The sequence below is a fragment of the Mastigoproctus giganteus genome, chromosome 6, assembly GCF_048544385.1.
Source record: "Mastigoproctus giganteus isolate SK-2022 chromosome 6, ASM4854438v1, whole genome shotgun sequence".
In the NCBI taxonomy this organism is placed as follows: Eukaryota; Metazoa; Arthropoda; class Arachnida; order Uropygi; family Thelyphonidae; genus Mastigoproctus; species Mastigoproctus giganteus.
The window spans coordinates 169,194,161-169,266,249 of NC_143580.1; the positions used below are offsets into that span (position 1 = coordinate 169,194,161).

The 72,089-nt window shown below is 39.3% G+C and overlaps 1 protein-coding gene across 1 annotated transcript; it reads left to right on the forward strand.

The window, feature by feature from the left end:
- Positions 1 to 8,447: 8,447 nt before the first annotated feature.
- On the forward strand, positions 8,448 to 44,084 carry LOC150084739 (thyrostimulin beta-5 subunit-like). Its single transcript, XM_090375476.1, has 3 exons — positions 8,448 to 9,002; positions 34,663 to 34,889; positions 42,773 to 44,084. Exons 2-3 carry the CDS (start codon positions 34,689 to 34,691, stop codon positions 42,992 to 42,994), a joined length of 423 nt encoding a protein of 140 aa, XP_090231602.1. The 5' UTR covers positions 8,448 to 9,002; positions 34,663 to 34,688; the 3' UTR covers positions 42,995 to 44,084.
- Positions 44,085 to 72,089: the final 28,005 nt, after the last annotated feature.

Consider the following 72,089-nt stretch of genomic DNA (forward strand, 5'->3'; position numbering starts at 1 on the left):
ATAGTTAGTTTGGAAAGGAAGCCTAGTTCTGACTAGTTGTCTCGGGTTTAAAAATACCTGGAGCGGAATATCAAATCTCTGTTTGAGAAGTAAGGTTTCGGACATGGTCTGCACCACTAATCAAAGCTATCTGGATTCATAGTAGCTTTCCAACCGTCACGTTCCTTGCTAGAAGAAGAAAACCCAGCCAATTTATACCAGCTCTGATAGCTTTCGAATCTGTTCATAAGAATTCATTAACACTCAAGTACATGACTATATTAGTAATTTAAAACGAAAATAAGCCCTTCAGGCAATCTGTTCCTCAACAGACTCCCCCTTTTTCCGATTTTTAAAACTGGAGTATCTAAACTTTCTTTTGGATAAGCGATAAATACAAGTCATGTGGCCCAAGACTGAGAAGAACGTACACGCTATGGGCTGCGAGTTCTTTCAACTAACGACTGAAATGATCACCAGAGTACTTGAAGTTAAATGACTGTAAAACCTTGTATCACGCAAATGTTTTAATTTTGGTGAGCAAGGTTTGAAAAGCCCAAGTTGTTCTCCAAAGCAAGCGCATATCAACTTCGCAGTGGTTTTTCACATAACTAAATTATTGAACTGTTAAATGTTTCCCTGATAGAGGGAGATAAAAGAACTGACAGCTCAGGATGGATTACAACAGTGTATTCCACTTGAACCTGTTGCTGGAGGGGCGCAGTGCCCAGTCAGTTTTTCACAACTATCGAGGTTTGCTGTATGCAACAACCTATTCAAAAATGTGTACATCGAAGAGGTTGTGTGAAGTGTACAGGGAAGCCATGTTGTCTGATTAGTGACAAAATCTGAACGGACAGGATCTCGTGGACTTCTTCCAAAGAGATATGGCTGTTAGCAGGTGCTACAACAGAGAGAGGATTGCTGCGGCTGTCAGGTATTCAAGGACTAGTGTCTTTATAGAAAAGATCTGATATGTGGCCACAAATGTAAGGGGCTCGCCACTTCTGGAGCGGAATATCAAATGTAATGGCCTCCAAATGATGGAAAAATTGATAAGTTGTTGTTGTTCTTTTTATTGGGTTTTAGGAGCATCGGCGACAAAGGCCATGATGCTCCGTATATACTGCCTGTTAATTGCTTGCGTTGTGATGTCGATTTTGCTGGACGAAAAACTAGAGTGTTCGGGAGAAAAAAAACACGCTACCCTCGCCTGTGATCAACTACTTCAGCCACTTTGTGAAAAAGACGCATAAAAATTTTTCCCGTCATCGACGGGATTCGAACTTGGGTCTTTACCAACTGTGCTTGATAAGTTGTTGTGATTCACACTTTCAAAATCGAAGGAAGAGAACATAGTGAGGGAACCACACGAGCACTACAACCAACCGATTGTGTATGGACAGTACAAACTACTGAATATGGATGAAATGGTGCGGAACGTGTTTCACAACTCAACCATCCACCGTGCCAAATATATGAAGGAGTGGTTTGAAGAACATAGTTCACGGATCATCTCCTCTGGCGTGCCCATTCTCTCCGGATCTCAATCCTGCCGAGCATCTTTGGGATGAAATGGAAAGGCGTGTCCGTCAGCGTAAACCCCATGCACAAATCACACCAGGAATGGGGACAGTTTTGAATAAGTAAAAATTATTCAAATACTGTTTGCTATGACGTCACTTTAACTGCTTGGATGCAAACAAGAAAATGTCCCTCCTCTACTATACGGAAAGGTTCCATCAAAGGGATTCGAACTCGGTTCTTTTCCACCCGGTGTGGGGAAGAAGGGGATTCTACCCACACCGGTTAGGATTGCCGGGCGTTCATTTCCTGTCCTAAGGAATAGCACTTAGATGAGGTCACTTCTTGAGTTCGCTCGCCTACGATTGTGATTTCTTTGGGATGAAATGGAAATTCTTGATTTCAATGAAAATCAAGTAGATGGAGATAATCTGATCGTGATTGGTTGGTTGTTGTTGGGTTTTAGGAGCATCGCTGAGTAACGCCATGTTGCTCCGTGTATATTGTCTGTTCTGAACAGAAATATGACGTATAATTAAAGGGAATTAACGTGCTCCATGATTGGACTCTTTGGACTAACTGGACAGCGTTATCCCTGCAGGTATTTCTGTTGTACGCAGCCAGTAAAGTGTACTCATGTACGCAAAAAATATATGTACACACCGCATACGTGTGTATGCGTATTTTTTTTAATGTCAATTTCGAATCCTGTCAATGACGCGAGGCATTTTTATGGGCTTTTTCCACAACGTGACTGAGTTAATCGGTCTCAGGTGAGGGTTGCGTGTTTTTTTCCCCAGCGAAACTAGAGTTTGTTTTTCATCCAGCAAACCGACCACAGAACCTACGCAATTTGGGTTCTGTGGTCGGTTTGCGTGTGGCAGGTGCAGACCAATGAAGTCATTTAAGGAAATATTACAAAATAAACACTGTACGATATAGACAGATAATTTTAACGAGGAGTGACAGAAAATCTGGACAAAATGACAGCAATTATGGGTATTATTTCCTAACTTTCTCGTGGTATGACGTCAGATTGGCAGGTATGAATGTTTCGTAGTGTCTTTCTCCATAAGATAAGGTAAGAAACGTGCAACCACGGCCAGATAAATATCGTGTGTATTTTGGTATCCTTCTCTGTAAAAATGAAAAACGCTGCCTTGGAACACTTCCGGATATTTAGTAGACAGTCACGCGAGGAGTCGCCTCCCAAAGTTAGCCGAAAATTCCACGAGAAACGGCAATGACTATAATCAGGCGTGATCAGTCTAGCGGAGAACAAGTTAATAAAACGGACCGGACATCGCCTGTCATCCGCGGGATAATCCAATCGCGAGTTAAAAATAGAGCGTAAACTTATTGGGTTTGACCACGCTAACGGTATCCGAAGGGCAGGTCTCTTCGTTGTGTCACTAATCGAACCGACAACGGTACGCGTTCAGAAATTGTGGCGTGAGGATTTCACTTGAGATTCTCGAGAGGTATTTCTGACGAGTAGTAGGTTGTTTGTTTGTTTGTTTGTTTTTATAACTGCAGAAGAACGGGAAAACGATTGAACTTCAGGTATCCGATATCATTTATCAATGATTTTATGAACCTGTAAGGTGTCCAGGTTGCTCATCCAGTCTATTGCACGTGCATGCTGACGCTGGACCATGGACCCCTTTTCTCAACGGCCATGTCATACATATTTTCTTCAATGGGTGAAGAACTGTCTACCGACTAAGTGTGCAACAACTCCACGTTAGCCCTATTAAAAATTACGCTGACTTCCCACCGATATATACGGATGATTCCAAATCTCATTCAACTGTTGGAGCAGCAACAGTGTTCCCCTCTGCTATCATATCAGCTTCTCTTCCACCTGAGTACAGCAGCTTTTCAGCAGAACTATATGTAATACAATTAGCTGCAGAAAATTTGACCCTTCACCCCATCTGCAAAATATTTAGTTTACACCAACACTCTCAGCTCAATAAGAGCAATTCAGAATTACTCTCATAAGGATTGTGTTGCTGAAAATTGAAGATCGTCTGCAACGAGTGAACTTTTGCTGGATTCCAGCGCATTCAGGCATTAAAGGGAATGAACTGACTGATATTTCTGCTAAAAATCCATCAACTTTAGACTTAACCTCTGTCTTCATTCCAGCTTCTGAATATAATATCATGATTCAAGCAGCATACCATGCACAGTGGACAGAGCTACGGCATAAACAAACAAATAAGAAACTTCCAATTGAAACAAGACCCAAAATTTTGGCACTCCAGCATTCAGACAGTTCGGCGAGAAGTGGTCCCCGCAAGGATTAGAATAGGGCATACTCATTGACTCACCTCCATCTACTCACAGGCGGAGATCATTCTCAGTGTTTACACTGCTTGTGGAGATGGGGGAACCCATGGTGCCATCAGACAATTAACACGCTTTACAATTAACACACTATTCACACTGCTTTTAGTAGGAAGCCACGATAGATATCACCCTGACCACAAGGAACGTAAAAGCCGATTAGACAGTGCAAAATGCCTGGACCACATCGAATCACCGTACAATAACCTACCGAGCTGGAAGATTGGTGACAAGGACGACTATCGACAGACAGCTGGCAAACAGATTCGTAATCCAAAAGGTAGACTGGGAACTCTTCAGAGCGCAACTTACCAACAGGGCGCAAAAAACTGTTGGAGGAGCTAGCCGGACGGGGAGAGGGCAGCAGGTTGAAATCACCAATATCATAACTGGAGCAGCGGAAACAGCAATAAAGAGAAAAACTCCCTCATTCGGGACTATGCCCTGGTGGACACCAGAGCTACAAAGATTGAAAAAACAGGTCCATGCAAAGAGGAAGGAATTCCAAAGATCAAGGAGAATATGACCACTGGAAGAGATAGCAATACTACGACAGCAATACAAAATACGCAACACCTATACAGAAAAAATAAAAAAAAACAAGCGAGCCGCGTGGGAAAACCTGGTATCCAGGACAGAGAATGCGAATCCCTGGGGCGTGGTATATAAAATTACCACAAACAAGCTCCCCAGGGGAGAAGTTGCCACGGCAACGAGGATGCCCAATGGAAAGCTGATTAAAACGTGGGAGGAATCGATAGCTAAATATCCTGAGCGCTATCATCCATGAGCCGCCAGATAGACTCAATGTCTAACAACAGGCAATCTTTCAGGCAAATCAGGAATATAGGAACCAAGAAATAGAGCCCTTCACAGTTGAGGAAATGCAGGATGCGGCCTTATAAATGCGCAACAGGAAATGCCTGGGTCTGGACCTCATAGAACCGGAGATGGCTAAAAAATCCGTGGAATATATACCGGACATGATGCTTAAACTATTCAACCGATGCCTGGAAACAGGGAACTTCTCAAAAAAATGGAAGACTGCACACCTGAAATTCATCCTGAAGAGCCCGACATAGCCACCGGATCAATCTACTTCATAACGCCTTCATAACAATAAATGTACTACAAAACAATATTCATCCCAGCAATCACCTGTGGATCACAAATTTGGTTCAAGAAAGCGGAAATCGCGGTCAATAGAAGACTACTGGACACCGTCCAGCGAAACATACTGTTAACTATCACTAGAGCATGCAAAATGGTGAGCACCCACGCCCTTCAGGTCCTGGCGGGATGGCTACCACTGGACCTTGAGGTCACTCGCTGTTGGCTGATGTATCTCAAAGGACATGCCAGCCACTATCTATGGCCTTACCGTGGACCTAACCAGCAACTGAAAAACAGAGAAGCAAAGAATCGTGGCTCACCTGTTAAGGAAAAGCTCAATGCACTTGAGATAACCTAAGAGTCCACTTGCACCTGTGGGGAACTAAAAACTTGTCAGCATATCATGTATGACTGCGCAACCTATGAAGAACACAGATGCAGACTTATAACCAGATCAAATACCTGCCAAAAAACCAAGAGCACAATCTTCTGGATTCAGAAGATGAATACAAAGCCCTCAGCCGTTTCGCACTAGACGCCTTCTGAAGACGAACAGAAATTTCAATCCACAATGCCTGAATAGGTGCAGCAAATAAATGAAATAGAAATAAAGTGACAGCGAAGAGAAAATGATGGAAAGCAATACCAAGGAGCCAATGCATAAGGAATAGACACCAAACAGACATAACATGCGCCAAGGACTCGGAGTAACACCGCAACAGAAATGTCTCCGACAGAAAAGAAATGTGGAACCCAACATCAAATGGGAACCACTCCCCCACCTCCTAGGGCACGACTCTAATCACCAGTCAGGACAAGGCTCACATATGAGTGAACACCGGATTGGACTTAACAGAAATCGCTGCTATTGGCGATCTGGGCGGGGTGCCCTTGCCTGGCCCACTCTTTCTCCTTATACTCGGCGGTGGGGGAAGCGACGGTTCCCCTCTTCTCCTGATAGGGCATGGGCATGCCTCACTGATCTCTTGGGGCCACCTTCCCTATTGGCTCCATATTTCTGACATTACCCCCAGCATTCAGCCTTCCCCCACTCTGAATCTCACAGCAAATGCACCACACAACAAAATCTAAAAATGTTCAAAATTGCGCATCACCCCTTCTTGGTCTCCAATCTTTTAGCGTCTCACCCCATTAATCGCGCGCGCCTTCTGTTTTTTTTTCTTTCTTCAGAAGTCTACCGGAAATTGCTTATCTTCAAGAAACAGAGAAGTTTACTTAAATGTTATTGCGTTATAAATGCAAAACTAGGCTTTCTCAATTACTCAGCATTTCACTTCCATAGCAATGTGTCCTTTCTTTAATTCGTAAGGAACTGAAGAATGTCTAGATCTTAAATTTTGGTAAATTCCCTCAAACGTATTTGCCCACATTTCTGTACATTAAGCAGGGTAGGGCACATATGCATACCTGTTGATTTATTGCTAAAGCAGACAGTATTTCGAGGAAATTGCTTCCATAGATCTTTATTTATGAAAGAGGGTGATTGCAAAAGGAAACAGTTCACTGACTTTTAAATTCCCCTCGGGTGCAACAAACGTCTGCAGAAACTTTAAAAATGACAAAGATAGCAAACACCCATTTCGTCTTTGTGTAAATGCAATAATATTTATCAGCAATCGTGTGAAAAACTGTGCCAAGTAATATCCACTTCCAATGATCTGGCCACATCGTTGTAAGTTCAAAAACTTGCATTTTAGAAGAGTTCTGGTACACTCTTTTACCCTTCATTAGATATTTACTGAAAAGTGGAGGATTGGTGAAATGTTGCCCGCTCTGACGAATCCCGGTTCCTGGTGTTTCCCTCTGATAGGAAGAACAGAATAAGACGAAATGGCATCAGTACATTGGCCCATCGAGCTAGTTGGCAACAATGCAGAGTAGTGATGGTGGTCTCATGGTCTGGGGAGTGTTTCTGTGGTGCAATCCACTTCATACTAGTGGAGCAATTAGATGGGATAGATTACCTGAAAACATTTTTCGATCAGAAGCATCGGTTCGTAGCTATGGCGTATCCATCTGCGAATGGGTTCGTCGAACAAAACTGCGACGTGTTATTAGGACAGATTTGCTCACAACCGGTTCCAGGATCATCGGTAAATTCAGCCATCCGGTTTATGGTTGAATTCATTCTCATCCAATTTGCAACAACTGTGTAAAGTAATTGAGTTAACGTGCATCAGCATTCCCGACGTGGGCCAGCACACCTCGATGAGTCCATGTTGTTGACGAATCTAGGTGGTTTTGAGGGCTAAAGGTACTTAATAATGTGGCCACCCAATGTAAGTAATTTTAGAATATTATATGGTCTTATTTTCAAATCAGAAACTATTTAATCTGAACTGATTTCTGATGACGGTTCCAGGGTCAATCTCTGCAATTATCCATTGATGTCTGACGGAATTAAAAACTTAGTTTTAAGGTACTAACACTACTTAGAATTTTTTTTTTTGTTTGTTTTTATTTTTATAGCCGGTTAATCTGTAAGGAAAGATGTGGATTCCTAAAGCTGTAGCTCTCAAGAGAAGGGAAAAGAAGTAACGAAGATAATAAAGAAACGAAATGCATAAAATGGGTATTTTGTAATAATGGTCCGCTCTTTCATCACTGTTTGGAGAAATCTTTCCTTTCCCCTGAAGAACACACGCAGTAATGTTTCGTGGCATCTCAAGCCCCTCCCACTCTTAAATAGAAAGAGGGTAACGTAATCAAAGAAAGCAAACCGGGGTCATTAAATTGTCTCGCTCAAAAAAGAATTCAAGCTGGAGCTTTAAAGGAACTTAATTATAAATAACGCTCCGATAGAAACGCTTTTTCTGTATTTTCTTCTCGAAATGTGGTTTGGGCAAATGTCGAAATGGAAAGTACGTTTGATCAACTTAGCTGTCATCAGGGCGACGCGTGCTTCATCCATCCTTTCAATTAATGGTCCTTTTAAAATCATCCAATAGGCAACCCAAGTTTTCACTCACAAACAAGGAATGCTTATCCTTAAACATCTACTTCAGTAATGCATTTTCCCAGAGAGGAAAATTAATAACTCCTTTGAGGTACGTTGATAGAGAGAAGAACAAACATCCTTTTAATAGAGTGCTTGTTCTTCTTTCCTTCGCATTCTGCAGTTTAATAATTGCCAGAATGAATTTAGTCGATATATTTTGGTTTTAAAACTTCAAACTGCTCATCAATTGACGACCGGCGTGCAATTTTATAATTCGGACATCGATGCACTCTTCACGTTCTCTCTCTCCTTAAGGGGAAGAAGGGAGGGAGGGAGGGAGAGTGGGAAACATTTCATCTGGAGCAGTTTCAAACACAACGAAAGCAAATACGCACTCTTGACACAATGGATTTTTCGCGCGCAGGCAGGCAGCACAGCTCGGGTGCTCAGTAACCTCTCGTGCCTAGCACATCTCACTCCTCTCTATGAGAGCGGGGAGGTTTCACCGGCGCTTGGACAACTTCAAAGAAACTTTTGAAGCCGTCGCCGTTCCAACTGTTGCCGCTACAACAGCGCCACCCCGACCTGCTTCGAATCTTTAAATAAAAGTGAACTTTGCGTATTTCGGAGGAGCCGTCCGAAGAGGTGGAAGGGCAGTCCGCCGATCGCGGTGCAAAAGGAACGCGGACGGGTGGACGAGTGGAGTGGAGTGGAGCTGTCCCTCCTCGAAGAAGTTTCCGAAATGGACTACCACGAATCACGGGTCGTAATAACGGTGACGTTACAGTCTACTGCGTGGGTGGCTCGTGCCGCACCAACCAATCAGCAGACATTGACTGCGTGGGCTCACCGATCGTCAGACGCCCCGCTCGAGTTGGATATTTGCCACTCACTCCTGTCGTAGTTACGAATCGCACAGAAAGCCCGGCCGTATATAAACGTCGCTGGGGTGTAGCGTGCAAGCCGCGTCTTGAGACTTGGCCGCCACCTGTCTGCTGCATCGCCACCAAAGCGTCTTTCTCCGAGCTGTCTCGGTCGGACTGACGTCGATCCAAAGTCCCGAACTCCCTAACAGGTAATTCTTCTTTTTTTCACCTTTCACCATTTTTCCCTCGAGAACGGCGAAGTTAATTTATCGCGGTTAATTACCGCCAAGCGTCCCTTGTCATCGGACACCGCCCTCCCGTATTCCCGCAGGTAAAGCGAGTTCATTTTGAACGCCGAAGTTTTTTTTTTTCCTCTCCGACTAATGTTCGCTACAAGTGTTAGTTAATCAATAATCTTGTTTCTTCAGCCAATTACGAGGGAAAGTTGCAGCCACCTTCTTTCGGGATCTTTTCGTTTAAGAAAAGTTTTAAGTTTCTCCTTCTTTATAAACTCTCTTCCACTTTCATTCAGTTATAATAATCTAATAAGCGCGAATGATTTTTGGATAAAAATAAAATTAACGGCGCTAATTTGTGTATTTGCATAGTACACTGTGCAAAGTTAGTACCACTGCGCAGAAAACTGTCTAAAAATACCTTAAAACGCTTTATCTGGTTCGGTTGTCCAACAGAAGCACGCGAACATTTTGATCCGATAACCCTTACACGGCCAACCTCTGAGTTAATAATAAATTGAACGAAAAGAAAAAAAGATATGGCGAAAAGAGAGACTTTTATTATATCTCTGATGACGTCACTTAATGACGTAAAAATATGATTCCAGTCGATGCTTTAAAGTTAAAAGCACTACTTATTAATAGCCTTTATTATTAGATTATATTGTTCTTTTCCAGAATGGTGGAATAAATTTATCTCTTATTTAACTGATATTTAATTCTATAAATCATTTTTGATAAGGCCTTTCTATAAGTAATTTGCATTCAACTGATAAATGACAATTGAATTGCATTCATCTTGGATTTGTTTTCATGATTTTTAACGTTATAATTTTATAAACCGTAATAATATTTTAAATAAATATTACATTTTGGATTGGAAAAGTTGATGGAAACGATCTTTGTTTGTTGTCTCCATAACTTTTATTCCTTTTGCAAAGTATTAAATAAATAGTACATTTTGGCGATGGGTTTATGAGATGGTGTATACCAAATATCTTTTTTTTTCCTTAAAAGAATTCCCTTAATTCTACCTTAAAATGCTATTAACGGATTGCGACTATTATATGATCAACATTAATCTTCTGCATGATTTATAAATGCAGAAGATTGTGCTGAATCTGTAGCCAAATTCCATTGCTCGTGAATAAGGATGTGGCTGTTGAAAACGTTTCAGAGGCATTCAACTCAAATTTGATGCGAAGGCTTTTTAATCTAACTCCCATTCTGTGGTCTCTCTTCTGATGTTTTCATTAGAATTGGAATATATGCAAGAAACGTCTTCAATGCTGCTTCTGCAAGTTAGTATTTTCCAGTGATGAAAGACAGACTGGAATCAATCCTTATGGAAACCCAATTTTATCTTTTTTTCCATTAAAAATTACACGCTTACTTACTCCAATTAATCACAACTTCTACCCTTTCTTGGCATTTCTTGAAACCAAAGCCGTCTTACTCTACATATCCAGTATTGTACATTAATACCAAGAAATACTTGTCCCCAAAACTGCTCTGAAAGTCCTCAAATTCGTTCAAAGGAGCAATCAGATAATCAATAAATCTTTCTTACAACCCGACTCCACTTCACCACATATCATACAGACATTGAGTTTCTGATGCATCTATTCTACATCAGGATCAAAATTTAAGAACACGCAATGAGCATTTGGACAACTCCACTCTGAAAACAGAGGCGCCCACAGTCCCTGGAAAAGGGACTCAGCGCGGCATTTCACTACAGGATCAACCGTTATCATATGATGCCAGAGTCAAAAGACCAAGATACTCCGTGAAAGCAGATATTTAGCATTATGAGGACCTTTTCAGGGTTCTGGCTACTACAGGAAGCAGTGGTCTGTCGCCCATTCCTGCCATTCGATGGCTCAACGAGTATGGCTTATATTCAAGAAGCCCCAAGCTCGTCAATATGTTGACCGGACCTTGGACTAATCCGTTAACATCTTGTTCATTTTGATAATTTCATCTGCTTGGTAATATTGTCAAAAGGAACCGATTTCGACATAAGGGACTTGACGCGTGGATAATCGTCACTAATATGATTCTCTTGGGTTAGTGCGGCTCCGCACTAACTCAAATTGAAATATTGACAATGGACACAAGAACCTTTCATTCTCCCCACACGTCGACTTTTTATTAACCAAAATCAGGAAATATTCCGCCATAATCGCTAGAGTAACCTGAAATCTGGGGGTTAAAGAAGAGGACATTGCCCCTCTTCTATAGGGCAGCTTTCATCCCAGCTTTCATATTCTGCAGACATCTGGTTCAATAGGGCAACCACTGCCGTAAACAGAAGAAAACTGGACACTCTGCAACGAACCTTCCTTTTCACAACCTCGAGAGCATGCTGTACGGTAAGCACGCATGCACTCCAGGTTCTGGCGGGGCTCCTCTCCCTAGATCTGGAAGTCATTCGCTGCGGTTTACTGTATCACTTTTCAAAAGATCAAAAGGAACATCTAAAACCTGCATAAGATTCACGACAGAACCTAATAATAGCAAAAGCATGGAGAAACAACGGCTCACAGCCCACCTACAACAAGCATGGCAAGCAAGATGGGCAGACTCCACCAAAGGAGCTATAACGAGAAAGTTCATCCCGACATAAGATTAGTGTACCCGAGGCAACCACAATGGCTATCACCTGGCTTGTTCACCACCTTCCTACTCACAGGGTATGGCTCCTTCAACTGAAAGCTGTCCTCTTTTCGCATGGTGGACTCCCCAGCCTGCAGCTGTGGGGAGGATGAGACATTTTATGGAGTCATGTTATGCACGACTGTCCGTTATATGTGGACCTCCACTGCATCTTCATCACGAATACTCACTTCTAGTTAAAAAATCAGGAACACCTAGTGCTACAATCCGAGAACCACTACAAAGCTCTTACCCACTTTGCACAGGACCCTTCTGGTACCTGCTCTGCGGCAATCACCATAAAAAATTTCTCTTCACAGAACAACGGCCTACCTATCAACCATCTTGAACTGCTACGCAGGCATCCGACCACATCGCCACAAAAAAAAAAAAAAAAAACACACTACCTCTTAACCATCCCAGAGATCCAGCAACAAACTGGCACTCATCAATGACTTCCCACCGACTGGGCCCCTGAAAAACTTGCACTTCAACGAACGTAAGTTCAACAACCTTGGACGGGACCTGCTCCCGCGCGAGACCAGACACCTTTACTCCCGGAGAGTCTCTAACTGTCCTGAGAACTGTGACATCACTAGACCTAACTCAACTACGACTCTCGCAGCTCTGCTGCAAACGTCTTTGAACCCCTGTGCATCGGATGCAATTCGTTCCCATGTGTGACTCACAACCATTCTAACTCCCGGATGTTACCTGTTCCGGGAACTGCGACGCCACTGGACTGGACATAAATACGACCTTTGCTGCCAACACCACTCTGCGATCTGAATAGGGTGCTGTTAGCCTATTCACCTTCAATTCCCTATCCCTAGAAAGGGGAGAGGGACGGTTTTCTGTCTCCTCCTCTCCATGCCGCCCCTCTTATCGCCTGGTGGGGCATGGGCCTGCCCCACTGACCACCTTCGGTCAGTGGGGAAGGCGACCCCATACAGAAGTATGGGGTCGCCTTCGCTATCGTCCCCAACTTCTGTCTTTCTCTCGTCTTCAGCTTCCCCCCACTGTACCTAAACACCAACGTACGCCCCAAACTACAAATCTAAGTACATCCTAATTAAATCGTGTTCACAAAAAAAAAATTTTTTTTTTTTTTTTGAGGCCCTAGCCACTGAAATTTCAGGAAACTAGGTGGCAGGGCCCGCCACAGTAAAATAGAGAGCTGCTGTGTACCCGGTCTGCCTCCACACGGCTTAGTGTGGGCAACGATGGGTCCCATTAGGGGACCAACGGCTAAATGTCCAAGGCGCATTATAGCCAAAGCTGCTTATGCGCCAGAAAACCCCCACAACAACAGCTAAATGTCTAGATGAACAACGGTACACAACACTACACCTCCCGAAGCCCACACACTTAAATCTCTGGGCTCAACAGTGTACTGTTTCACGTGACAACGTATATTACGCTGAGATGGAGGAAACCCCGGGTGCCGTTAGACACGAAAACGCTATACACACCAAATGAGAGGCAGACGGCGAAGTACCCTGCTGGCTAAGCTCTGAGGGAGGACTGGATGGATTGTAAGGGCAGCAAGTCTCCAGAAGACAGCACAATTAGCTGATGCTTTGAATGCACGAACTTCGCAATCCCATTAGCACATTCATCATGCGGAGAACTATGCAGAGAATGGACTGCAACATTCGCACATCGATGATCTCGGAAGTGAACCGGGGGAAAAAAAATGATGCAACAGCGCTAAGAGTGGATTCACCATGAATGCCACGTCGTCTGATGAACCTTGTTTAATATTACTCCAAAGTGAAGGAAGGGTTCGCACAGGAGGAAACTACATGAAGTACCGAACCCTGCCCGCAGCGTACCAGCCACAAAGAGTACTGGTGGAGGAAACATGGTTTCATGACATACCTTATTCCTACTGGCCAGAAGCGTGGATAAGATAGTTTACTGGAGTATTGTCCGAGATAAAGAGAAATAGCAACTGTTGCACGCGTCTCCCCTGAGGGGGTTGATATTGCTACTCATCGTGCTAAATATGTAAGCGAGTAGTTTTAGGAACACAACGGGAACTTGAAACATTTGGGGTGGCAATCTTCAGATCTCAATCCAACTGAGAATCTGAAGAACGAACTGAAATGTCATCTTCGTAAACGTCTTCTCTGCCTACTTTTATACCTCTGCAATAATTACAAGACATTTTGCTTCCTTTCTCCTTGGATATTGCGACTCAAGTAGAGTGTGGAGTAAGACGTATCCAAACAGTAATACGAGTGAAAAGTAGCCCAAAGCACTATTAGAAGAAGGTCCAAATGAAGGGACCCTTCGGTGAACATTTTCTCGGTTTTTCATTCATCTTTTGGTCAAAGGTTTCCATCTCGTACTTCACTGGCTTTTTTAAAAAGTTCTGAAATCCAATTTTTAACTTTTCTCACACGTGTTAGGTTGTGAACACACCAAAACTGCTAACTCAAATGCAAATGATTAAATGTAGCCATGAATAGTATCTTATATACGTCGGCTCCGGAATGTTAGTTGAACTCTGCCCAGGAACTTCGTGATGACGCAGAACTCTGAGAAACAGCCAGAAATGTGTAATGTTATATTTGTGCAGTGGGTGTTTGGTTCTTTCTGCCCACTAGGAAGGCGATCACGTGGAAAGCCTGCCCAGTGTCCATCTACATCACAGGGAAGTGGGTCACTACACTTTTGATCTGCCCTAAAAAGGACGAAACCCGCACCCACTGGAGGTAGTTCTATGCCAGTGGGTGCCAGAAAATCCCGTACCCACAGCTATCCAAACAGGGGTACGAGGGGGAAAAATAGATGGTGGAAGGTCCATGTCAGGTACATTCCTGTCAGATTAAGTCCAATATGAACCCTATCAGTCCATTTTGGAATGGATTAGATTTAAAACATCAAGGATGTTGTAAAGTAGAAGATAAGATGACGGGTAAAGTCAGTCTCCGGAGATAAAGACAGCCGTTTGAGGAGTTCAGTTGGTTCCATGTTGTTGTTGTTGTTGAGATGATGAAAACAGCAGAAGTTAATTGTTGTACAGATGACAACGATAGAGAATTTTCAGTCAATTTTGTCCCTTCATTTCCTTCAGAAAAATTGCTAACAGAGTTTGTAGTTGAGATCTTTTGTCGTGGTCACGTTGCAGCCAGGATAGCTGGTGCATTGAGGTCGTCCTCAGCACCACTCAAGCAGAGATTAGTGTCAGACAAACCTGCAAATCACTGCGGAATATTTCACTGTTTCTGACCAATTAAAAAAGTAAAAAGCTTCTTTATACTTTGGATAGCCAAACAGATAAGAATTGCCAGCGAGGCTCAGATGAAAAAAATAAATAATAATCTTTAGTTTTGTTGCATAAAGTTTGAACTTAAGTGTACAGCGCTCCTTGGATCACTCTTCTTTTGACATCATCCATAATCCCGCTCTTTTCCTGAACTTCCAACTCTCAGTCTCTCTCTCTCAAGTGATATTTAAACTGCGCATGTCCAAACGGGAAAAAAAATATGCTAGAAAATACATTCCTGCCATGCGGGCAGCACATTCTTAGTAAGACACTGTTGCATTGATTCCAGTGGATTTTGTTATCTCTGGCGTAAAGTTTATTCGCCACCCTCCCCCCACTTCGAAGGTTGGCTTTGGCACAGCAGTGTTCGTGGCGTGAATTCCTTCTTCTGTAAGAATGCCATGTGCTTCAAATCCTTTATTTTCTTTTTGCCTCTTCAATTTTATATTTTCTTTTCTCGCTTTAGTTCCTGAATACGAAGTATATTTTGTAGAAACAGCGTGAATTCTGAGAGTTTGTGAAGCCCTAGAATATTTCGTGTTTTCCTTCGTACTAGTATCACACTAAACATCAGATCGTGGATAACTTTATAAAGAATACCGAATGCGTCAAATTAACCAAGGTGTAGGAAGCTCCAGTTCAGTCTTAAGACATTTTCTGATGAGGACAGATCGTATCCAACTAAATATGGCGCAATTCGTTACATTAAGCGAATTGTAAAAGGTTTAAGAAGCTCTTCAATAATGACCAGATTAATAAATGACACACGAAGGGGCTCAACGAGATCGTGGAAGTTGAGATAAGAAAATGGAAGTGACAAAGTCTTTTATAAATTATGTGGAACTTCCTTCCACGAAATAAGATGTAGACGCGCATTTTACTATTCCACCATGTCTTATTCCAGCCCACATTGTTCCTGAAACTATTTTTAACTATAAAAAATTATTTATGATCCTTTGTGTGTGTACTGGTATTGCGAGTACACTGGTATACTCGTACGTAGCGCACGTGATTCACAATAACTACAGATCTCATTTGTTTTCTTAATCTATATAAGATAAAGTAATAAAATTGGATTAAAATAAACCAAAATTAGTAAGTTATCCATTCAGTTTTCGATGGCTAAATCTACCATTAACTTAGCTCGCTATTACTGGTATAAAATACACTCACTACTTGTGCAAAGGCTCTTCAAGATGAAAGGAACTAAGAAAGCCCTCCTCGGCGTGTTCATCGGATCAGTAAAGGAATGAAAAGGGCCTTTGAAGAGAAGCAAGACATCAAACGTTCTTCCTTCTTTCGTTATTTGACTGGAAGTAAAATAGGGAAAAACAGATTATAAGTAACATTTACTCTTAAGTTTAAGAGAGCTTTCATTTAGGGAAGCCATTATTTACGAAGTACGATAAAATCATATTAAAGTAATTCAGAATTCTCAACAGAGGGCACAAATAAATGTATACGATATTTAACGAATATAAAATATTAATTTACATTTGATAGCACGAAACATTTGCGTTTAAAATAAGTGCCAAAAGGCATGTAAAAAAAATTCTATAAAATGCATACATTCTACTTTCCATGATGCATTTTTTTAAATTTGTTTATTTAGAAGACGTGATCGTAAAAAAAAAAGGCAAAAGTTACAAAAGCGCATGCGCTGAGTTGACCGTGGTTCAGTCCTGTGTGACTACTAAATACGTTAATGTTCTTGTATATTCTGTATACTGTGAGTTCCTCAGACTCTATACGGTAACGAATCAAATTTAAGTTTCCCAAATAATGGAAGATTGACTTTAGACCAGGGGCCTCCCAACCTATGACCCAAGAGCAAGACCTTATAATTTGTACGTCCCTACTCTACAGCAAGGCCTCAAATTTTGAGCGACGACTTAAATATTGTATATAGTTAAGATTAATTCATTCCAAAATATAATGTCCGGTCATTCTCTGTTCTGAATCTTTATTTTATATCTCCAGCATGCCTCGCTAGTAGAATGGTATTATGTAAAGTTGTAGCAACCAGTAATTGTATCATTGTTCCCTCGCATTCAAAAATACAAGATTTGGAAATAAGATCTCTTTACCATGTAACTTTCCGAGTCGGTCTTCCTTCATCAGAACACGGGAAGCCAAAACAGAACTTTGGTGTTTTGCATGAAGGAAGAGATAATGCGATGAACGAACAGACTAATGGTATTTGCTATTTAGCTAAGGCACTTCTAGAAGCAAGTTCTCAGTGAGTCTGTCCATTTGTTCCCAAAGCCACCGTCATCTTAATAACCATAATGTTCGTGCCAAAGGAATGTTAATAACCTTTGGAAGAGTGGTATTTATCTAGGACTTTCCTGGACAGGGAAAGAAAAGGACCATTTCTCACTGCCATTAACTTAGGTTAATGGTATATCGATTCTTTTTGAATCGTCTTCAGAAGATGTAGCAACCAGATACGAGCAAAAACCACTGTACATCAGCGGCATTCAGATTCTGAAAGAGTTGGAAAGTCTGTAGGTGGAAGAATGAATTCACAATTAGTACAGAAAGATGGCCTTCCTTTTTACTTTTGGCATTTTGGACATTAATGGATTTAACGTGCAAATACATTCTATCGTGATATGGTGGAGACTTGGGAAAGTTCCTAATTGTTCATATACCTCAAAGGGAGGTCCCTGTGTTACAGGAATATTAACGTGCTTCAAGGCATGTATAAACGTAAAATAGATAAATGTGTTTTTATCTTGATATTTTACTTTACTGTTTATCTTTTCGCATACCAGGTGTTTGTGTGCGTCATCCGGTATCTTTTTCTTGTCTCCCTTAAGTAACCGTTTCCCTCATAAACAAAACGTGCAGTTCATAAATGCAAGGGGGTTTTTATTGCCATCTGTTCCTCTGTATTTCACTCCCAAAGCTATATTTTTTGGGTATTCAGTCAAATTTAGAATCCTTGCCCTGCAGATTCATGCTTTTGGACAGCTGCCTTAACGGCTGCCATTTTTTCTAACCTCAAAATTGGGGTCGATTTGTAACAAATTTGTTACGCCATTTCCCCATTAATTGGTCATTCTCATCTCTGAAGATGAAGCAATTAAGAGAGATCTCTCTACCCGTAATCTTCGCTTTATTTTGATTGCAGATAACAATGAATTATTTACGAAATGAATAAGGACTGTAAATTCTTTTCAATTTGCAAGACCACAAATTTCCCACGGTAATCCTCTTTCGTAGATCCCAAAAGTGGTGAATCCTTTTAATGGCATTAAACCGATTAACATCTGTTTTCTTTTCTCATGCGTTTCATACTTAATTACGCAGTTGCCCTCTATTAATTTTTCTGGAGGGGGGAATATCTCTGTCCTTAAGTAGTCTAGCCACTTTCGCGAGACTTCATCTCCATTATCTCATTAAAAACCTGGCCTTCCCTTCTTCGTTCGTTGCCTGCTTTCAAGCATTCTTTCAATATTTACCTTTTTAAAGAAAATAACTTTCAAAACAGAAAACGCCGAGTAACTTTACTACGAAAATATTTTAAAAATATTTCACCAATTTTATGTCGCATCGTGAACTCTATCACGAAGAGTTTCCCTCCCCTTCTGTTGTCCATCCTTATGTTTTCTACTTTGAATATCGACTACTAGATGGCACTACTAAAATATTAACCGCGAGCCTTTGACAGCAGACGTCAGTTAATCTTTCAACAGGAAGAAGTTCTTAAATCAAACGACACAGTGTTGGAATTGTGCAGGGAATGATCTCGAAACTCTTTTAAAACTTCAGTATGTGAGGGACGCCAGGGATGAATACAAATTCGGAAAAAAATGCAATAAAACCATCCGGAGGAAATTTGAGCGATTTTTGAGCTCGAATTTCAAATTCTTTTGAAATTTTAGAACACACAAATCTTGTCGAAAGGTAATTAGCATTTTAAAGAAAGTTTTTCTGATTTTAATTTATTTCAGGCTGGATAAAATTACGGGGATTCAGTGAGCGGATTTGTTTTTAACCACTAAAATATTAGGAAGTACAAACAGAAGTAAAGCGAGTGCTCAGATGGACAAATGTATGGAATTACTCATCCGCAGATTCCACATTCTTCAATATCGGCTTGTAAAGGGAGTTTGTTGGAATCGGTGAGCAGGTCGCGCCACGAGCACTATATGGAAGTCTGCACATCCCATTTTTGAGGACTGTTTAGAATTTGTGCCGAGGAAAATAAGGCCTTGAGGCGTAAGTATTTTGTATTTATGAACTGCGTGTATTCTAGAATTCGTTACGTTTTGCCGGATGAAAAACACGATTTCCTCGAGGAGAAAATGAATTCGAGGCTTGCTTGAGACCGACTAACTCTGCCATCAAAAAAACCAGAGAGAGAGAGAGAGAGTATTCACTGTGTTTCAGCGAGGGGGCCCCACTGCACAACGTTGAGTTTTAAACCTTCTGTACCATCAAACATCTCTCACATTATGGATGTGTCCAACTGTATCGAAAGTAATGGCTGCATTCACCGCGTAAGAAAAAATAAAATCTGACAGGACGAAGTGGAGCAGAAATTTATGGCAGCTGCTATTTATCAAACCACTCGTTAAATGATGGTAGTGCTTGCAAGAGGATGAATTGGGGTAAGTAGCACAAAACTGGATTTTTTTGATTTTTTGATTTGGTAGTTGTTGGCGCATCGGCTTCTGTGGCCATATTGCACCTCCCAAGGTTTTTGCAGTACTTTGATCCGAGCCCGAGGCGAGAATCGAACCCGCGACCTTTGGGTTGCCAGGCAGGTACTTTACCCACTCGTCTAGCCCGGTCGGCACAAAACTGGACATTACGTTTGCCGAATGTTTAAGGAAGTGTACGGTCCTCATTGTTTTGTGCCAAAAATCAGATACGGAGGAGGAACACAATAATAATTTGGGCAGCAATATCTTGGTGTATTCTTTAGGCCCTATGATCACCCTGAACGAGCGAATTCCTCGAATTACTGCTATTGATTATCTGGTATTCTGTGTGATCAGGTTCCGATGTCATCTTCAAAAGATGCCAAGTTTCAAGATGATAATGCTCCGATACGCAGATCCAAATGTGTCCGATCTTGGTTTGAGGAGCATGAAACTAAAGCTAAGCATCTCCGATGGCCTGCACAATCACCAGACTCAAACATTATTGAACCACTGTGGGCATATTTGGATAGGAGAGTGAGGAGTAGATTTCCTTCACATTCAGCACTCAAGGAGCTTGAAACACTCCTCTATTAAGAATGGCCCAATATTCCTCTTAAGACAGTTCCAGATTTATTTGAATCTATTCCACGTAGAATGCACGCTGTTTTAAAAGCAGAGGATGGCCTAACGGTGGCCCGTATTAGTGCATACTTGCAACTCTTATCCCCCGTAGATACGATCTAATGATTTCGAGCAGTTATTGTCGGATGTGATGGCCAACAGGAATTGAGATCTGTAAGAACACATTCGGAAGGAGCTCCACAGCCTCTCCTTTTTCATGAAAAAGCAGCAACGCATAAGGTAATCACAGTCAGTAGTCTCTTTGCATAGTATAATAAACTCAGCAAGTAGTCTACAGAGCAGTGGAAAGCAGTTTTGTGGATTGGCGAATCTCTCTACTTCCTGTTCTGAGCAGATTCAAGACTTAGCGTTATGGGACTGTTTCTCATAGTATAGCTTAGGATTTTTGGTGATTGTGCGGGGAACCATGAACACAGAAGCCTACTTTAACATTCGACAATTCCACGTTCCCTCCGATGTGACATTAGTACAAACCAGTGTTTTTTCATCAGGATAGTGTCCCATTCCACACTGCCGGTTCTGAATTTGACAATGATTCATGGTCAAGAATGTAAACATTTCGAATGGCCAGTGCAGAGCTCTGATCTGAACACTGCGGATACCGATGTGAGACATGTCTGTCTGCCTTTCAGACGATGGCCAGACCGACACGTCCCACATTGGTAACTCAGGCGGTTAATTTTCTGCAGGAAGAATTGACTGTACTTGTTTCAATCTCGTTCGTTGGTGGAAAGCCTATCCAGGAGGGTGTCACAGTGGCAAAAAAGAAGAACCAACATGTTATTGAAGTGAGCGGCAGTGACGATAGTGCGAAACTCACGCATTACTTTATGAAAGGTTTTGTATATGCCTTACAAAGTCCCTGTGGGTTCAAGAAGCCCATTTTACACGAATTGCGTTCCGCAGCACTCACCACATTGGTCGACGCGCAACCTGCATACCATGTGTCAGATACTACTAACAGTATTTATCTGTCAACGTCTGGATGTTGGACATGAGATGAATATTGAAGATAATCATCGGTTCGCATATATTACCGGATTGTTTTGGTGGCAATGAGTATTTGGAGTTTCTCACCCATGATTTAAATGTGCTTTTGGATGTCTTACCTTGGATTAATACCGATGCATGGTCCATGGACGATGGTGCACCCGCACACTTCATCCAATTGGTACGATGCTTGCTGAACAATCAAATTTCAAGGACTGGTGGTTTGCGGCCATCATATTCCAGTGAAACGGCCTGCCTGGATCAGATCTGAATCTGATTTTCAACTGCGGGGTCATATTAACAACTGAAAACCGTTTCTAATATGTTAATACATTAAATTACATATTCGCAAAGAAGTTAAGATGCTATTTTTACGTCTTTGATACTTTGCAAATCTTAATTTAATTAGTAAGATCTTTCATTGATATCGTTTAAATTCTGAATCTGGTTTTATTAGTTTACAAAAATCACATTCTGAATTTATCAGGAATACTTTTAGTTTTCATTTGATTTTAAAAAAAATAATAAAGACAAGAATACAGCATTGTCTTTCATCTTATTTTCTTAACGATTAAAAAGAATTCTATTTTCAATTTGGTTTAATTCCTCGATATATCTTTTAATTCTTTATCAGGAAACGCGCCTTATAATTGGGTTTAAAACTTTTACGTAAACAAAAGTCTGAATAAATTATTTCCACCTCTGAAAAACTCAATTCCTGAATAAACATCAATTCGTGTTCGTATATTTCAAAAGGAAATATGAATTCGCATTTCAAATCAAATTACACGTTAAACTACCAAAGTTGGAATAAATATTAATGCTTACACATGTATTGGTAATAAGTTTAGAGATCACTTGAACGTGAAGAGACGTTTTTGAATGAGTTTACAGCAGCAAAAATCGGATTAGAACTGCACTCTGATCAATATGGACCACCTCTAGACATACTCCAATCTTCTCTCCCTCTAAATAAATAAACAAAATAGAAATATGATGCTAAAGATTTTTTGAAAAAACATCTTTAGACTGACTGTAGTGGAAAAACCCAGGGTATTGAAGACCGGTTTATTCTGAAGAACTCGTTAAATTCTGTAACAAATCTGCTGGAAACCTACACTAAAAACCTAGCAAAAATAAAATAAGAGGGCATCGAAGATAATGCATCCTTTATTTAATCTTCACTGTTTTTTTTTTTTTTTTTTTAATTTATTAATGGTGATCTTGTAGATGGGCAAGTACATACGTGCTCACACACACAAAACTCCATGGTCCTGTATAGTAATTGACCATCGGCCATCTTAATTGTTCTATCAATGCCATTCAAATTGCGAAAGACAAGATTAAGAACTTTCGGACTCTTCAGAACTATATTTTCGAAATATCTCTTTGTTAAAAACATAACTTGAAGCTATGCCTTTGTGAGAATCCCAACTTGAATTTCAATTACAAAAAAAGAGTTTTTTGTAAGTGAAAGGGTGGAAGAATAAATCAGTCCATACAGAAGTATCCTCGTATAGCACGTGTAGCTATGATAAGTGGGCCTACCGGTATATGGATATGCGCGTGGAGTGTTAGTGAAACACGACTCTTCCGGCCACACCTCTCTCTCTCCTGAAATAAGAGATAAAAGTCACGGAAGTCAAAGGCTGGATGCGATCTCCTCCAATGGCCGCCATCAGTTGAGAATGTGCGTGACTATTAAAATGTCTGGCGGTGGGGGGGGGACCCTTTAAATAATCACATGGTTTGGGGCAATTAGAAACGCAAAACCTATACAGTTATTAAGAAAATGTCATTTCTAAAGGCGGTGGGGGGATGCTAAGTTTACACTGCATTATCCGGTATATAAGACACACCCCTAAAAAGGCTAATTTTAGAATGGGATATGGATATTCACTTTACAAAACTTTTATTTTTATTTACGAAATAACTTATGTTTACCATTATACTTACCGAATAGAGGATTGAGTTACCATGCGTTGTAAATTGCAGGGTCTCATTTTCGATGGCTTTTTAATGCTTTAAAAAAGTTTCGAACCACAATACCATTAAACGATTGTCAATTTTCCATAATAAATTAATCTTGTGTATGCATCAATAGTCAGGTTAGCTGACTCCAGTGGAACAACAAGCAGACCTAACTCCACTTATAAAGGGTGTTCCAAGAGGAATATAACAAACTTGAATGTAGTCTGCAGTGTCCAAAGTTTCCGACGCAGCGCATCCCTCTGTCTAACCCTTTGCGCGTAAACTAACGCTTTCAGTGACCCCATGCAACAGTGAAAAACGTTAACTGGGGATCTAGCTAATTAAAAATATATGGATCTCGACAATCCAACGGTTTGAACAGTTACAGTTCAGGTAATCAGAAACCTGTCGGATGAAAAATGCGGTGGTGATCCACCGTGATGTATATACAGTACGCTTGTTATCGCATCAATAAAGAAACATCCTCTAAAAGATCCGGCAGCTCATTTTTCAAAAGAATGAATGGCTGTTTACCCCATTGAGACGATCGTTGAATGTACCGTCCGATTAATTCGTTCCCAATTACAACAGCTCATACATTTATCGAAAACAGTAGTCGGAAGTTGGTTGGGGATTGTTACCAACCCATACATACTCATTATGAGCGATGTTCCCTCCAGCTCGAATAAACATCGCTTCTTTGGTGAATGTAAAACTACCTCCACGCATCTATCTGGATTAGTGGAGCACTCAAGGAGAAAAGTTCCACCGCAATTTAGTGCGTCGTTCCAAGGTGTGTGCTTGTTGCAAATGAGATGGATATAAACGCTCTTCACATACCATCTTCCAAACAGTAGTTTTATGAGCTCCAATGTATGCAGATATTTGATACAGGTGGAGAAGGGCTAAGCAAAGGTCAAATAAATCGACAGTTGCCCTCTTTGGAAAACGCTTATTGAAGTAAGTGATCTACTCCTCCTCATTTCGGGTCCAGATTATAAGAAGTGCATCTTTTACTCGGATAACCATAAAATTCATCTTGAGAAGATAATTCAATTTGTGTATACATAGCTCTGATGAAATTGCGATGCCATAGAGCTAACAAATCGCGTCATTCCTTGATGCGTTCATTTTTAACGGAATGTATTTGAAAAGGGGGAATCCGTAATTATTTGCCGAACGACATCGTGTCCGTAACAGTCAAAAGAGCGAACGAAAGAGCGCTTATTGCGGTGACAGAGAAAGTAAGTAGACATCGCAATCTTTGCCTTGTCAGGCTGTCTACTTGGACGGAATTATCACTTCGCGTGCTGTTCGCATGGTAACCCTTAACTCTGGCAATGCAGTTTCGTGTCACTTCACGAGAAAACTCGTCATTCTCTCTTGGCGTGTGTGTGGGTGGATGGCTGATGAACCCTTATTTCGTGGCACGAACGGTAAACGAAAGATAAATAAACACCTTCTTTAATGGAATACGTTCTCTGAAATGCAGTCGAGCGCATTGAGCAAACCAGAGTGGCAAGTGTCAATTTTGGGCGAGGTCTTCGGTCGCTCTCTTTAGCAAGAGAATTTGGACTTTCCAAAAGTCCTGGAAAGGCGAACAATATGCCAAATGGTAATATTAAAAAAGTTCCTTCGAAAAAAAGATAAACAACTTCTCTTACTTGCTTAAGAGCTAACACGCATCAATATCCATGTATTATATTGCCCTCATGAGTGCAATATAATACATAGATATCGTGTAGGACCATTAGCTTTTTCGTTTTGCTATCTGAGATCATCTTGAGGAGAGGGCAGTACTGTGGTCCGATTAGCAGTGAAGTCCAGGTTACACTGTAACCTACGACATCGCTTCCTTTACATGTCTCCAAGCATAATGGGCTCGTGGCTTCAATGCACATTGCGAGGTTTTTCACTCTCATGCATTGCTTCCATCAACTACTTCTATCTGGATGTCCTGAGTTTGTCTGTGCCGAGCCGTCACCGTTTTCCTGAGACGCAAAGGGGTCTCAGAGAAACAACAGCATCAAAACCGGATTCAAACTTGTGCGCATGATTTACAACTAAAGGTTGGTTGTGGGCAAACATTTGCTGGTTAACGCAGTCTAATCCACAACAAACAAGAAGGTCCACTCAATAAGTAATACCAGTATATATCAGGAGCGAGCTCATTATCAGAAACGGACTACCCGCCCCCTGAACCTGACAATACTTAACAGTATCCTCGTATTACGTATTTGGAACTCAATATGGTTCAGAATTTTTTGCACATACTTGATCATGTGTGCACGCATGCCCACACGAATTTTCAACTTAAAAAATAATCCACCAAAAGAAGCTGTTGTTTCTAGCGTTTATTTCCGGCGCTGTTGTTGAATTTAAATTCAACAATTTAATTTTAAACAAGTTTGTTGACACCCGAAGTTTCAACCTTTTATGACTAAAGAACACTCACTCATTCTTTTTTTTAATTTTCAGCCTAGGTTTAGCGCATCCATTCAGAATAAGCCACTTTTGCATAACTTTCACAATCTGAAAACAATTTTCACAAGAAAAACAGAAGTTGCGTTCTCAGAATAGAATGACCAACTTCTATTTGGAGTTTCTCCATTCTTCAGTTCCACGTATAGGGCTCAACCTCGCAAACAACCTCGATTTCGGAGTACAAATGATTCTTCTTCTTTATTTTGAACTCGTCCAGCTTCTTCAAAACACGTTCTTTCTTTGTGTTTAATTCGATTTTATTTTCGCAGGCAGCCATGGAGTTTTTCAATCTCCATAGCAACATCCTCTCCTTTTAGCTCTTTCGACTGTTGACTTTATATTCGACTTTTACGTTCTCGATGCTCATTTTATTTTTTCTTGTTTTCAGAAAGACTATCTTTGCTCATTTCCACGTTCTTCTTGACGATCGTCTCGCTTTTGATTTCAGTTTTTTCCCCGCTCGCGCGTCTCGGGTGTATATATTTCGCCTTCACGCAGTTCGCAGTCATCATTTGCATTTCTAATTTGGAAGTATTAAAAAGTAAATCTGTTCGTTTAGAAGAATTCATATTTTCATTTATTCTTTCGTTTATCAGCAGCGTGCATCTGATAAACGAAAGAATATGATCTTTTTCCTGCATCTGATATCTTTTTCCTGTCATTTATTTCTTTATAATCATTAATAATAGCGATGTTAATCTCTAACGCAGTCAGTGCGTTAGAGATTAACCCCTGCCCCCTCCACCTCCTGAACGTTTTGATTCGAGGGGGAACGCTATTGCTATTAATAACACGTTATTAAAAACGTGCTTAGTGCTTTCTGAAGCCTTTATGCGTGGTTTTAACTGACTGACGTTAATGGCCAAGAGAAAAGACAGGGACTAGCGCAGTTGCACCTTTCAGAATCTTCAATACAACGGGCTCAGATTCCAAGCTGACGAAACATAAAATAAAGAAATCGCGGCTGCAGTATTTCATTCCTCGATTAGGAGATGGACTTGTGAACAATTGACATGCAATCCGCTTGCCCAAAAACAGCTCCAAAGTGATTTTAAACAAATTTTAAGCTCAAAAAGGATCTGTTAGAATAAACATTCATGGGTCTCAAGTGAACAGCAACAGAATTTCGCCCTATTAACTCCTTACAGCACGAGCTGCCTATTGAATAATATTCTGCCTAACTGGAGAAGAGTTCAAAGTTTGAATCAGACCGATTTCTGCCGACCTCCCTCAGTCCAGGTTTGCAACCACTGCTGGCTTTTAAACTAACCCTGAGAGAAGAAGACTGATAAATCATACGCAATCATAAGACTCAGATAAATCATAAATCTACTTTCAAGACTGATAAATCATAAGAAGAACACCATGTTTCTTTATACAGCGCATATTGAACTTGATGTCATTCTGTATTCGTAATTCCCAAATCTTTCCCTCTCCCCTTCCCCTTAATCTCCAAAGCAGGATAACGACTCTCCCAAACTAGCTGCCCACAAACTTTGAAAAATTCCCCTGTCTTCCCTCATCAATATCTAAAAGATAAGAAAGAAGTTGAAGAAGTATTACTGATTGGAGATTCTTATTCGTTTTCATGGCACGTGCATAAAAAGCCTACTTCCTTGCATCAGTTGGACATACTAAATCAATACTGCAGACAACGAAACCTGCAGCGCCGGATCTCCTTTATCATTTAATTATTATTTGAAACTTCTACCTCTTCTAAACAGGGTCACGTACCTTTCAAGAGCACTCGAATAACCTATAATCCTAATTAAAGGAAATTAAAATTCATATGTACACATGTATTAGGTGACGGATGTAATCCAACTCAGAACAGGTCTGTAGCACGGTGGCCAACTTCCCCTTGGTAAATAATAATGTAAATCGTACCACCACGTTAATCTCGTGCATCCGTCTACATATCCAAATCACGTGAAAATAAATCCCTACCGGACATTGCATTCCTTGCGCAAAGCAGTTATTTTTATGCAGAAATTCGAGGTTCGTATGTTTTCCTCGTCTCTTAACAAGAAAACATATTTATTATTTTGTAAAGTATACTTACGAAAAAGGGATTATCATCATGGATTACACAAAAAATAAGCTTAATGGGAAATGGAAAGGAAATGATAGTTGAGTAAAGTTTTGTTTGTGACTTGTTTAAACCAAACAAGTCGGCATCTGATTACCAGACAGAACTCTCTCGCAATTTATTCTGATAATTTCTCCGGTTTCACCACTTGCAGGGGATGGATCCTTCGCTCTTGCAAAGATCTACTGTGTAATGCCGAATCATCCTTCAACTCCATAATAGAAAGTTCACCCCTCAATTCTCTGAAAGCAGTGAAATGACCTCCTCAGAAGTGATCGTCCAGGACGATTACTTCTGAGGAGTTCATTTCTCTTTTGAGTAGCCACAGTATTCTCCAGACATAGCAACTACTGACTTCTAAATTATGGGGTTGCCTGAAGTCGCAGGGCACCTTGGTCATCCAGAGACATTAAACGGATCTAAAGTAGTTAATCGATTTGGAGAGGTATCAAGCAGATCAGTAGTTGCCAAGGTATCAATTGTATTAGTACTCATCTATGTATAGGACTGTATACGCTGCTACATCGAGCAACTGATGGACATGGAAAATGAACATCTCATCATCAGGTCGTTGGCTTAAATTCCAAGTGTTTCTACGCTTGGTGTCAGAAAATGGAACTAAGCCTTGATGGAAATTGAGTTGCGAAAACTTGAGCGCATATCGAACAGAAAAATATCAACGGATCGAAGTCCAAGATAAGTAGCGGAGGTGGGGTGTGGGAAGATTTAATGATGATCACCTTCAAATGAAAGGGAACATCACTAATGCAGAATAACGATCAGAGATCGAAGCAAATTTTACAAGTTCATGGTTTTTCCTATCAGCCTTATTTTAGTATTAATATATCGAAAAATAATTTTGAAAGTTACTTTCATTGCATCAACATTTGCTAATGGTGACTAGAATATTCCGGAAAACTGGTAGCACTTGTCAATACATCTCAGTCTCTCGAAGACTGGTATGTTTGCAATGAAACTTATCCTAGGCCGAGCGTTAGCCTATATATCAACAAACGCTAATAATATAAAAATATATTACGTAATAAAATCAGAAAATTATTATTGAAATTCGCAGGATGTCAAACTAGTTCACAGAGTGGAGCACCCTGTCCATATGACTGGCAAGCGAATGTAAAGCCAATTACGATCTACAATCGAGAAATGCGTAGGAATACCACCTTCCACGATTATTACTTAATCCATGTTGTCTCATCGCTGAAATTTTGGATGTTAAAAGCAATTCAAACATTTCTGTTCATTCATTATCCCAGACAGATTCCAGTGAGTTACAACTAATTTTGACTGCACAATGTCACGTTTCACATTCCCTCACCTGTTGGCCGAACAACTTCTGTGGACTATCTGCGAATAATTTTTCTTCTAGCGGTTTTGTTACAGTATTCTTCTTGATCTGACTTCCTTAACTGAGCCGAATGTTATGCTGCTTTTGAAGACACATTTTAATTGTCCTTGAATCCATAGAGGCATTCCTTCTGTAGCCTATACCGCAACTGCTGACTGAGTGATCTGAAACATTGTCTGAGGAGAAATCTGAAGATTTCACCTCAGACAATTTTTAGTGGGTGCGCTCGGACATCGAGAAATACGTTAGGTAATGGGATTAACGTAATGTTAACGAATTATGGGATTAACGTAAGTATTGGGATAATAAACGATTAATTAGTCGGGTTGTGTTTCATGGTACTCGAAATATTGCAATGAGGTAGCAACTCACTAAACGCCTTTTCTGTTTAGTCAATGCTTTTAGAATCTTCATATTAACTTCCTCGCACTGGTGAAGAGAAACACCTCGTAAAAAGTGTCTCAAATAGGCAGTGGGAGTTAACTTCGCTTATTTTCAGAATTAGGCTAAATATTGACTAAGTATTACTTAGATTTTACCATTTAAAGATTTAAAATTTTGCTTAATCGGCTGCATTTTTTTCAATGAGAAAATTGTTCTCCGTCCTTGGTTTAGTGTAAAAACGTCATCGATGTACTTCTAAACTCGTTTTATGTGGTTAAACACACACAGCAGTCGAATGTGATGTTCACTCTTCAGTATAGCTTTGACTACTAAGTAGCTGTTTTTCCTCTCCTTTTTCTAAAACTGTTGCATTTTTTTAATTTTATTTTCTCCAAATAAAATCGGTTTACTTTCGTTTCAGAAGTACACCGATGACGTTTCTGCATCAAACCGAGGACGGAGAACAACTTTTTCACTGAGAAAAAGTGGTTGATTTGTAAAAATTTTAATTTAGAAATAGGAAAGTCTAAATGGCAATACTTAGTCCAAATTTAACAAAAAAAATTCAAAAAAGACAAAGTTTCAGATTACAAAAACTAAATGTAACCTGATTAACCCCGCTGAATTTTAATTAAAACATCCCGTGCACATAAGTTTCAATAAACTATTAGTATAGACTCAGTATTTTTCTTTACGTTTTCTTGATTACGATATGACCACCCTAAATCCAAGATACAGCAAGGTTAAGGGCCCTTGGTTTCCAGATTTTAGAGGTTCGGCTGTTTCAGTCACTTCCTGATGCGGGAGGATCCGATGGGCTATGAAAACTTAAGTATCCGGATACTTTTCAGAAGTAGTGTATATTTAATTTAAAACCGTAATCATGCTGGAGGAGATTGTGACCCAACTGGTTTCTCAGCTTGAGTAGTGCATAAAATTTTGTGAAAGGATCTTTTTCTTGGAATGTAGCACCTCTATAACGGTAGATGCTGTGAGTTAAGATCTTTTAGAATGCAAATTTCTTAGATGTAAACCCTTCTGGCAGAGAAACCGAAATTAATAGCTTCAGTAAATTAAAATCTCTTTAAATTAAGTTTCCATTTCTATCTCAGAGTTGTAATTGTAAAACATACAATTACAAAAGTCTTCCAAACAGTATCATTATACTAATTGTTCTAATTACTCATGCGCATCAAACTTATAGTAGTGGACAGAACCGGTTCTAATTCTAGCCATTATAAAGTTTCTCATAGCACGAAATCAAGGGACTGAAAAGAGCGTGGAAACGTTCCTTAAAGAATAAACCGTGTTATTATCTAATCTCGGTATTAGTAAGAACAGGTGGAACGGCGTACCAGGGGTCAAGACTGCAAAGCCATTAACACTAAATCTAGGATATACGAGTAATTACATCATTCGGCAGATATCGGTAAAAGACCTCGTAAAAGACATCGCAAAAATGGGAAAAAATATTTATTAAAGGCATAATATAATAACGTAACAAATCGATGGAGTCAAATACGGGTAACTCAGAAAGGTGTACTTAATTCGCCAATGTCCCTCCGTCATCTACCCATGATATTTCTTGTTTAATGTCCATCTGTTCGTAGAGATAGCCATCGTAGGTTGCGATGACGTGTGTGATCTTTTGGCTAAGAAATAACAGAATGGAAAGTAATTTAAGGAGAACATTCGGCAGTCCATCGTGCACTGAGAAGTCTATTGTCCTATATCTCCTGTGTGCGCATCAACAGATTGCGATGTATGACAGAATCGCTATATCTTCGAGACCTCTATAATTAGTAGTTTCTCTTTTAAACACAGAAACCAGCAGCGAAATCAAGGTTTGCACTGTTGACCCGCTTCTTTAAGCTTATCGTGGTACCTTTCGTAATCCGTTCGTAAGGCGAGAACGTGACTCGATTGCGAAAGCGATTTGGTTGCGTAACTCGAAGTTTGCTGTAGCTAATAAAGATGCCAGTTAATGAGAGGGCGAGCTACTTTAAGCGGCACACAAGGTCACTGTACAACCAACTGTCAATAAGGTCGCGTCCAAACAATATCGGCAATATGACACTTGGGAACTCCGACAGGGGGAGTGACCGTAATGGTATTAAGTGGGCAGTATCGAAAGACACTTCGATGATCAACGGAAAAGGCTTTAATTACACGAAGGGAGACTGGGACATACTCAAGTATTTCTTAATCTCACTTAACAGGAATTAATTGTAAAAAAAATGTAAGAAGAATTTTGAATGCTCCAATATAGTTTCTGTTTGGGTGCAGCTTGTAAGGCAATGCCTCTGCTAGTAACGCCTCAGGCAAGAGGCGTCCATAAATTGTGCTAAAAGACGCCTTAAAAACGGCAGTCTGATATGGCAGTCCCCTGCATGCCAGCCATAATGAAAAGTGATCCAGTTTTCTAAAATGAAAAGTTTTCACCACCGTTGAGTTGCATTCTCCTTCTTGGTTTTCTTTCCTGTCTTAGCGCGACTCGCGCTTAATTTAGGCACCGCCTACAAATTGTCTACAACTCGGAATAAGCTATGGCAGCGAATCCACTGTTCGTAGATCAACTGTGATTACGTTGAACACGTTGCTTTTTTCCTTTTTTATCTGCCATCCCCTGCACGTGCACAAGCGGACACTCGTGGCTTAGTTCACCGAGCAATATATAGCGCATTAGTTACGTGTCTGGTGTAAACATTCCAGCAAAACAGGAAGCAGCCTGAATTAGGTTAATCCACAAAAGGATTCAGACACCGATAAACAAGGACAAAAAGAAATTGCGAAAGAACTTCTCGTACCTTTTTTTTAGCGTTGTCAACGTACTCGAAAAACATCTCCCGATGCCAGCCCACAGATACTCTTCTTTCACTTCGCATCGCACTCTTTTTGTACTAACCGAAGTAGCCAGACAGTGATTAAAATTAGATTTATGCTTTCAATTTATTATTTTCACAAAATGATCTTGTAGAGCGTTGTTAAAACAGTTAATGGATCCAAAAGTTTTAAACATTTAACGCTATATTTGCCAGAAAGCCAATCGAACAATTCGTTACCATGGAAACATGACCACGTTTACCATTTATCTTTGTAAAAAAATCTTACAAGCCCGTATTTAAATACGTGGTTTTAGAAATTGAAAGAAAACTGCCTTTTAGCGTCTTGGTATCAGAAACCAAACTTCCATCGAGTCTCCAGCAGCACGCCTTTGGGAAAACAGAACAATATGGTACACATCGTTAAAGAAACTTGTTCAACTCACCAAAAGGTTTTCGTTGTTATTAAAGCTACTGCATAAAGAACGTTTTCTGTGAAAAAAAGGTTCGTTCAGCTTTCTGAAAGATTTATTTTTATATGACAAACCGAAATGGATCAACAAGTAGGGAGTTGAGAGGACGCTCGCTCTACAGGAAGCCAGAAGAGTGTGTACACGTATTGTGATATTTTATTCCTTCACAAGTACAGTAAATAAAATATTATAAAGTTAGCGCACTCTAAAAATATACATCCTAATAATAGTTTAGTTAAGCCTTGCATTTTATAAGCGATGCATGTATAAAGCCTTCAAAGTGGAGACAATTCTTGTGGTCGCATAAGCATCGCCAAAAGTATAGGAATATTTACATCTAAAAATAGACAAGCTGCACGGATCCTACACGGAAACAGGTCATTCAGAAATACATGCAAGTTATGTGACAAGCGGCTGTGCAAATCGACAAAGATTTCCTTTTAAATCCATTGTCTATCTAGTCTTTTCTTGCCTAAATGGCAACCGTTCCCCCACCTATTTTGCGAAGAATGCTTCTTCTTTTTAATTATTTTAGTTCCACTAATCAAACACCCCAACCCCAGAAAGAAACAGAATGTAATACGTCAATAGATTCTGGTTATCACCGGGTAACTTTGAAATTTTACGGTATGAAAAACTTGGTATATTTCACCGAGGAAAACTCATACCTCAGAATGTGAATAAAGAAAGGGCAAATTTATAAAAGGTGTCTTCAATCTTTAGAAGGCCTAAGAATTTAACGAATTCAAATAACGAAACAAGTTATCGTTTTCTTTTTATTGTACATCAAGGCTCCTTGTGTGTTCCCGCAATGTATATTACAAGCTCTAATCTTCTCAGCACGCAATAAATGAGCGCCTGTCTCCAGTTCATTCTTAACAATGGCTGATCAGATGCTTTGGGGATCAGCAGGCAAATTAATTTTTATACGTGGATAACGGCATCTGGCTCGTGGGAGATCTCTACGTCAAACGTGTTCTTTGGAACTTAAGTGCGATGACTGAAGTAGGTTATTTCAGAGTTTAAATGAAGTCTTCCCAATGTATCTATAACAGTCCGACCAATTATTGATTAGACGTTGATTGTAAATTTCAACCACAGGAAACCAAACTCAGTGAATTTGAACGTGGAATGGATATCATTGGTCAACTCTTGTACAATAAGTTTCAGAGTTTATCATTTCAAAGACTGTCTATAACACCATTCTCAAGTGGAAGATGGATTCCAGAATACCTGGTTACTATATGCAGAAGTTACTGCAATAGAAGTTTCACCGATGATCCCCACCCCCCGGGAAAAAAACTTTCATCAAAAAAGTTAGTGCACTTTGGTCGTGCTCGGAGGAATACGCCTATGGAAGAGTGGAAGATGGATTCTCTCATGCGAGGAATTTCCATACGCCATTTCACCAGATGGAAAACCTTAGGTGTGACCGAAACCCAAAGAAACTTTTTGAAATGACTGCACTGTCTCAACTGTGAGGCAGGGTGGTGGTTATTTCGGGTCCGCTTCCTGCTATAATTTTGGACTGATGGTTTATGTAGGACAACAAGCCTCCATCACTAGGCTCTGTTGTGACTGGGATGTTGCCGTTCTTCCTATGCCAAGGCCCGTCCATCAAGGGCAACATCGCTCGCTTAGTTAAAGTGTATTACTGGAGGGACGAGGAAATATTTCCGTAGATACGTGTGTCATAGGGCCCTATTCAACATTAAAATCCGATCAGTGAACTTTTTTTGCCCCTTAGTACCCCACTCCTTTTAATACCATTGTATATGCTGATTTTCTTGATCCAGAATCAGTTGTTTAATGCATTTGTTTCTTTCAGGCTGCTTATCTTCCATTGGTGTTAGGATGCTTTTGCGGCTGCTCACTCTCATTGTGGCATTTTCCCCATTACTGACAGCTCTCGCTCTCATCATCAATCCGCACACCACTCTCGAGTGCCACCGACGAGAATATACCTTTAAGGCCACGCGAACCGACAGAAAAGGACGACAGTGTTGGGATATGCTAACCGTCATGTCCTGCTGGGGACGATGTGATTCGGGAGAAGTAAGTATAAGACAAGGCGTTAGAAGCTATAGGAATGAATTCTGCGAAGAACTCATGAATAATCTTGCGTAGAAAACAACTGGGAGCGTGAAAATTGGTGATGACATCCTTTGAATCGTGAAAGGTCTCATTATTTACCATCAACGAGCTACCATATTAAAATGCAAAAATCATCTTTGAAATTTCTCGAAAACATTGCGCATATCAAATATACTTTGGTGTTTGCCATTCCATTTTTACCAGCTTTCATGCCTCCCAGTTTTTAATACGCAAGTTAAATGTTATTAATAGTTTAATTCTTAACGGTGACATTTTAAAACTTTAATCATTTAAATTAAATCATTTTTAAAGTACATAAAGATATTATTAATAATTAAGGGTCTTGATTATTAAATGGATCCAAATTACTTTACTCATTTCAATCATTGCTGGTATTTGTATTTCCAACTTTCTTTACTCACAGTCTGAATGACTACGAATAAGACTGTCACTGGGGCATCTAAGTCAAACACGTGACTCTTAACGTTAACCAAATGATCTCGCACAACCCACAAGGGGAAGGAATCATTGCTCGTGCGGGTTATTCGGTATAGGCTGCTTGCGACGCACGTACCACTTTAGGTGGAACTGCTTTATTCTTCGACATTGAACAAATAATATCGTCGAAGGATGAAACTCGAAGCTAAATGGATTATAAGAAAGAAAAATCCAAATGTGCACTTCTTAATACATCCTTCAGAGAAGATGTGGAGTATAAGGAAACTTCAAGTAGATATGTCTGAGAATGTTTTTCTCAAAAGGAAAAGGAAATACTTAAAACTGGATTAAAAATTTGCCAAATATTTTTGAAATTATTTATGCTGACACGTAATCATTTGAAACGATATCTGCACACTCTGGACCTATTCGAAAACAGGAAAATTACGAAATAATTATATCCCGCTGCTTTTGTACATAGTTATACATTTTCATTTTTCTCTTCAGTACCATGTATTTCATTTTGCATTCGCTTCATTATGTGTTGTCTTATGTAACGCGGCCCCTAAAAGTTAGGTCAACTTCACCATGGTTCTCTATGATGATAAACAAAACTCTGTACAATCGCCAGAAACGCTTCATTATCTTTCAGAATGTAAAAGAACGCCCTTAGAATTCTGTAAGTACCTATCTGTTTGTCAGCTTTATTATACAATCCTCTACATCGCTGTAGTTATCGCATAAATTTTGTAATACATGTTGAGTTTTAAGCTTTGATCTTCTAGTAGTGGAAAATGATGGAAAAAAGCAAGCTTATAAAAACAACAGCCAAAAAAACAACACTTTCCATATCACCCGCCCATCCCCTTTAACAATTTGTCCAGTTCTTCCTTGAATTTATTCAAAACACACACCTCTTCAACACCAGATCTACGTTTGTTCCAACAACCAACCACCTGCTGGCTAAAGGCAAACTTTGGCTCATCTATCCTGCAACCGGCCATCGTCAGTTTGAACTTATGACCCCTCATGTGCGCTGTCAAAGCAAGAAGAAGAATTGAGCAACCTCAGCATTGAGCTTGCTCAATCCATTCAATCAGATCTCTTCGCAGGTGTCGAGTCTCCAGAATCTGCAGTTTGCAGAACTGAAGCCTTTCTTGGTAAGACCACCCTTTTCTTCCCCTCACTAATTGAACGAGGGAGGTATATTTCACTTTTAGGAGAAATGGGAACTACAGATCACTATTATAAACTTTTAGGAAGTAAGAGAAGGCTGGTCCCATGAAGTTTACCATCGGAAAGCGTGCTGTACATCACTGGAATAAATTGTGCGACATTTATTATTTTTTTTATGATAACCCAAACAGGAAACGCATTACAATCTATAGTACTAAGTACAGTGCGTGGGTTGAAGCGAAGAGTTTGGTAAAATTCAAATCGGAACTGACAGCCAATTTTTGGCAACAGAAAACGTAGTAGAGAGTAAGAATTTTTATTTTTGTGTCTTTTAAAGTAAATACGACAAAACTATTTCCTTCTGTCATTGAGCCATCATAATACTAATACACAGTGTTTTGTGGAAGGCGCCACGGGTGGTTTCCCACATCTGTGCCACAGTACTTCGTGAAGAAGTACAGAATCTCTGTAAAAGCCAGAAAAGTGTAATGTCTGGTATAATATTAATACAGTATTAAGTAAGAAAAGAAAAGTTTGAAGGAAAGTTTTTAATCTTAATATCTTTCACCGATTATTCTAGCATTCACCGTGATGTTAAACTTCTAATACCGAGTGCGTGCAGTGAATCCTGGTACGAAGTAGAATTTGAAATTAAGTAGATTATTGAAAGCCAGACCCTGCTAATATGGACTGTATCCCATTAGGGATAAAGCTTAGTTGCAAATGCGTTTGTAATGTTTTTCTTCGCTGGTGCAAGCCTACCTCCAACGACTACATAATTCAACCTCAGTGACAGTTTGAACACAACCGAATATACAAGGGGGCAACGAATGTATTATTCCCCCCAACGAATTAGAATATGTTATTATAATTCCTCTTCAAAGAAACCGAATATAAAATAACAGTTTGAAATATTGTTTGGGATGTGGAAGATTCCATTAGAGGTAGGGACATCAGCATTTTGTCAGTTTTCTTGTGTCCACACGTCAGCGTGAGACCGTAATGTTCTTGACAACTCGATAATCCGACGCAAGTCCCGTGGGATAATTTATGCGACACAGTCCCTGTTACAAGCGCAAATGCTCTTTTTTTCAGAAACCCGTGTCTTCTCACTGTCACTTCGAGGACTCCAAGTTCTAATGAGGTTTTTCGGAGTGACTTTACTGGCGATCTTTCAACCGAAGCAACATCTTAGACGCGTTATCCCTACTCCAGTAATTTGCAAGTTCAAAATACTGCTTGTTGGTTCTCGTTCAAGAAAATGCTGTGATATTTGTAGTTCTGGCATATGACCGCGGTAGTCTCCAGCTACCATCTAGAGAATATTTACCAAAAACAGGTTTTACTAAGTTATGTGCTCGTGCGCGCGAAGATTTCTGAAAAAAAAAAGTGTCTAAAAAAGAAATTCCCGAATTATATTAAAAGTTTCAGATTTAAGAAAGAATGTGACATCTGTTGAAAGTAGAACTTCGACTCAATAGAAGTCTTGCGCTTAGAATAAAAATTATAACATTTTTAAAATATTTTGGTATCTTATGACAATAATTTCTTACGTGATTTTTAAAGTAATACTGTTATAAACCGATTGCTAACCAATTTTAAAATCAAAACATAAGTGGAATTTTCTCATGGATACTTTATCTTTAAAAAAAAAATCTATAAATATAAGAAAGAAAAATATAAACGAGTATACACGCACATATTATATTGCTAAAAGCTATCTGAACTCCACTGGACTTCATTGCAACAAAAAAATATCAACACCCGAGATGAATGGTGGTTGACGTAATCACCGATGGAAACGTCTTGGTGCTACTACAGCCTGGGAACCATCAAGTAGACCATAGAACTTAAAGGAGCGAGACCAGCGTGCACTCAGTAGAAAGGTACGTAGATCCCTTCAGTCCTCATTGAATGCTACCAGCCAGGAGTGCAGGGGGACCACGAGGAACCTGATATTAACAAGTATGATACGTAAGGAGCTGCATCGCATCCAGGATTTATGGAAGAGTTGCAGACACAAATCAACCATGCAGTGGACATTGCCGCCATTTTGGCTGATTCCAATGTAATTGATCTGTGGACCGTTGGAAAAATGAAATGGCAAGTTACAATTTTCAGAGTTGACTGCCTTGTTTGTATATACTGGATACTCGGTAAAGGTTGTTTAGAAGAGTGTCGTGCCATCTGCTAAGGTTGGTGAAGGTGCTGTCACCATCTGTGGTTATTTCTCATGGGACCATTGGTCGTCATTCTTGTAACGATGAATACCTTGCGGTATATTTAAATTCTCGGCTACTGCACTCTCCCTAAACGGAGTCAGCAGTATGGGCAGAGCACTTTCCTGTTTCGGTGTGATAATAAACCATGTCGCATTGCACAGCCTGAAGCGATTTGGTTTGAAGAAATGAGCGTGAGAAAGCTTCATTGACGTGCTCAGAACGCCGACCGTAACCCCGTTGAACAGTTTTAGGATGGACTAGAATGTCAGCTTCGGACCATACCAATGCGCCCACAATCATTAGCTAAATTGATCACTGCGTTTGAAAGAAGATGAAACAAAGTGCGGCGTTCCTATTACGAAAAATTGTTCTGAAGTCTACTGACGAGGATAAGCGTTTAATAAAGAGTACAAGTAGGGCGGAACTTCAAATAAATATTTTATCAATAAAAGCTTATAGCTTATTTGGTACATGTGCAGTAACATTTGGCAACTGAGATCATTTTTTAAGGCTGAAAAGGCATAAGTAGGTATTGGAACATTGTCCACCCATCAGGATTTAAATGAATATTTTAATGCTTATTAACAACCGCGCGTTATCAATATGCGTTATCGTTATTAGGATTTTAGGCGCATCAGCGACTTAGGCCGTATTGCGCGTATATATTGTCAGTAAATTGCCCGTATTCTGTGGATGATTTGTTGTTTTATGGTTGAAAAACTATCGTTTATGGAATAAAAAAACGCTACTTTTGCCCGAGATCGATGGGACTCGAATTCAGGTCTTTTCCAGCCTGTCTGATATTGTTGTTGGATTATATTTTAGAAGCATCTGCGACCAAGGCCGTGTTGCTCCGTTTATATTGTCTGTAAATTGCGTGAGTTCTGAGGTCGATTTTCTGTTTGCTGGAAAAAAAAAACTGGAGTTTCCAGGATGGACACAACTCATCCACAATTGCAGACTTCGCAGTTTTCAACAGGTCTTGATTATCGGAGGTTATACGCTGAAACGTAGCCTCGTTGTGAAAAAGGCCCATAAAAATTCCTCCATCATCGATGGGATTTGAACTCAGGTCTTTTCCATCCGGAGTGGATAGGATGGTGATCCTACCAACTGTGCCATCCACGAGGGTATTTCAGCGTATAACCTCCGATATCAAGACCTGTTGAAAACTGCGAAGTCTGCAATTGTGGATGAGTTGTGTACAGTCCTCTCAAAAGCCGAAATTCGTCTGTGAAAGTGTGCAGGGGCAATAGATGCCCGATTTTACGCTGAATACAGGCCTGAAGGATGGATAATTCCGCTGAAATATCCAGAAGTGCCGTTTTGTTTGTCATCTTATATAAGCATCTTTGCAAAGCACATTCGCGCGGTTGGATTCAGATACATCACATGATCGTGAAAAGTTAAAAAATTGGGAACAAAGGACACCTCGAAATCAGTCTTAAAAAAGGCAATAACAAAAGATAAAAGAACCAAAACCGTTGTAAGTTATTAGATATCTGAGTGTTAAGCAATTAATTAATTGCGCGGACTTCCTTTTAAAGTAATATTTCGAAAAGCGCATAATTACAGTTCATCATCATCGCCACAGTGCGGGTCTTTCTCTTCATTACGTTCAAGATCAAGCTTCGCTACCTCTAATGTTTTACTCCAGACGCCCGCACGTGCCTGCAGCGCTGAGAGAGAGAGGTCGCATCCACTCTCCCGCAAAACGGAAGTCGTTTCTCCACGAGAACCTGTTTGTCACTCTCATTACACCCTTTACTTCCGGATGGAAGAAGGGAGGCGAAGTATGACATTATCGGGAGATGTCATTACGCCGAACATCATATTGGGGGCATCGTACATCTCTCGAGAGATGAGATAAGGCTATTACGGCGATGTTAATAGAATAAGAAGGAAGCGATAGCAACAGTTGAGACGAGATGCTCCTGCTGAGTTCGCTCTGATGAGGAGAACGATGGAGGGGGGGGGGAAGATCTTTACTAAGCGCCATAAGCAGCCTCCGAAGGTCTTGCTGTTCTCAAGAATGAAATTTGAAATGACGTACAACGAAAGTTAGTTTCTCTGACAGCTCGTGGACAAAACTGTCTGTAATTTGATAACAATTTGAAAATAAGAAATACAATGATTTATTTTGCGAAGAAACACCCACTGCCTATTAATTAATACCGTCCCCTTTCTTATGTTTTAAACTGAACTGAATTGTATTTGGAACGCAATAGTTACGATAACACTCTCCTTTCACGGGGTGACACAGAGGCAAAGATAAACGATACAAGAATCGGACAGAACAAACGAGTTTTTGAACTTCAATTAAATGTGGATGGACTATCTTGTCCTCTCTTGTGTTTGCTGACTTCAAAATTATAAAATGATTAATTATTTTAGCCGTACTGTCATCATTTTGAAAAGTCCAACGTAGCATTGGCTGTCTTATGATTTCGCGTCTATATTTAATTTGAATTCCCAAATTCCTGATCATTATTCGGGTTGGACTATGACCATAAATTCTACCGTATTGTTCGAGAGATTTTTTAGGACCACCAGAACTTTATTTTGATTCATTATACTCGATAATAATATCATAGACAGCGCACACTTCGTTTGACCGACTCCTTGCCAATTCCATGGATATTCCACTTAACCAAAGTCGCGCTATAACAATACATTCCAACTCCCTTGATTCGCGCTTTTGGATGCAGTTTCGGAAAGGACTTTATAAGCAAAATTGAATTTGTCCAACTTGGAATCCTTCACTTTTGTCACAATTCATTCGAAAAGCATCTCTGGAACTCGATCATTGATATCGATTTTAGTGGCGTCTGCATACTTTACTGATTTCCTTCAAACACCCAAAATGTGTCCCCTTTCGGAGAAGTTGACAATTGAGAATAGAATGATCCATTTTTCCTCAGAAATTGCCTCACCAACAACACCTCGGTTCTGACTACATCATCGGGAGGATATTCTCTAATCTGTCTTCTGATTCTCAAATATCAAATCTTTGCTTAAAGGGACACATTTTTGGGTTTTCGACAGCGTAAATCGAGGGCACTAAAATCGATAGCGGTGAGCTGCATATGGAGCTGTCCAAAGCACTATGTTGAAAGGAGGAAAAAGGCTTGGCAAGGTAAATTCTGACTTAAGTTATTCCTGGAACTGTATAGCTACATCAATGGTTCACTGCAAAAGCCACGTCATGTATATGGTATCGAAAAATCGGACAGAAACCATGGTCATATCTCATCTAGTACCTCATCGTAACCAGTTCTGATACTTTTGGTAGTGTACAGATGGTCTAGTAAGTAGAAATGTGGATGCTTTGAGATAAGCTGCCCTTCTATAGCTTCACCTAAAGAATACCTAAATGTGGCATATTTAAAGATACCTCACCAGGCGTACAAGTATTTTCAAGGTCTCCCCTGTGCAGGAAATCACCAGTATTATCGGAAAGCTAAAAACTGCTAATAGATGCGCTTTTTGGAAATGCATTTGTGGAGCTGACAGTCGCTGAAATAAACGTTTAGGACTTCTAGATGACGTGACGCATTCACACATGCTTTGTGGTGGCTAATTCGACTATCGTTATCTGTCTGACTGCTCTCGTTTTTCAAAAACTTTATGGGTTCCGATACAAAACCTTAAGCCACCCCCACAAGTGTTGCGGATGACTTTTAGTTTAAATGAAGTGGTTCTAAAGATGCATGCTTGAGTGAAGACGTAGGCTGAGAAGTTAAGTTTCATTTGACATCTTTCTTTCATGAACTTGTTTTTCACCTTTCTCGAACCCTTCAGCTCTAAAAGTACTCTTTTGAGTTCGGTAAACTTTTTTCTGTAAATCCGAAACATCGCTAAGAAGTTAGACTTATAATAATCTTAAGCATAAAGTTTGATTATGAATATTTTGCATATTCACAATAAACATGAAATTAATATAAAAAATTGGACTTTTGATTATTGATCATCTTTTTCAAATTATATAATTCGTCTTTTATTTTACAGATAGCTGACTGGCGATTCCCTTTTAAGAAATCTTTCCACCCAGTCTGCATGCACGAGGAAAGACAGTTGCGGCGAACTCGTCTTCGACACTGTGATAGCGATGCCGACCCGGAACTCAGGAACTATCAATACTACGAAGCCGTGACGTGCGCCTGTCAGAACTGCAAGTCATCTACAACCAGTTGTGAAGGCGTTCCCTACAGAGGGGGCCGTGTTCCGTAAAATACCAACAGGAAAGGTCATTCGAGAGATTCCCATTGTAAATGTGCCTCGAAAGCGATTTAGAGAGAGAAAGAAAAAAAAAACTACAGGGCGGACCCATCAATTACAAGGATTTAAAGAGTTTGAAAGATATTTTGGTGTCAAGTGTGCTATGTATATATCTCTGGATGTTCCAAATTACCTCCCCGTTTCCACCAACACACATACCAACGTCCAACTTTTCCATCTTAGCGTAGAGTGGGCCAATTACTTCATTCATCCGTGGCTTCTGCCAGATCTGGTGACAATCGCAAACCCAGTAGAGACTTTGGTAAAGAATCGCTTCATCTGCTACTGTTAGGCTTAGCGTATGCATTTTGAAGCGAGTTCGAGTAGTATTTTGTGGGCTCACAAATTAATATATCGTCAGAGGGGTGTGTAGATCAGCAGCTATAACGTGTCTTATGTGTATAAGTTGCAATGGAGAGAACCGCAGCCGATTTAATGGATGTTTTCAGGTTTCATTGATGAATGTTAGAGATTCTGGAGTTACAGATCCCGTTGTCGTTGTTATTTGAAGAGGGGAGGTTGTCGCCGACATTTTATAGCTGAAAATCTGCACCCTTTAGAAAGCGAGGGAAATGCAAATTAAATGTATATTTAAAGAGCTAAATAGATGACTTAATCGAATTTGAAACATCAAAAAACAATTTAAAAAGAAAAATCAGAATTCATTCTGAATTAAGATGTCCCAAGGGATAAACGATTACGAATTTTGAACGCATCCATTTCTTAACTTGTACCACAACAGAGCAACAGGTTCGAAGATTTGGATTAATATTAAGAAACAAAAACACTTGAATGAAAGGTTTAATGGGGTTCGGAATTGGAAGAAATGCAGAATGAGTCCCGAACGTAAAATTCTAACATTGAAATTCAAGCTTCGTACTAAGACTGGTATGAAGCCATGAATTGCGTTCATTTTGCAGTCCTATTTGATTCCCACCACCCATTTGTATTAGCTACCAAACTCAACCTTCTTTTTCTTGTTTACTTGAACAGTATTCGAACTTGTTTCAACAGGCAAAAATGGACGTCGTCACTCCACTTCGTTGATACTTAATTGTTAATACTGTATATGTACTTTCATTTAAGAAGTTCTGTTTCATTGGCGGTAATAAAATGTACGTTTGAAAGCATAATTGGTTTCGTGTGTGTGTGCTTATTTATAGCTGTTGTTTATTTGATAATTATTTGAACAAAAAAAATAAATACCTTTCCATTGCAAGTGAGATGGGCAAAACGAAAGTTTTAAGGGACTTTGAACTTGGCATGGTAAATGGAAACTGTCTGAGTACGTCGAGATTGGTCCAACAACTAAATAACATTCATCTAATGGCGATCCTGTGGTGGAAACGGCTCACTGTTAGCATAACTCGTACCTTGTCATCACAGATTGCGTTTGCGACGAAGAACCCGAGTTCCACTTCCTCAACAAAAAAAAAAAAGAAGACATGTTACAAGTGGATCAAGACCACCAACACTGGACAGTGGAGGATTGAAAAAATGTCTGGTTTGAGATAACCTGGATCCTGCTATTTCACGCTGATGGGATAACAATAAGACGAAAGCAGCACGAGTACATGGACCCACTCTGTCAGTTGTCAACAATGTAGGCTGGTGGTGGAGAAACTATTGGGGTCCTTAATATTAGTGGGACAATTTATGATGGCACAGGTTATCTGGAAACTACTTTCAACCAGGCACATCCCCTTTATGGCTTCACTGTATCCATCTGCGATCCAACTGTATCCATTCGACATCGCGCCTTGTGTCAAAAAAGTTCTCTCAAGGAAACGGGATATTTCATATATAAACCTGCAAATAAATTAAAGCCGTAAATACAGAGGGTCTTTGGATCGACAGTCCTACGGTCACGAAAGCTGGGTGCTTTGCTTTCTCTCCTTTTTAATGGCCTATCTAGTGAATGGCACCCCTTCCATATAGTCCCGAAGTTCTAGGCTTTCACTATCCGAAAACTTTTCGGATAGTGAAAGCCCAGCCTGGAAAACTACAGAGACAAACCCACCTCACAGCATGAACGCATTTATCTAACTTCGCATTCTTAACTATAGGCCATTTTCATGAAAACATTTATCGAAAATTAAGATTGCAGGTTCCATAACTGACTTCATTTACTGGCGTAAAACTTTTATCAATCACGTGACTCGTTGCGGCCGAAGTGTGTTCTTTCCCCCCCCCCCTTTTTTTTTCTAGGAAAGGCATCGAAATCTCCATTACATCTTATAATGCTGTTATAGCGTTTAGACTCTTTAATGCTTGGCACAATAAAGGCGTCTATTATCGATTGCGATGAACAACAACTGAGCTTCGAGGTAGTTCAACTTATAACTACAGAAAACTGGAATTACTAAAACCGAAAAATTTATGCTACTCTTCCAAAACAAAGGTTTTTGGCATTAGTAGCATAAATTTTCTTGGCAAGAGAGCTCTTTAAGGGGTCCACTCAAGAATCTGTCCAATGATGATTTGTTGGAGCAGCTTGAGATAATTTAAAGCACAGGGTTTCAAGCAACTCTAATCTGAAGTGATTGCACTGTTGCTTGAAGATTCTGTGGAGGAACATCGGTCTCGTTTGGTCAGACAATTGATGAAATGCCTTTGAACTTGTGTCAGTTAGTATATGAATTCTAAAGAGGAGAGAATCTAGTAATTGAAAGTAAAAGAGCTTTGGAAAAATATTTCTGAAACCCTGCGTGCCCGTCTTTAATATAGGTCAATGCTCTCTTTAAAGGTGAGTCGAGAATCAGTCCTGAAATCAATTCTCGACATGTCCTGATCCAAATAAGACTGTGAAACTCTCTATTGTCATTCTAAAATCAAGAAAGCGACTGCGATCACAGTCAACAATCCCATGGTCTAAAGATCGTGCCTTAATTACTCAATCAACTCCCCACGCAAATGTCTGATCTCCAGACTTTGGAACCTGTCTTTCGTGGGCTGCAAAGTCTTCTTATAGGAATGCATGTCAGTAACTAACCTTGTTACAATTTCCTCCACCTTTTCCAGTGGATCCCCACTCTTCTTGAAATGGGATTTTTTTCAAACCACTGAAGTTTTTTGCCTAACAATGCTTCTTTAGGATGGCATAATTAATTATTTCTTGTTTAACTAAAATATCCTTGTATATCATATAATAAAATACCACGCGTTTTCCTCATAGTTGACAGAACGTTGTTTAAATGTACAAATACTCCCAAAATGTGTTGCTTTTAAAGTAAAATGAACAAGAATTATCTATTACCAAAATTATAACATTGTTTCCCAAATTGTATTTTAACTGCCATTTTCCAGAACGACTGAATAATTTATTTTAATCTGATTTCATCATCAGAAAAATTTTATATGAAGGAAGCCCGTCGTGTTTTTTTACAAATATCAGTCAGGTACCTCGATATCAACTAGGGACCCCGCGTGGTCTCCATTCCTGAGCCCAATACACTCAGAGTAACAGCCACCCTTTGTCTTCGATCAGAGGATCGATTAAAAAAGTTTATTTAGCAATTGATCATCTTTTTGATGCTAAATGGGATTATTAAAAAACTTAACTTTTATAAATCTAAACTTTTAAAGCGATAAACGAAAAGGTCCTTCACACTATTCTCAGATAACACAAAAACATACGAATTACTGGGCGAAAAGCTAAATCCTTATTTATTAAACATAAAATATATCAGATGATGGTCTTATATTCCAATCGCTGAAATTAATTTTAAATGCAGATTAGATTTTAAATTTCATTAATAATTTTAATTAAAAAAAGTTTAACAGTTTTTTTAAAATAACACTCATTATTCTTTGTCCTTTAAACTCCGTCCATTGCATCAAACATGTGAAAAAGTAGTTTGAGAAACATAATACGAATCACTGTACAGAGCATCTGCTATGGTCTGCCCAAATCCTATCCCATTCAGAGTCCCTCTTGTCCCAATATCCTTTTGTCACTTTAACTCCTTATTGACCCTATGCCAAGACGAGTTGTAGCAGTGGTTCTGGTCAACGCAGTTCGACACGCTAATTAGCTCATGATCCTAAAAAAAATGGGCAGGCAGTGCATTAGATCACAGCAGAACTCTGAAATTTTTCTACTGATTAATAATAAACAAGTTCTAAATGTTTTATACATTCACAGCGAATTCACTTCATGAAAATCTTTTAGAACAGCATCAGTTTCGACTTGTGTAATGCTTAGCGAAATCTCACAAAGAAAAGGGAAGGAATACAAAAGATACTTTGTTTGACAGAAACTCTGAAGGCATTAATTCATAATTAATACATAAGAGCTAATTTGGGCAGGCAAGAGAAAATCCTTTAATAAAAGAAATAACAATACACTTGGAGTTTAAAGGACAATGAATAGCGAAGAGGATGAATCGAAAAGAGGAAAACACGTCCCAATTTTCATGCAAATTATGCTAATCTTCTGAACATTGTATGAGAAGATTAACAGTAAGTACCGATGACGCATATGTTGATATTTGAAATGCGTGATAAGCGGAAAGGAAGGATCCAAGGAAATTACGCTACCTGTGCCTTAGGTGGACTAGTTCACGAACAATTTTCTGTGTTTTGAGTTCCATTTATTTATATTTTAATTTTATTCATTTATTTATTCATTTGAAAGCTTTAAAATGTGGTTGAAATGAAAAGGAGTCTTCTTTTCGATAGGAATGAGGTGTTTATTGAAATCAAACCACCAAACGAGCTCACAACCACCGATCATCTTTGAAGTATTTCAAACGCTAAACACACCACAAAAAGAAAACCAAAATTCTTTACCAAAATTAGAAATGTTAACTTATTTTAAATATTCTTGGAATCGCACCACAGCGCTGTTTTTTTGAATCTTACGTGAGTGGACGATTAAAAAATTCTTGCCGTTGAATATAAATTTCGAGAAATGTCCTGTACTGACATTAATTTTCTACAAATGTCTGTAAAGGACATTGCATGCTTCAACTTAATCACTTTACAACAGTTTGTTAACATTCGCTTCTTTTCCTGACGTAAGTATTTAATTTTCTTTTAGGAGTCGAGCCTTAATTAAAGTTTCACGTCTTTTGGACCGATTACAGCAGTAATTTGAAAGAAAAACAGTGTTGTTGTAGAAAAGATTAAAAAAAATAAATGCATCAACGTCCCCATATTGTATGAAGTCTGCAACCAAAAATAGGCAGCAAAATGTTCTCAATGTTTTCAAAGCGGCTGAATAAAGTTCAAAGTGAATAGATTATTTTAATTGAAAACACAGATTGGTGGAATATTTTATAAGATGTATGCATACGAGTAAATCAGACAATGTACTTTATCTTCCCAATGTATGTCAGACACTTAGGACTAAGTGTCGATCTATGGTGTTAATTTATGATCCATTGGAAATCCGCTTTGAATACACCATAAAAGTTCAATGCTTTTTGGTACATACTACCATATAATAACACTGAATGTTCTTTAACAGTTTCTCTATTTGTTCAATGAGAGTTGTTGAACTGGCTAATTGAAACACGGACGTCAGATTTTAAAAACAGGTCCTAGGGACGAAACTTCACTAACTCCAAGAGAAACTGTAAAACAGACCTCACCTCTGGTATGAAATATTATAATCATTTAATATTTAGAAACGTTCATCTGGACAGAACTGAATCAGTAACTCATGAAACAGATATTTTCCCCTATCCAGCTGTGAATAACGATAATATTGGTTGTGGAAAATCTTTATTTTAAAAGAAAACCAAGACTTGTAGAGAACAATGGGAGACAATTTTAACTAAAGCTGTTACATAAAAGGATCTGGTTGGTCATAAATGTTTTCAGAGCTTCCGGAACCTTTCTTAAAACCTGGTAGAGCTGAGAGATTTCCTATACCTTTGATCAATAAAGGTACCTTTCTCAAAGATTATGAAGAACAGTGGTCTTTTTTTCTGGTATTAGCAGTATGGGCACTTGTTTGGTACTCTCTCCAAATGAAAATATTTCGACAATTAATTTCAAGAATTATTTTATTTTCAATCAACTGCAAAAAGAGAACATTGTCCTATTTATCTCGACTTCGGAAACTTGTCTGCAACAAGTTTTACACGCTCGGGATTCTATAACTCTTGGCCTACCTTGAATTTGACTTCGAGACACTTCTGTCTCCCGATAGAGTCATCCCTAACAACTTAGTCAAGGCGATACTTCGCCATCTGCCACTCTTTCACAGTGGTCCGAGTTTGATTCTCATCGATGATTGGATAAATTAAGTCTTCTTCAGCTGTGGTGTAGTTGGAAATCTCAAACGGAGGAAGTAGGATTTCCGCCATAAGATTTTTATAGCCCGCTTGATTTGCATATTCCAGAAATTAAAATTCGTTATCCTGACGTAATATTCGGATTGTTTAAATTTATATTACTATGTCAAATTCCGAGTGAGGATCACATAATTCCATTAAAAAATAAATGTTATCAGAATCCAGATAATCCTTGTTACTTCGTTTTGACACTTTCAGCGTGGTGTAAGGGGCGGCTACTATAACGCAATAGTAGCGGTGGTAGTTGAAAGAGGAGAGAATCTAGAATTACTCTTTGAAATAGCTCGAGGACCATTTTAAGTTATTGCCGTTCTTGTTTTCATCTTTGAACAACGCTTATATTCATAATTAATGTGTGTCAGAGTTCGCAATGCAATTACTTATTTTTCCCTCGATTATTAATCCAGTTCAGCTACTAATCCTATTTGAAACGCTTTGGGGAACTTGATTTTTGTTTTTTGTTCGATAACATGATTTTCCTTTAATACGTTTCATCCAGCCGAAGGCAGTTTGGTTCGCAAGATCACACAGAGGCAGTTGTTTATCGACTTCCCAGCGCAGAGTTCTGCTAAGTTCATTAATTGCTCTCTTACAATACGGTATGCTGTGCTTAGTTTTAAAAAGGCAGAACTGAGATAGATCTCGCAGCTTTACATCATTAGTTTAATCTCCTTTCAACGTGTTCGTTTATATATTTTAAATTGTTGTTTTCCTACTCCTGGAATCCAATAGGAAGTCGATCTCCACTGAGAGAGCGATGTTCTTTCCATCCTAATTCTTCATTAAATATGAAATATTACCTTTCCATGATATGACGGGATTCATTGGCTTCCTCTGCTACGAAATGTCGACTATTTTTAATCAGTCTACAACTGCAGATTTCGGTGTCTTATACGCGTTGAATAACATAAGTAGACTGAACCAACTGTACATACATACAGAGAGAGAGAGAGAGAGAGAGAGAGAGAGAGAGAGAGAGAGAGAGAGAGAGAGAGAGAGAGAGAGAGAGAGAGAGAGAGAGAGAGAGAGAAAATGGCAGTTTCTGCGCATCAATTGAAAATGGTAAAAATTATGAAAGGTAATCTTCAGACACCATAAGTGGTGGAGTCAACTCAAAGGGTTTAAACCCATACAATGAGTCAATTATCTTATTAAACTTTATCATTCAGAGTCATTTATTTGGATGCAACGTCAAGTTAACTTATTGATTGACTTTTAAACCATATGCTGTTGAATTTATGTTGTTTGGTACAATGTCTGCAGTGTGTTGTAGTGCGTGGAGGCTATGAAAAAGATTGGGTTCTAATATTTCATGAGAAAATTCTATTCTATTGTCTGTTCAACTCTTCATAGCTATGTTTCTTTAAAATGGGATATTTCATTTAGAGTTCATCGCTAAGATATATGGAAGAGTAAAATTATGGCGATAATCCCCCCCCTCCCCCAGTTTCCATTGTGATAGAGGCACGGCCAATACTCGACCGTATTTTTACACTGGCAGCTGTGATCACATACCAATACCGAGACTAACTGAATAAATAATTCAATAAAAGTTTTTAGCTTGTCCATCACGCAAGTAAAAAGAGAAATCTCGTTTCTCTTCTTAAAATAGGTGCGCTATTTTTAGATATAAAAGAAACTGCAATTCAGATTTTGACCTAACATTCAGGAGGTTGGTTTGAGGATTTCATGGTCCATCGATTTGGTCACAATGCGTTCTTTTGGTCTTTATCGTATGTATTATGTAAATGACAGTTTAGTCAGCTTACAGCGCCGTCTGCCGTTTTTTAAAGACCTCTTCGTTCGAAGCTGTAGTTAGAGTATCTCAGGGGGAGGAAGTAAGGTTTCTCTGAGAGTTATTCCGAGATTTTTAGCTCGCACAAAGTGAAAGTAACTCCATAAAGTTATAAGAAAACTTTTAAGGAAAATTATCTTTCGATGGATGGCCTGAGAATTCGTAGTTATATTTATTTTCACTCCTTCCCTGACACATCAATGTTTCTTTTTATTACAGAGGTAATCTTTTCTTTCATTTCCAGCATCATTAAATCTTTGCTGTTTATTAATCATTGATGTACACCATTCTATAGTTCACGATGGTATTGAATTCTGCTCTTGTTATTCATAAATCTTAAAACCTCAATCTCAGCAAGTTTCCAGATTAGCCCACAATCTTAAATAAGTGGACAGTACGGTTAGTTGTACAGATTTGTTCCATTTAACAAACCCATGAAGAACTATCTGCGTTGGTAAATGTTCGTGTTGGAAGATTAAAATGCAAGCATCTGTTCATCTTACAGCCCATGGAATGGATCATCTAACAAATCCTAATGTCGGGCATAAAATTGCTCATAGTTTTAGACAGAAGTAATCTCCGCATTCCACTGTTTTACGCAGACATCTCATTGCACTGTTTTAGGCAACCAACAGTTTGAGACATCAAAGGTTTCAAAAAATCCATAAAAAAGTTTAATCTCTCCAACTAAACGCGTTAAAGAGATTTACATATTAAATGACTCTCTGCGTGTCTAAACATCGCTCGCTATTTTAAGGAGCAAAATGTTATTAAGCGTGGCGAAACTGGGCCACTAATATTTACTCAAGCAGCGTTGCCCAAAGGGATGTTGGGAAGGGTGCAGTCATCGGCTGTTTTCTCGAGAAAATCCAGAATGTCACAGACTCACTATACCATTTTATATCTTGTTGATGGCTGTTCTTTCGTGGAACAGATATCAGCAAGATAATGCTGCATGCGGTCTCATCGCTAATCAAATATTTGTTATCGCCGACCTCCAAACGGAATGTTCACTCCACATTTTAAAATATTTTGCAATCAAAAGAGCGTGAAATGCAACACTTATTTCAATTTTGCGTTGACAGTATACTTGATTTCTTCCTGCATGTTAATAATACTTGCAATATAACACGTAGTTAATGTTTCTGCTGAGATTAATTTAAGTAAATAGTAATAATTCGCGATTTATGTATTTAGTAAACTGACAACAAAACGAAGCAACGACTTCTATGCGCTAACCGCAAACATTTTCGTTTCTGGGCATCAGCCATATTGATCGCTCCTTCTTCTAGTGTACGCCAAGAAATGACATCCGGTAAGAAAATAATAATGATTGCCAATTTCTATTGGTCCTGTTTTAATTAAATTTGGGAAAGCTGGACAATCCCTTTAAAACAGCCAAATATAAATTTTCGTAAAAGTATATCCAATGACGTTTCCATCACCGATTGGAAACGTCATAGTTCTACGTTTCTGGGACATTATCGGTAGACTATAGAAACTGATGAGCAGAGACACCGTTGGGAGCTTCAAAGAGTGGTACAAAGGTCCCATCGTCAGTAAATTGTATTCAGAAATGAACACAGATCTATTGCAAATGAATCATCTTCATAAGCGTTTAAATATGTTTAGTTAGAGGTTGACGTTTCCAATCGACTCGTCCAGTACACTGACTTAAAAGACCAATCAGTGATGAAATGCATAATCTGAATCACCCATCCTCGTCGAGTACCCAGACTTGAAATATCACTCAGGGAAGCACCTGTCCTTGAATACTCTGCCTTGAAAGAGCACTCAGTGGTGAAATGTGGGCTAGCTAGGGATGTTTCTCTGGCCTATTTGTACTAGTCCTCTTGAACCATTAGTGATTATGTAGCAGCTGCCAAAGCTCGTGCCTGCAGTATCAGGAAACGCATCGCACAGCTGTCGTCCGAGACACAAGGAACCGCCTTGCTGTAATCTAATGATCGACAAATGAAACAGCTCACCTTAGGGCACCATGTTGCAGGAACTGATGGCACCTTGGAATTACAATTTCAGTTTGATTTAGCCGGAGCAAGGATCATTCAAGAAAATGTTATAGGAGCTTTCACGGCATGGCTGAAATTGTTTTCAATATGATGCTGCTTGGTTCACGTTTTAAGGAAGAAATAGTCACCTACTACTGAAGAGAATGTTGGTTTTCACCTCCATAAAGGATACACACAATCCATTCAATGCTCATCGAATACTCTCAACCAAGAAAGGCCTCAGAAATTGACATTAGGGCAAAGGCGATACGTAGGAAGTCGCACTGTATCAGCTTTTTTGGAAGAGCCCCAGAACACAAACCAAACAACACTTGGCGACTTTTCTTTTAAAATTTGCATCGACGATTGCGTCTGGTCTGTAAAATAACTTTTATGGTTATTCCCTTCTAGAGTTGAGTTCTTTTCAGGATGGAAAACTTGATTTTCCAAAGCTTGGAATATCTCTCTCTCTCTCTCTCTCTCTCTCTCTCTCTCTCTGGAGATAGATTATCTGTGCCATTAAAGTCCTTTTCCGCTGTTCTATTGTAAATCCACTGAACTTCCACGAGGGTAATTTAGGTATCTGAATTCGCAGATTACATTTGAAAGCAATAAACTGAAGTTTTAATCTACTTTGTCAATTTGTACTGCATCAAGCAGTGAACGCTTTCAGTGAAAAAAATGACAGCTCGCCAACCACTGAACTATAGAAAGTAGAAAGAAAATGTCGCTTCACTACCAGCAATGGCAATTATGAGCAACTGTCCAATAACTGGACAGAGTATTTCGGCTTCAATCAAACAGTTCGCAGTGCCTGCCACATTTCTGGCAATCAGTTCGTTGTCAGATGATCGGCCATCCTATTTCGTACTAAAAGTGGAAAATTTGTAAGCGACATTTTCTCAATATTCCTGTAATATCTTCTTCTTTGAAGGGATGTTTCGTGTCTCGAGTTTTACACACTAACTCTTGACACAGATCTTCGCTTTAAACTTTCGTATATCTATCTTTAAAGAGGCAGTTGGGGAAGGAAAGTTTTATCTCCTGAAAGCCTCCATTTTAGTTATGGACCCAGAAGATAAAGATCTCCTTCGGTCAGTTTTTGCTCATTAAAAAATAGAAGTCCTATTTCCAACCTAAATATTAAGGGTCTTGACATTATGCCGAATAACAGAAATCAAAATAATAACAAATTAACATCAAAATTGATTATTTTGTGACGTATATCGAGCGCGACATTATGATGCTCAAAGTATTCAGGTTTTACCATCCTAAAGTTTGGACTACTGTCCAAAAAGCAGCCTAACAGTGGAATATGCTCCTAATTTAGATAGAATAAAACTCCATTTAGTTTTTGCACGTGGTCTGAAACTAAAAGACCACTGGCACTGGATTTCAGTTATTGGTCATCGGAAATTACTCCTTCCTGTAAACGTACTGTGATTCTAATAACCCTTCCACATCTCTGTCCATTGCCGAATGAATTTAATCAGACAAAGTAAATTCAGCCAGATCTATTGAGAAAATGGTTAAGAACTCAGTAAAGGTGCGATCTCTTTGTCATCAGTCTGTCCAAGAACTACATTAAGAAGACCTCACTCGATATCATCACTGACTCTTCCTTTCTCAGATGATTCTCAATTAAGAATCTATTTAGATATTCACGCACACTTCAGATACACCCTACACGGCGACTAAACATCCCAAATGTAATGTTTCATTTGTCTGGTTACCGCTTGAATTATCTTTGCAGATGTATATTGAGATCGCGAACAGTTCCCGGTAGAATGCCTCAAGCTAATTGGGTTGACAATACCCTTCATTCTATGGGAATATGCCTCCTATTTCACAATTATCAACGAAAATGTAACGAACTATGGATTTCCAAACTGCTTAATAAATGATATCATCTGGAACGTGTTAGCAATGACATTAGAGTGCTCTAATACATAACCAAATAAGTGGCTGCTATGAATAAGACTTATTCTTACAATAATCTGAAGAATTCGCAATTCCCAAAGAAATATTTCTGCGTAATATTAATCCATACATTTATCCAAACATTAATTTTAGCGTTGAGCGACATTTTAATGAAGTTACATTTTACAGAAGAGTGGTCTGGACTATTTAAGAGTATTCCTGGTGTCGGTGGAAGTTTTTCCACCATTTTAAACCCCTTAAGTTTCCCACTTAATCGTAGCCCACTTTGTAGAACATGTCGAAACAAAAAAATAGTAATAATACAAAAATTACCGAAAGAAATGAAATGTCACAGCGTGAACATTCTTTTCTACGCTGGTTGTAAAATTAATTAACGGAGAAAGTTTCTTAACAGCACTCCCCAACCCAAAAAGCTTGTCATCTTCGAGAACAGATTACATAACACGAATATTTGAAATTAACTCCAGTCAAGCCACGATGGAATAATTAAACGTTGCAGTAAAATAAGATTTAATTATTTTCGAATTTTTCTGTGGTTGCTTTGCTTCAGTTAGCAGTTGAGACAATGGGGCTTCAATATATCGTGCCTTTAAATTGTGTATCCTGCAGTCAGTTTGCCTTTTTTCTGCTAGATACGCTGAAGGCCTCTCAAATTTTCGGGGTGGAAGGGAACCATGCAATCCTGATGGGAGGCTTAATAAATATGGTTACAAATATATGAACTATTGATTTCAATAAATCTTTTATTGATATCGTGATTGTTTTATGCATACTTCCCAATGAATGTGACCGATAAAATTTCTATTTTCATGGAACTCCCGGAAACTGACAGTTACATTCCATTAGCTTACTGAATCCAGTAAAATTTCGAAACTTCTCACCGATATAATACTCATAGGCTTCGAAAATTCAGTAATAGTAGAATCTTTAAGTTTCATCCAGAATTAGATGAGAAAAAGCATCATCTCTTTCCTGATATAATGGTAAGCGAATTGTTCTGGGGCAAAGGATAAGCATTGATGCTTTAAAAATAAACATTCATTGGACAAAATTCTTTTATCTTCAGAAATTCTATCTGTCGCGCTGAAATTGTATTTCTGATTTATTTTTTCCAATGAAATAAACTCTTTAGTTCCTTGAACTGAACTGAACCTCAATTTATATGCAATGGAGCTCGTTTCTTTAAATAGCTTAAGACTGAAAGAAACGGGCAAAAACACAAAATGAAATTTTTATACAGAAAGATTCTAACACCATCGGAATTTTTTCTTTCTAATTTCCAGTTTTCTATTTTGCGTAACGTATTTATCGTGGACAGTTGCTTTGATTTCCTTTTCTTTCGTTCAACAAATTACAGAAAATTCGAGAATACACCGAAATGAGCTACGAAATAAAAAAGAAAACAAAAAGGTTCTATTGATTTTCTATAGATCTCATTCCTGCCTCAGATGAAGATTCCACTTTATCCTCTCAATAATTTACACCCACACGTTCCATGTTTTTTCGCAATTTCTCTCTCTCCTGCTCAGTTTTGAAAATTTTATGACAACCGGTGCTGAAAAGTAGAAGCAATCTCCAATACTTTGCTCGAGTTTTCTCACCCCCCTTATCAGTGGCAACTATTAAGTAAAACAGATCATTCTTTAAAAATGAAAACAGGTGGTTTTCTGGCAAATATTGATTCAAGTGCTCTTGTTTGATTCGCTATGAAAGTGCAGACTAATATCAGAGCGAATGGATCATAAAAAATACAAGAGCAGTGATATAAATAGGATATTATTTATTCATTCGGTAACGAATTTCTTTAGCTGCTTTACAGATTTCAGTGACTTAAGGTCCTCGTATAAATAGAAGTTATATTTTTGGATGTCCCAGTCGTCTTCAATGAAACAATGAGATGCATCTTAAAGTTCAAACGGTTTTTTGTTGAACTTACCTCATGGTAACAGCGGTTGTTTTCTAAAAAAAAACATTGACGTGGTTATCTTGAAGGCATATGAGGAAGGAAATAAGAAATCACATATTTGACACATTAATCGATACCAAAGAAAGTAAATCTTCCACTTCTTCTTAATTCACGAGTTTAAGCAGTTTAATGAATGCGTTCATTTGTCGGAAGATCTAAAACGTCTTCAAGTTAATAAAAAACTGTAATATTAAAATGTTTTCTTCGAAGGGTCGTAATCAATGATTTATTTTCCTCCCAAAATGTCCACGAGTGAGGATGGAATTATTAATAAACTCGGAATCGATAAAAGCGTTTGCTATCGAAGTTATCACGAGTGATGTTCGCTACAAACTTCGTGCAAATTCTACATTTTTCTACATTAGGATGCAGAGAATCTCATTAACCCGTCTAGCAGATAACATTCAGAGAACGGGAGATTTTCTTACTCAATAAGGTAGAATCTTAAATCTAAACATGCTAGAAGTGTTCAAATTTGAAAACTGCAGTTATCATCAGCAATATGAAAACTACAGTAGACTGCTTGCTTACAACATTAACTTGTCTACTCCACATAACCATCCCACACGAACCTTCTTGAAATATTGCACTAATTTCAGTTAGATTTTTCCGAAAAAGCGCCAAGGTAACAAAGATATCATTATAATCTTCCCAATTTTTCAATTTATTTAATAAATCTTATTGTTGCTTGGACGGAAGGAAAGGGAGGTTGTTGGCAGATCCCTTGCACTTGGGTCCCGTTTAATTGAGTCTAATGTGCCTTTATGATACACATTTCTTGACTATTTAACTTATCTCCTTGGCCCTTGGATATCTACCGCACAGTGTATGTATCATGATTATAAAAGTGTACAGTCGGTTGATTAATGGGATGAAAAACCTGCTATTATTCCGCCAGGGAATTTTTTTTCCAGTCGCACAATCTTTCACGAAATCAAAACAATCACTTAAGAATTGAAGTGATTGTTTTGAATTGAATCACTTCAGAATTGAGGCCTCCCTTCTAATATGGTGTCACTCTCGGAGGAGTGATGTGCGTTATCTTTCTCCATTAAAGGTTTCTGTGCGACGATTCGTTGATGGAATCCTTATTCGATCCCTAAAATATTAAAAAGTTCTAAAATCCTTCGGATCCCTCTTCTAACCTTTAAGTCTTGTACAAATGATTATTAAAAAACACCAAAATGAGCTCATTTTATTGTCCTAATTTTCGCAACAACGTAATCTTTGGGTCATTTTTTTTCGTGTCCAATGCTGCTTATCGTGGGCTATGCGGGTCTAAATAAATAGTCTTGCATTGCACAATGATGCTTACTTTAGTCTATGGACAGACCCTTGAGATTATAAAGCGCAAATAAAAGTGAAGCGCTCTGTTCGAGGTTGGTTTTCACAAATGATCACTCGGAGCTGATTGTAAATAAAAGCGAGGCTTACCTTTATCCCGCCAATGAACGCAAGAGAAAACGCCGAATGTAGATGATCGGCAACTGTGATATCACGTGGGAGTGCAGATGCATTCTTTGCGAAACTCCCCAAAGTAAGCGAGACAACGAATTAATCACCGGCTGCTGAGCGCACCAAAGAAGGCTCTGTTGGTTGTTGGTGTGTGCTAAGAGGGACGCGTTGGTGCTCGATTAGCTGCCTGGTTTTTGGTGAAGAATGCAGCCGCGATCATTTACGTTGATAACAAATGAAACACGTTGTCCTGACAGGGGGATACAAACATCCTTGCTTTCAACGCAATATATCTTAGAAGTGTGCGTGGCTAAGAAAGAATTAGGGTGTAACAGCCGTGTGCAGAGGCGACCTCAAGAAAAATATTCCAGTGGACATTGCGCTAGTAACTTTAAAGATTGGAATTTTTAAATTGCGGAGAAGATATTACGAAGGATATGAAGAGGATCCGTAATTTTACTTGCACTTTTGTAAGATTTCAGACAGCCATCTTTTCTTTCTTCTTACTTTGGTTTTCTTTTAACGAAATTGTATTATTTTTACAGTTCCGCTATAATGAACTTCGTACACGATGTCCGAAAAAAATACCATCACATCAAAAACGAATGGGGTTAAAGCTCTCAACGTTAACGTCGTGATTTTCACAGTTTGCGTGCAAACTTTGAAATCCAAGAGCATGTTCAGTCAGTCGCGTGGTCAGCTGTTGAAAGTAGGGTAGTTTGAAAAGGAGAAGGATTTTCCTGTTTGAGGGAAAGTTTCCTCGAGTCAGTGAGGCCAAAAGAGGGAATTTTTGTGGGTTCTCAAATCAAACTGCTAATCCAAGATGAGGAGTTCACTAAAAAATTAAATGGCACAGAAATAAGAGCGTTGAAGGCATTCGAAAACGTCTGCCGGAACTTTTTGGCAATGAAAAATCACAAAATTGAAATTGTGGATGAGCTAATTTTAGCGTACAGAGTTGGGATGCAACAGATCGTTAGAGTTTCATTTCCTATATTCTCATTTAGACTTTTTTCCTAAAAACTTGGGAGTGGTCTCCGATGAAAGGTTTCGTCAAGATATTTCTCAAGTGGATAAAAAGATACGAGGGAAAATGGAGTCCAAATACAACTGTTGGAGTCTCGTATGGGAGACACCAATGGACGATTATAAAAGGCTAAAAACGACAAAATAAGTGTTTTGTTATCAGATAAACATTTCTGTAAATAGAATAAGGTTAACAGACCCACTGTTTAATATTTAGTACTGTAAGAAACATTTTTTTAAAATATATGAAATCATTTTTACTAGAAACTTAGGTTTTGCTTTTAATCCCTTCTTCCCTTAAAATTGGTGGGTGTTACAGCAAAATGGTTTCCATATTTGAATTCTGCAACGTAAATTTTAACACGGAGCGATTTTTGTTTGCCGACCAGTGAATTATTTACGCACGCGCGTAATCGTTTTCTTCCTACCTTCGAATCTGAAGAGAAACTTGTTCGAAGCTGATAACGCTTGTTTTACTTTTATGAGCATCGATCGGACATTATTCGCTCTTCAGTGGTGTCGAGCAACAGGTAGGGGATGCCTCAAAGAGCGACGAATGCACACAAAATCGATTTAGCTTTGTATTAAGTTGGCAATCCACTACCGCGAGTCTTTTCATCGCGCTCACAGAATTCAGTTCTTTTCAGCGACTTTAAAAGCGAGTAATTTTCGTTATTTAGAATTTTATATTAACATCTAGCATTTTTATCCAAATGGAGGAGATAATTAAAGTTTCCATACGCTGTGAGCTTTGTTGACCTAAGGCACGAGTGGAATCCGTGCAAATCTGGTGTCGTCGTTTCTCAAAGGTTGGAAAAGAGGCTTCAGAGAGAAAAATTAGTTATTACGAAACTCACCGCTAAAAGGGCTGATGGCACAAACGCAAGCAGTTGCATACATTTGGAACATCGTCGGGAATTCCCAGAAATAAGAGCTATCGCTGGTAATCATATTTCTTATAATGGTTGATGGATTCCTTGGCAAAAAGTAGGCCACTTCGTGATTTGCCACAACGTGAAGAAAGCCCGTAAAGAATCCTTCCGTCTTGAAGAGGTTCAAACCCTCGTGAGCTTGCTTTAAAACCCACGAGGATAAAAACACATTGCTCTCGATAGTTGAGGGAATGTTTTCACCAAGCTGAATGAAATAGTGATCCCCATAGCAGGATATGCTCATGATCTAGCACGATGAATAGCATTACCGATTGAAGGTCCAGAATTTACACCAGCTCTTCGCTGGAAATTGAGAAACTCCGCTGACCTTGCCACAGAATTTTTTTTATTTCAGAAATGGATGTGAAGAATGAATGCATTTTGAATATATCATCCGTGACACGAAGCTCAATTCTGGAATTGTCATATTTTGTCAACAACCAATCCACATACGATTCGTCGCTGCATTTGCCCAATGTGATTTTGTCATTTGAACGGACATATCATCCTAGTCGCCACCCTGGCTTTCGCCTACATGCGACTAGTTCTCATCTGTCATAAGACCTTGCATCCAAAAAATACAAATGGTTAAATCAAACGAGTAACAGATGCCCATCGGTCAATTCAAATAACATAATGATTAAATATTAAAGAGTTCATACGACCGTTTGGCCTCGCGGAGGGGACCAACCATCATGCCCCCACTACTAGGAGGTAGGCCGCTTCTACTTAACAAGAAGAGCCGGTCTGTCAAAAACGTAATAGATATATTCAGTAATTCTGCTGAACATGTCCCTAGAAGTCAATAATTCCACCAAAGTGAATTCATGGAGAGCCAGCGTCCCTCGCTCCAACCTTGCTCTCAGATGTTTGTTTGTTGTTTGGAGCATTAGCAACTAAGGCTATATTGCTCCGGGATATGCGGTGGTCATTCCTTGACCTTTCCGCATCCTCCGTATTTGGTGGTGACGGGCTCGAACCCCGGTCTAATCAAGAAGCGTGTGCTACGCACTGCTGCTCCTTCCCACCTGGCTACGGAGGCGCCTTTTCTCTCAGATCCTCATAACAGTGACATGTAAGCATGATGTTAAGGCCAGTTTTCGGTTCCCCACAGGAGCACAGGTCTGACGGGACTAACCCCAGCCGAAACAGCCTTGATCTGAGGCCATGTCCAGTCAGGAAGGCTGTGGATGCCAACCCAAACTGCAACTTTGTAGTCGGTCGACAGTATGAACGGAGGGCATAAAGGAGTACAAATAATCCTACCTTTTTCTCAGAGTTGGTCTATTGCACCTGCCATATGGTACCCAGCTCATCATCGATTCTCCTCCGCTCTGATGGAAAATCGGGGACATCAGCCACTACCCAATGTGATTGTGTGAAGTAGTTCGACAGCAGGGTTCATCGCACTTCCCCACTTCTTTTTGGGAGAAATCCGTAACAGGGCTTGTAACGTGTTCTACCATTGGTCACCGGTATCAATAATGGGTTAGGGTTATTCCAGTCGGGCAACAGCAACGCTCTCTTCATCCATCCTCATTTATTGATGACGACGAGTCTCCATAACTAATCCTGTTCACGAGAACGATCAATTTTTAAGATCACCAAAATGCATGCCAAATCTACGTTCAACTGATAAACCAGTAAGGTGAAAAAGCTCGTGCAAGCTGCATTTCATAACTCATACGAGCCAAATTTGAAACTCATCCTAACTCACACTTAGCCTATTAATTTCATTCTCAAATCACAAAATTTAGCTCTAAACGCATTTTAACATCGCCATGGAAAGTCCGATTTTCTAACTTGTCCATTTAATCAACCAGCATGCATCCTCCGATAAATTTCTGAAATTTTGGTGCAAAATTCCGCAGCATGCTGTTGAACCCCAAGCTACCACTGGATAACACATTTTGATGCATGCATTTTTCGTAAAAAATAACAATGGTTTTTAAAGCAAAATTACATTCATTGGTTTGCTATCCAACTTATGAAAATCCACGCTAGCGTTTATATCTGTTTTTTTTATAAAGAATGTTCTCCTAACAGCCACCTGATCGTTAAAGCAAAACATTTGAGCACATAATACGATAACCAGCTGAATAATCATCTCTGAGCAAAGAAGACAATATCCGAATTTATGTGAAAACTTGTACTGATCAAAGCTTCTCTTCACCCTGGTAACAGTTCTGTGACACTCTGGATTCCGCCACCAAGAAGGGAGGGAGGGGAATCGGTAGAAATATTTCACAAATGCACCTTTTGGCCATTAGGAGGCAAGGCTGATTGGATTGGATTTTGGTTCCTCAGTCGCGATTTTAAATGCAGCGTAATGTAATGCCTCATTCCAACAGCGTCTATGCCCAAATCTTCATTCAGATAAGATCTCACTTCAGTGGCGTATATAGGATTTTATTTTGGGAGGGGGGGGAGCAAGGTCCTAAGAGGATCGTATTTTTGTATTTTTGGTACATTTTCCGTGGAGTAAGCCATGAGACAACGTCGTTCTCTTAGGTTGGAAGTTCCTTTACGTTGTTGAGTGAATTTTCAGTGAGAGGCCCAACTATTTCTCGTAATTTTCACTTTCTGACGTGCGCTGGGTGGGTGCTTTGTGCACGATAGTTATTTCCTGTTAATCACCTTGTTTTGGGACTTGGTTTGGGCTCTGCTGTTCCTCATAATGCGATCATATAGATGACTTCAGTATGATTTTGGTTTTGCGATAAAATCAAATTTATCTCAAGACAGAGAGAGAGAGAGAGAGAGAGAGAGAGAGAGAGAGAGAGAGAGAGAGAGAGAGAGATTCAAGGGGAGGAATAAGAGTAGTTAGAAGAGAGTTGGAAGCTTTTAGGACTTGCTCCACGATTCTAGTAGTTGGCATTTCTCTTTGGAGCGTGTGTGTGTATCCTCAGGTGAACACTCAAAAACCAAGAAATTAAGGGTCGCTCGTGTTCACAGTTTTACTTTGGTTGTACGATTATAAGGATCATAAGGCTGGTCGTTTTCACTATTTCATCCGAGTTTGCGTTTTAACTTCTGAAGGAAAAATTCCTTCTTCGAGCATTTGATTTATGACTTGCTGAAGATTTTTGTTCAGTTTCAAATTCAGCAGTCTGAATTTGAAACTGAATCTGAATATCAGCAGTTTCAATGTTTGAGTTTGTACAGGATTGAGGGATATAAGGCAGTGGGCGGAGAAACGAGAAGGCCACTGTTTCGAGAGAATTTTGCGTATGCATTACAGATTTCTGGGTTTTGTCTTGTTCACATTCTAGCTGCTTGTCTCATCCTTAGACAGCTTCACGTTACATGCTCAATAGGTTTAGTTTTAATTGCACGATTAATTTTTCTACACGAAGGACAGCGCCGCTTTTGTCTCACTGAATCCAAGAAGCATTCAATGTCGCCGGCTCCCGCGCACTAGGACACAGATTCGAGATCACACTGATTTGTGCATTTTATTGTAGCTGTAAGTGTTTTACAGATTCCAGGTGTAGCTTGAACGGCAGGTGGGGGAGCTCACTTTTTTTAAGCGTCTTACCCACTCGCAGCTGCTCTTGTTTATCATAGCTACTCAGGGTCTAGGGCGTGAATGTAACAGAGTCCTTTTATTTGTACATGAAATAATGGAATCTAAATAAGATTTCGTCCTTATCTCTAAGATCTGTAGAGTTGTGGAAACACGGGTCACATCATGTTCTTTATGGTTTCAGGAAGTCAAGAAAAACTTCGCTATCAATGACATTAGATACAATGACATTAGATGACTCCCTACTAACAAAGCATAATGGAGCAAACCTTTCATGCAGACAACAGTCTATTTTCTAACCACACCGCCAATATATACACTTTTAGTAGTATTCCATCAAGTCTTTTGCGAAAGATTATAAAAAAAATATTCGTGGTTATACTCCGGCACGACCACCAGGTCAGTGGAGTTCGCCGCAAAAAATCAATCAATATAAATGTTAATCGTATTTAACAGTCACGGGCTTGAACCCCGGCCCACTCAAAGAGCATCTGCTACTGCAATCGCGCCCATGACCACTCGGCTATGTCAAAATCAATCGTACCAAGTTTGAAAAGAATTGTCCCTCTATTTTCATGAAATCGATTTCGTGACTTCCTTAAATCGATAGGCGCAATATAGCCACAGCAGCTTGTGCCATTAAACACCCATACCACATACCTTAAATCGGCTAAGCAGTCTTGTATCGTAGCAAGATGCAACTGTACGTGTGGTGATCTGGAAACAGTTGTTTAATTGTTTGGAATATTCCGATTTACGTTTGGATTTACTGAATAATGTTGATAACGAAACTCGTCTGGCGGATGAAATTGAGCCATTACTTATTAAAACAAGGGAAAATTTTATTGCCTTTCAAAATTTTGCAAATTCAGTTTTCTTGAGAAGGAATATACTTTTGCAATTGAAACAGTTCAGGTTGAATAATGGATAAATTGGTGGACTGTACCCTCTTCTTTACATGGAACAATATGTTATTTTTTATATAGGAACAGAGAAAATTCTTTGCAGAGGTGGACAGGATGTTGGCTCTGTTTCCTTAATGGGTGGGTGTCCACTTCTGCTCCTGCTAACGCAGTTGGCAAGAAGCCTTAGTTGTTTTTCTTGGATTTGATCCTGCAATAACACCATCTTGGTTTTGCTGGTTAATATGAGTCTTCTTCCATCTTGGTTTTGCTGAGTAACTTCCGTTGAGCTCTCTGACTGCTGGTAGATGGCTGTTCGTTGAACTCAATCTTTTGGAGAATACCGGTGATGACCAATCTCTAGGATGTGATGCTTGTGCTCATCTGTGTCTCTTCATTGGTTTCTGTTGTAGCCTACTTGCCAGGTTGTTGTGTTGTAGCTGAGGGGATGACCATTGCACAGTATGGTTGATTTGTAATGTGAATGTGAAATTTGTATTGTTAATAATTCTATATGTACTATACTATTCCTATATGTACGGTGGTTTGCCAGATTTTGTTTTGGCTAGGGACTGCTTTACTCAATGAATGAAGCAGTCTTGTAAAATGAAGGCTTTTTTATAAGGAGAGAAAATACTCTCGACAACCAAACAACTCACAATGAGCTCTTGGATTGTTTAAAAGGCTGCCTTTTAATGAAAAAAAAAGTCTACTTAATTTGACCTCACTAAAGACTCCCAGATGGTCAGTCGGATTCAGGTCCAAAGATCCGGCTAGCTGTACTATGGAAATCTCGTCGATGGCTGAGGTCCATGGAGGAGATCATCAACTTTGATGAAAATAAGCGTGGGAACATTTCTGAAAAGGCCACGCATATGGATGAATATCTCGCTCCTATAATTTTGAAGAATGAATGTTCCTCCATCAAAGATGTGTAGATCGGTGAGCCCTTCACCATAATGGCTCTCTAAATCAGATTACTTCCACGACAGTGTCCTTTTGCCTGATGTTAGGAGGATGATGAGCTAAGATCGTGTTCAACATGAAATCATGTGGGTAATCACTTTCAAGACCGAATCTTCACTCAATTCATAAGCAAACATCGGCCTTTGCTCTTGGCTACAGGGAATGGGTTGCCCGCACAAAGTTACAGTCAAGTTCTGTGATTGTAACTCTTACTATCAGGTGTATTGTGTATTCTGGTAGTTGAGACAACACCGACCAACGTATGTCATCTGCATATTTAAGTAATCTCAAAAAAATCCCCATGAAAATAATGTCACTGTGCTATTGACAAACTCAGCATCGAGTTAAATCCGATGAAAGAGTACATCCAATGTATATGTGCAGGCCAGTTGTTGCTATAGTAAACAGTTACCATAAACTCTAACTGGTTACGGTTCAAGCTAGTCGCTGGCAAAGAAAGACGTGTCCTTACCACACGAACAATGAGTACAGTCATCAATTACCATAGAACGAAAGATGCATTTGAGTTGCCCATAATTTGAACTAACGTGATTTCCAAAAATATATTCTGTTGTATTGTATTCTCTGGCCCTGATCGCATGGCTGTCCCAGATTATACGAGTAATGCTTATTTTTATTAACTAACTTTTTCAGAACCTTTAGGATTCTAAAGTTTCCGAAAAAGTATAAAGGCGAGAGTTTAAATGGAGCTTTGACTGATGATTTTAGGATGGAAAATAAACATCATTAGATTCTTTTCAGGTGATAAATGATGGCACTGAATAATTATGCAGCTTTAGTAAGATTTGCGGTGATGACCTTATTGGAAACATGAACAATAGGCAGATATAGAAAATTTCTAATAAATACGAGGTTACTTTCAGAGAATGGAGTTCTCAGTGTGTGCAAAAAATGAAAGTTAGCCGAAAATCAATCAAGATAGACAACTTCAGGGGCCTTGGATCAAGTGGTACTCCAAAATAGCTCTCTGGAATCTGAAAAAAAGTCTCATCAGGTCTATTATATTTACCAACAGCCACCACCTATGATTGATTAGGAAGGCTATTTTCACTTGGGAATTAACAGAATTATTTTGTACGCGTAGTGTACAAAATAATTGTTATTTCCCAACTGAAATACGGGTTCCAAAACAGTCTCAGTTTTAAAGACTATGCGAGCATTCAACAATCGATAATTATTTAAAATTATTTCAAACTGCAAGCAGTGTCGTACAGCTCAGTCGGGTCTTTGAGAGTAACGAAACCAATGCATCGTTATCGCCACAACTACGGAATATTTAACGAGGGCAGCTAACCTAATGGCTTCTGGAGTGAGAGGATCGGAAGGGAGGCGTACAATTGTCCGGATTAAATGCAGCAATTGGTCATCAAAGAGATTAGATTAAAGTCTAACATCGCCAGATTTTCATGGCAACAACACGTTTGATGTGTTGTTGCCACGAAATTGCCACGATCGATGGCGTCAGCTCTTAATTCATTTCTCCTTCTTCGGCACAAATTAAAACTCGACGATGCATCTTCTTTGATAACTCGGGCGAACGTGACCCATTTTTAACGGGCCCTTTGACAAACACTCCGAGGAAAACTCCCTCGGCCTTGTTTTCGAGGGAAATCATTCTTCCGCGTTCCGTCTCCCAGCAACGGATTTAACTGTATTCCAACCTGTTAGTTGGGCGTTCATTTTACCCGCAGGAAATTTCATCACTCGTGTCACAAAGTGAGCGCGAGTAATGCGCAGTTTCTCCGCGAGATTTTCAATTTGATCTTCCCAAATATCGCCTGGTTTGAACACTTTTGTTTTTATCCGGCTTCGGCCCGCATTTCTTGTTAAGTCGAAGAAAGAGACAGACGTCGAGTGGATCGTAAATGGCATTGTTTTAAAGGCTACGGCGAGCGAACGAAAGGTTACTGTCAAAAATTGATGGGAATTTGCAGACAGCTAGTTGGGAGGAACGATGCGAAATGAAATAAGAATTGCGAAACACAGAAGAGTTCGGAGGAGATAATGGAGTCCACTGAACCGTAGTACACCAAAACAGATTTTTTTTTAAAGAATTCATTGCCAGATTAGCACAGCCCTTGTTTGCGAGTTTATGCTGCTCCATTAGTGCGCTTCTTTCTTTTCTTCCTTCCTTCGATGGTATTAAAGTAAGAAGAGCGAGACAAGCTGGGATTTTTGAACGACGAAGATTACAAATATTTAAGAATTCTTGCATCTTTATAAATAAGTACAAAATAGATACATTAAGAATCTATTCAAAAAAATTAATAAACGGGGATTCCTACACTTGTTCGATTATGGAATTCAACCTTCAGATTCGCTTGGATATGTCAAGCATCCAATAGCTTCTCTACCTATAATGAACCACTACAGAATTCAACCTCTGTTGGGCTACTAAGATGACATTAATACGGTGGGGCACATATTCCACCAGATTGAATAAATATCCTACAAGGATCCAGGTTCCTCCACAGTGAAAGAAGGACTCAGGCAAACTGAATGGTTTCCCAAACATAGGCGATGCTGCTGTTCTATAGGATTAACGTCGGTGGTAGGAAAGACCACGAGAGATGAAGATGTCGTCCTCGTGATCTTCGAACCACTGCTTGACAATAGGGGCCCTGTAAGATGCGGCATCATTGGAAGAAGCCCGTTGATGAAAATAAATGCTGCAGAACCGGGTGCAGGTAGCTTCTTGGGATGGTCGCATATCTCGAATAGAGAAAAGGCGGTCTATTGGGACGGAGCCCAAGCTATTATGGAGCTGTCGAAATCCTACGGGATGCAAAGACTCCATAAGGTACAGTTCCTTTGGCTGTCGCCACAAAGACCCTGAAGAACGACTCGTCAGACCATATCACATTCCATCACTGTTCAGTAGCCCATAACATGTGCTCCCAGTATGATTGGACACTATGGCGGCGTTATCCGACAGATGTGGTAGGCCGGTGCCAAGGAGTCCACTCCGTTGAATGATTTATATAAGCACAATTATATAAATACTTTGCCACTGATGTCATTTCCCTAAAGATATTCCAGAGTTGGATACATTGGAGCAAGGCCAGATACGTCTTGAAAATAGTATGTATACGGGTTCAACTGATATTGAGTGTTTTAATCTGTTGGAGTTGGGTTCTGCCATAGCTAGACTAAACAGCAAGAAATGTCCCGGAATTGACCTTGTGGAGAATCTTGTTATCGTCAAGTTTTTCAACTTATACCCCCAAGTACTGCTAAATCTCTTGAACAAATGCCTCCTGGAAGGATACTTCCGAAATCAGTGGAAATTGGCATTGCTCAAGATTCTTCACAAGACAGGGAAAAACACATCCGATCCACGTGCTTACAGGCCAATTTCCTTACTTGCTAATCTGGGAAAGTTATTCGAACATCTTCTGGCTCCCAGAATACTAAAGAAATTTGAGGAAAACCAATTATGCTCAAGCTGTCAGTTTGGCTTCAAAAAAGGGAGGTCCATTGACGATGCTATTCTCACATTGACTAACTTTATCCAGAATTCATCTTCTAAATATGTTTTGGCAATTTTTGTGGACTTTGAGGGCGCTTTTGACTCCCTCTGGTGGGAGAGGGCCCTCAGGTCTTTAAGGCTGGCTAAATGTGATAATTATGTGTACAGGGTACTGAGATCATACTTTAATGAGAGATACATCATGGTCAAGGCAAAGCATCTGTCTTATAAGGCCCAGGTTTCGAGAGGATGCCCCCAGGGGTCGGTGTTGGGTCCTCTCCTCTGGAATGCCGTATTAGATCAGTGGCTCACGAGAACACACGAGGATTCTCAAAAGGTGGCCTACGCCGATGATCTCGTGATTGCCATAGAAGGAAGGTCACGTAAGGTATTAAGGGACAAAATTCAACCATTCGTAGATGATTTGGTGGCATGGGCTGAAATCAACAAGCTCAAGATATCTCCGAGTAAAACAAATTTCATGACATTTAAAAACCACTTTAATTATGGAAGACCACCAAGAATTCAACTGAATAATTCACAGATACCTTATTATAAGTTCCTCAAAACAAATATCTTGGCATAATCCTCGATGATAAATTAATCTTTCTCCCTCATGTCACCAAACTGAAGGAAAAAATTAGAAATTTTACTGCTTCGGTCATAAGAATCTCCAAAAGAGACTGGGGTTTGAATAAAATGACCATGAAACTATATTATAAAGCAATATTTCTGCCTATAGTTTCGTACGGAGCAGGTATTTGGCACCAGAACATCGTTAAGGTGAATATCAAAAATAAGCTATTATCAATTCAAAGAACAGTGCTTCTGGCACTAAATAATGCCCTCATACCATATCAAACAATGCCCTCCAAATCCTTGGAGGAGAACTGCCTTTAGATGTATTTATCTTATACCGTGGCATGATTTATAAACATGAGAAAGGACTGCAGGTATCTATTATGGGAATTACAACAGACCCAGTTAGTAACTTGAAGACAGAACGGAAAAGAATATGGAGTGAAATGGTTAGTATTTGGAAAAGTAGATGGAATGAGTCTGTGCATGGTGAAGTCACAAAGAAGTGTATTGAAAATGTTGAGTTTACTTCTACTCAATCTTCTGTTTCATGGTTTGCACCAAACATGTTTACGACGTATTTATTAACAGGCCATGGATCTCTGAGGGCCAAACTATTCGACAGAGGTTTGGAGCCGGATCCTTTTTGCACCTGTGGTCAAATGGAAGACTGGATCCATGTTTTACTGTTTTGTTCGCAATACACAGACCATCGAGTATTGCTACTTAATCAGGTTCCAGGTCTAGCTGAGGACAATGTGAAAATGCTAGTTGAGAACAAAACAAACTTTGAGACTTTCCAGACCTTTGCAGAATCGGTCTTTAAGAAAAGACTTGAACTAAGAACTCAAATCCAAAATCGAATATAAATGTGACAGCTGAGAAGTTAATATATATGTTTGTATCCCATTAAATATAAATAGAATGACTTGTTGTAAAATATGTAAATTTAATTGGATTGCTAGGATTTAGAGTTAAAATTCTATTATCTTGTACAAATGTAAATAAGTTTATTCGCTAAGTTTATTGGAGTTTTCCAAATTGACTTGTATCTGCTGAGGCTTTGATATTCTTCCTTCTTTTTTTTTTTCTTTTGTTGCTGGTTTCCAGGTTTCGGCAACCTGGGGACGGGATTGCTGGCACCCACCGGTATTGCACTATCTCCGGTGGGTGCGGGATTTGTGCACATGGCACTAAAGGTGACAGTAGACCCAGGCTTGGCTGCTTGTGCCTGGGGGCTGGCAGCGGCTGCCTAGGTGTTGGCTGCTCCCTGGTGGCAAGGTGGACGTACACAAGCAATAAAAAGCTGTGCAGAGTTTCTGCACCAACACAGATGTGCAAGGTGGAGATGAGCTTAGGCCTAGGAGCCACCCTTGATACAGGTAAAATACACACACGTGTTCATATATAATATAGAATTTTATATATGTATAATGAGAATGCTAATGAATATAAAACTGCATATATATATATCTTCTTTGTAAGTTTTTGTATATAATTTGTAAATAACTGTGTACAAATAAATGGAAAAATGGAATGCCACTGATGTCAAGAGAGATTAAAGCGTGTCCCATGGTGGTCCAGTGCTTTGATGGTTTTAACAAAGGAGGTTTTCTCCCTTAGGAAGAAATTTCAAAAGTGTAGAAGTAGAGATTCTACTGAGTCATTAATTTTCAAGGAATTATATAGAATTAAAAGGAGACAGTATCATAAAGAGATGTATGAACATAAACCGGCTTCATGGAAGAATTTTGCCTTTGCAACAGAGAATAAAGATCCTTGGGGACTTTTATATAAACTGTCTAGAGACAAATTACCTATTAATAATGCGATCAATACAGTTAAGACAGATAATGGAGAAACTTGATTGGTTAAGAAAATCACTGATGAGTTGTTTGTTTGTGATACTGTAGATGATGAGCAAAAGATAATTAGGTTACAAAATTCTTGTTATGTTGGAGATAAAGATATACAATTGTTTATGAAGAGTGAATTACTGATGGTATGTTCATAATTAAATGAAAATAAAACTCCAGGTATGGATTGGTTAGAAATTAATTGTATAATTAAGATGATTAAATGTTATCCTGAGATTTTAGTGGTTATGTACTATAAGTGTTCATAGAAAGGATGTTTTCGAGGTTTCTGGAAAATAGCC

Excerpts from the sequence above, each read along its gene's own strand:
- LOC150084739 (XM_090375476.1), top strand. The coding sequence starts at position 34,689 with ATGCTTTTGCGGCTGCTCACTCTCATTGTGGCATTTTCCCCATTACTG. Across the intron at positions 34,890-42,772 it reads GACGATGTGATTCGGGAGAA|ATAGCTGACTGGCGATTCCC; the intron begins GTAAGTATAAGA and ends TTTATTTTACAG.